General features: G+C 41.4%; 1 protein-coding gene across 1 annotated transcript; it reads left to right on the top strand.

The window, feature by feature from the left end:
* Positions 1 to 12,519: 12,519 nt before the first annotated feature.
* LOC124148579 (oxalate:formate antiporter-like) lies at positions 12,520 to 37,732 on the top strand. The gene is made up of 11 exons (XM_048391445.1): positions 12,520 to 12,811; positions 13,529 to 13,718; positions 21,701 to 21,827; positions 22,526 to 22,665; positions 23,736 to 23,850; positions 24,509 to 24,591; positions 30,976 to 31,105; positions 31,664 to 31,786; positions 32,789 to 32,998; positions 34,591 to 34,690; positions 35,773 to 37,732. Exons 1-11 carry the CDS (start codon positions 12,724 to 12,726, stop codon positions 35,817 to 35,819), a joined length of 1,353 nt encoding a protein of 450 aa, XP_048247402.1. The 5' UTR covers positions 12,520 to 12,723; the 3' UTR covers positions 35,820 to 37,732.
* The last annotated feature ends 23,216 nt before the right edge of the window (positions 37,733 to 60,948 follow it).

Here is a 60,948-nt window from a genome sequence, read left to right as displayed (position 1 = left end):
GCCCCAAAGACCTTTCGCCTGGTTCTAATGAATTGGTCCGTTAGATCTATGCGACCATTAAGGGAAAACAGTCGATACTATAATTCATGAGCCTGAGGCACGAGCTTCGAATTAAAGACTACCGTAGGATCCCATTACACGTATTGTTAATCACCAGTCGTTGGATGTTTCTTTCTTCTGAAATGTTATTAAGCCAGATCTGGAGTTGTGTTAATAAATGCGTAATATTAGATGATTTATAGAGAGTTTTCCAAAGATGATCGTCATAATCGCGATAAACGATCATTAATCGTCATCGAGTAAGGGATAAGTATGCTATGAGGTGAGGCGAGGTGAAAAGGAGTTCAACGTTGCGTCCCTGATTATTGCACTTACGCGCACATTGGTGCGTACATTCACGTGTGTGTGTGTGTGTGTGTGTGTGTGTGTGTGTGTGTGTGTGTGTGTGTCTGCTTGTACTAATCCGGACTGATGCCGATTTATAGTGCTAGCCCACTGAGATACCATGTTGAAGTTTGACATGAATACCCCACTCAGACACAGTATACTGACTGCGAGCCGACCAGTCCTTGTTTTAGACCCTTAATGTTGAGAGCCAGAGTAACAATAAGTACCAGGGATTTGGAAGATGATGTCAGTTATTGTGTCCGACTGTGCGGGGGCCTGGATGTTGAGGGGGTCAGATGAAAGGGTAGTTTCATCATCATCATCATCATCATCATCATCATCATCATCGTCGTCGTCGTCGTCATCATCGTCATCATCATCAGCAGCAGCATCAGCATGGTGATGAGCTTGGGTGGCCAAGACGTCTCAGGCGCCGCATTTCGCTACGCAGACGCGTGTTCCTTATGGGTACCAGAAATGTACGTGGGTTCGAAACACCGTTCGCCTTGAAAATGTTTCCGGGTTTGTCTGCACCATATCCGTGCACGTAGGTTTCACCAAAGTGATTTAGCCTAATCAAAGCATCACTTTATAGCATAATACCCGTCTCTCTATATTTCTCTATATTTCGTATGGTAAATTTGATATCTGAAAAAAAATTGTACATGTACAATGTCTAATATTCCATGGCGTAGTGAGGCTGATGATGAGAACTGCCTAAAAATTACCTTTGACATGAAATGTGAATTCCTTTAAAAAAAACCTGCTTGGCAAAAGAAAGTTTACACCCATGTTTGATGGTGGCTAAACTTAACACAAACAAGAAATGTTTATTCGGTTGCGATGTATTTGATACGGGGATGACAGGCATTGATCATATCATATCAATGAGAATCCCACAACAGGTGACATGCACATGACGTGTCAAGAAACATAGGGGTGTGGGCGTATTTTCACAGTAAACAGAAACAAGCAGCGAGATGCAGTTATTGTCATGATCAGTTTGAGTTGGATACCAGACATTCTCAATAACGAATATAACCTCATGGATGTTGTCAGCCGGCTGAAGACCTCATTGAAATTCCGTTGCCACTTGTCCCCCAGTGTGGCTTCCAGCTGTTGACGGTTATGTGGTGGGTGAGTTATGTGGCCTCGTGATCAATCTGGTGCCAATCGTTCCCACTGCGACGATAAGCTCGGACAAGACCATCATTATGGAACAAGCAGAATCTGCTTTAGTCGGTAATGTTCACTGGCCAATGTCATGTCACTGAATGGGAGATAGGCTCGACCGCGACACAGAGGCGTCATGGACGTCATGGATCTGAAGTGTGCAGTGTTTCGACAGCTGTTTTCAGTCTACTAACGGTTCCATCAATTTTGTAATATTTGTTCTTCAATCCAGTTTTGAAGTGTGTACTTTATTTTTTACATCAGTGTACTTCTTGAAAGCAACAAATGATCATTTTCTTGACCGCTGTCTCTGAAAGCATGCCCCATTCGACCATTTCAAAAACCTCACCGATCGCTTCTTCTTTGAATATTTGTTATGGAATCAGAGACCGTATAGAAACTGAATTACTCATTGCGAAATGGCTTTTTGTATGATCAAGTAGTTGCCATCACGAGAGAAAGCTTTTGACGGTCTAGTCACATAAAATACTTTACTTAATGAAGTTGCAGTAATACCAGCTTTCATGTGAGATTAATATATAATATGAAATCACCAATATGCTATGATTACTTAGATTAGGAGATGGCATATTGCGTGAACAAGTTAACATTGCTGTCCAGATTGACTGTGTGGGAAAGAGAAAGCCCTTCTGCATGTCCGATGCACCTTGCAATTGCGCCCCTCCGCTCATCTGTTTCTTTATGGAAGTGAATCGGAATTTCTGCTCGGGTTGGCAAAATCTAAACACGGTAATTTGGTCCTAAAGGTTTAGCATAAGCTTCAAGTATATCGACGAATAACAATGGTCAAATATCCAAGTCCCTTCTTCTGATTTACCCACCTGAAGTAGAAATAAAAGGGATCAGTGAAACCGCCTCGTCTCTTTCATATTTAGATCTCTGCATAGAGAGTAAGAGTGACAAAAACCTTTCTTTAAAGGGGAAGTGTACACGCAAAAATCACTTTCTTTCTTTTTCTAAACAAAACGCAATTTTAGAATTAATTAGTATCTGTGTTTGAAAATATACGCTCATTTTTTTCACAGTGAAAGTAGGAAGCTCACAATAGTGTGAAAATGATATGCCGTTATGAGGCCTTCGTTTTTCGAGCTAAACAGGCCTGAGTTATCCCCCTTAGATTATGACGTAATTGGTGCCAATTCAACTGGGTCCCTGTCTATTCTCAACGGAAAAGATATCAAGTACGAGTTTGCGGTAAAACAACATGGCCTACACACTCCGGCGCAGTGGTGACTCAGCATAACACTATGCTGGCTGGCATCTGAGACGCTAGAATCACACACCTGTACCTACACCACGTGAAGCGGCTCTAACAAAGCATGATGACGTCATAATGTTTATCAATTGGCACCAATGACGTCATATTGCAAGGGGCATAAGCCATGGTGTTTTTGTTGTGGAAATGGAACACTTGGTAAATGTGAAAAATATAAATCGTTTTAATGCGAAAAATATGTTAATTAATTGTGATATTTTTATATTTTTGTCTATGACACTTCTAGGTTAACACTTTTAATGTGGAAAAAGTACAAGAAAAATAGGTTCATTTCCGTGTGAACTTGCCCTTTAATTTAAGGCCGCATGAAAAGGCGGATGACTTCACCTTTCCAATAGTCAACTGTCATCTTAAGTGGAGCATTATTCCGGCAGCTCCAGCCTTCGGTATCTACATGTCACAACATTTGTAGTTACAATTGAACATGCTCTTTCTATACAGATTTCATACCAGACTTTTAAGTCATACGACCAGTCAAGGTTGCAACATTCAAAGTCTCAGTGAGGCTTTCAAAACGTTTTATGGTAGAGGATTAAATGGTGTCCGATGTAATTCCCTATTTTGACTTGTACTTTATGATACCATGTTGGTTCAGGTGAACAATTGACTTGCCTTTGCATGTGTTGACCATTTCCCGAACACCTGGTATGAGCACCATTAGATGGTATGAGCACCATTAGATGGTATGAGCACCGTGATTCCTAAGCACATGTTAATGATATAGTCGGAATCTGACGTTTCATGTTATGTGGGTGAGCGAATGGATAGATGAACGTATATTCAACATTATAACTTCTTGCTAGACACATGACAATGACGTAGAACTCAACTGACATAGGTCGACACACAAGCGAATACTGGATTTTCCTTGTGCCTATCCGAGGCTTCCGAATGTCAATGTTAACAGAACCTAAAAGGCATCCATTCGGATTCTTAATAATATTAAAGCAAATAATACCCTTATGTGCAAACATTTTATAAAAACAAAACAATTGATATCAGAAAGAACACACACACACACACACACACACACACACACACACACACACACACACACACACACACGCAGGAACATAACACACACACGCAGGAACATAACACACACATGCATGCACACACACACACACACTCACGCAGGAACATTACGAACACATGCACACACTCGCACGAAGTAATAATACACGCGTTGATATAAGTTTATACCAAACCACGTCACCCAAAGTGCAAGCCGTGAAACAAACTTCAAGCAATTAATTCCCCCTAAGCAAAGTGCTACCAATTCAATCAGTTGTCAGTGTGACCGTAGAGTCGTACTATTCAGTGAATTTAATTTGTTAAACCTTTTAATAATTGAAACATTCTCACAATAAATTAAGTTCAACCTACCTGTTGTCTGCGGACGCTACGCTATGACGTGGCTCTATTTATAGACAAACTGGTTTGATCTGGTCATGGGGGTTACTTTCAAAACGCGTAAATGAATTTAAATGTTCAAAATTTTACGTTCAGAAATCAATGACATACGTTTTCCAAAGTCTCGTGTTTGATTAAAGGTATCACAGACGATGTGTTTTTCATGATTATGAAATATAAAAATACCCACGACTGTCACCATTATGATGCAAAAGCTGATCTCGTAAATTGATCATGCCACTCTCACAGTAATACGTTGATACTGATCATAATATGAGGTTATGAAACATGTCTTGTATACACAGATGACATGTCGAGTGAGCAGATCAACCATACCTATGACCAACTTTAACGTATCAACTGTTACGTCATATCACAGGCGATACTGCACCGAGATCAGCACACATTCAGTTACAAAAAAACAAACAAACCGGTTTTCAAGCATGTTGTATATAACTATTAATAAAGTAAAAACAAAGAACAGCTGTTTCCAGTTATAGTGTAGAGTTGCGTCCCTTGGGCTCGCCAGAAACCTATGATTGTGGGTTCGAATCCCGGTTCCCCCCGATTATGTTTCTAGGTTTGTCATACCCGTGCTCGTGGGTTTCACCGAAGTGGTTAACGTCTGAGACCTGTATCACTTCGGGCTTTCCTCCCACATTAAGCTGACACGCCGCGATATAACTGTAATACTGTTAAAGGCGGTGTTAAACCCAACTCACTCACTATAGTGTAGAAATAATTCAACCTGTAACAATTACATTGCACGGCAATTAGCACACGCAAGGAGGCTTGGTTGACCTACATTCCGGTGTTGCTGTGCACACGAGTATTGCTGTTCGTGGAGGCCGTTAAAGCAGTAGTGCGCATAATATCAACACGGATTGCAGTCATTAAGCCCTGTGAATCTAATATCAGTAAATACGTGTGATATTCCCCCCTCATAACGCATTTGGTGTAGGAGTACATGCCCAGACGGTGCAAAATCATCTGCACATGTGGCATTTGTGTGCACGACGTCCACGTGCCATCCCACAACTTCCTGCACGTCATTTGAATCAGAGGCGTCAATGGTGTTGGCAACGTAAACACTGGGATAATCGACGTGGGGCTTACGTCAAGTTTTCTGACGTATCGAGGCTCACTCTTGGCTTTCATGACCGACGGATTGGAGTTTTGAGACGTCCTCATGAGCATCTGACGTTTCAGCTTTCAAGATGATAATGCACGTGCTCATCGTGCCAGGATTGTTACCTGATTCCTCCAACATCAAACCATCCATGTCATGCTATGGCCAGCACTCCTCCATTGAACACGTCTCGGACGTCATTGGCAGATGTGTACGTCACCGTCAAAACCAACCAACCACTCTCAATGAACTCGGTGTTGCTCACACTGATGAGAGGAACAGCATGAGTGAAGCTGACATGGGATCGACTCATCAAAAGTCGCAATATAATATGGCAATAAAATATGGAATATATAATAGTTCATGCCTCTCAGATTAGCTTAAGTGATAATGCATAGGTTTGTGATGTACTTCTTATTTTGTATTTATTGACAAGTAAACGGTACATTGATATCGTTATATAATTAGGTTCAGCCTATCTTATATCTGTGTGGGGCGGTCGGGTAGCCTAGTGGGTAAAGCGTTCGCTCGTCACGCCGAAGACCCGGGTTCGATTCCCGACATGGGTACAATGTGTGAAGCCCATTTCTGGTGTCCCCCGCCGTAATATTGCTGGAAAAGCGGCGTAAAACCATACTCACTCACTCACTCTTATATCTGTATTTGCTGGACTATGTACATGATTTGGCTCTATTAATACATGGCTTGATCTGTCCAAGGTGACAACATGCTACGTGTCGAGTTCTCCAGCCTGACAATTCATGACAACAGCTTTAGATGACAGACGTGACCCGAATCTAACATAATGCACTCGAAGATAGCTGTGCAGACTGACACGCTACAGACATTCAAACACCATGCGTTGCACACCACATAGTGTGAGGTACGATGGACATGTTACTTAGGACGGGGTGTTTGAAGCAACGAGCTGACTGGCAGAATATCTGGGTTGACAGTTCTCTGATGTAACTGTACATATTTCAAAAACTGCAGGTTACGTTTTAGGAGTTTAGTGAGTATGTGTTATTGTAGGTTGTCGTAAATTTTCGAGCATGTGTTAGGCAAACGGGGGACGATAGCGTAACCCTTTATACGCCGCCGGGTACATATCAGCCTACCACACATTGTTCCCAACCGTACCACTTTCCTACGATACGGGTTAGAAGTGGGGATCGGGTTGTGGGGATCGGGTTCTGAGGCTCGCAGATTTGGTTGATGCATGACGTCATATCTCATTTTCTTATATCGATGCTCATTGGTGTCTGTCCAAGACTCTATTTTGTACTGTCTGCTGAAATATTGTTGAATACAGCTTTAAAAATATCCACCCCCACATCACCCACCTGAGCTTTCTTAAAGAGCTATTCAAACATTCTGAACACTATGGATGATGCAAACATACAGCCTCAACAATTCGCACAATACTTTCCGTACTTACAGGATGAATGTAGACCAAATGTGGTGTCAACTTTAGGGAATGATGCTCTTTCCTTTGCTACAGTCAAGAGCTGAAGGGAAAAGATGGGAGTTTCGAAGATGATCTTAGATCAGGAAGACCTTCAACTAACACTTACAAAAATGTTTATTTTTGGTTTTAGTTTGGTTTGTTGTTTAACGCCGCACTCAGCAATATTCCAGCTATATAACGGCGGTCTGTAAATAATCGAGTCTGGACCAGACAATCCAGTGATTATTATCATGAGCAACGATCCACGCAATTGGGATCGATGACATTCATCAACCAAGTCAGCGAGCCTGACCACCCGATCCCGTTAGTCGCCTTTTACGACAAGCATAGTAAACCTTTTACGGCAAGCATGGGTTGCTGAAGACCTATTCTGCCACGGAATCTCCACGGGTCCAAAAAATATTTATAAAGTACTAGATCTGATTATGGATGATCGCCGACTCACCACACGTCACATAGTCAATACAGTAAGCATGCCCCACGAAAGAGTTGACGACATTCAGTTTAGGGATGAAGACGGCATGACGAGGTTTTCAACATGCATGATTCAAATGCTTCTGTTTCCTGATCAGTCACGCTCCAGGTTCATCATTTTTCGTGGGAATTGTACGTCGTTTAGAAACAGACCCATCTGATCTTGTTGAGCGATTTGTAACCATGGTTAGATCATGGGCTCACCACTATCAACCCGTGACTAAACAGTCAAAGCTGTGGAAACATAGAACATCTCCCCCGAAGACTACAGCAAAGTTTGTTCCATCAGCTGATGGTTCAAAATGACTTGGTGGACTGAATCAAAGGTCAGACCATTAATGGATAATATTATGCGAATATGCACGAACAACTGCTCGAGAAATCCACATTTTGGTAGACAAACATTCATGGCTTAAAACACCGACCAAAGACAATGGCAATTTAACAGTTGCTTTTCACAATAATCTTTCAACAACAATAAACATATTTGAATATCTAATACGATCAATAATTCCAGGGATAGAAACTCATTTTTGGAAAAACATAACGATTGCATTTTCCTTGAAGGACTTCTTTGAACCCGCTTTGGTCCACAGTTGCACTATGTTGTGGAAGTTTCATCATGAAGTAATGCCACAAAACAGGGGTGTCACTGTCTGTGGTCCTTTCACATGCTCTGAGATTGTCCTAGTGATAACATGTATGTAACTCACCCAATATTAAGATTCTTCTTTCCATATATGTATGACGCAAAGAAGGTAACCCATTGAAATGGACGAAGAAAAATTAGACATTTTCATTATCCCATGACTAATGTAGTTGTAGTCAAGGAAATCTGGGCATATCTTCACTCAACTTGAAACAAGATATATCAATACACTGTTGGTCTCTGGTGATATATTTGAGTGATTTGAACTTCTCCATTGGGGTAAACAGACCCTAGGTTTCGTGAAGAATACTTAATCAATTGCATAAATCAATTTCCAGATTGATGTTCTCAGGAGTATTTAGGAGCTTTATGATATACAAACCTGTCCAATTTAGTTTGCACACTAAAAGCAAAACTATTGCAGGTTATCACTATGGCGTTAAATACACAGTGAAGTCGATTTTCGATTGATTGTTTGGTAATTAACAGAATCGGATCCCTTGTATGTGTAAAATCTGTATAATATATAAATTTACATATGAACTGTTCGATCAAACAGATGACACATTTTTTCCATGTATTCGTCGGCATGATATTTCTACAATAACGCTTTCATATCCCAGTTTAACATCCCAGTTCACTCTCTTTCCTCACAGCAATGGAGTTGTCCTAACCTACTTTTCAATACAACATTACTTCGCTGACGTCATAATTACCTATGGCCTGATGTTTGGAACTGGCGAAGGTACAGCATACGGTGCTCCGATGAATTGTGCAATGATGGTAAGCTGACGTCAGAATTACCTATGGCCTGATGTTTGGAACTGGCGAAGGTACAGCATACGGTGCTCCGATGAATTGTGCAATGATGGTAAGCTGACGTCAGAATTACCTATGGCCTGATGTTTGGAACTGGCGAAGGTACAGCATACGGTGCTCCGATGAATTGTGCAATGCTGGTAAGCTGACGTCAGAATTACCTATGGCCTGATGTTTGGAACTGGCGAAGGTACAGCATACGGTGCTCCGATGAATTGTGCAATGATGGTAAGCTGACGTCAGAATTACCTATGGCCTGATGTTTGGAACTGGCGAAGGTACAGCATACGGTGCTCCGATGAATTGTGCAATGATGGTAAGCTGACGTCAGAATTACCTATGGCCTGATGTTTGGAACTGGCGAAGGTACAGCATACGGTGCTCCGATGAATTGTGCAATGATGGTAAGATGTTTTGTATTGTGTCTAAATCAACTATAGAAATGTGTCATATTGTGGAAATCATCGACGATTCCAATGCCATTCCTAATATGGTCGTTGTTTGTGTTTGTTGAGACTTGCCAAATTTTGTTAAGGGTGTTGATGCATGTTATCACTATTTGGACTTGTAATCGTACTGCATGGAGATGCATATTCGTCTTTTTATTAAGTTAGAAATCGAATAATCTGTTTCGTTCCCTAAAGTTTTCATAAAAAGTCGTTTTAACATGGATATAGAAGGCAAATGATCCTCAACGAAGTTTTACAGATTCACAGGGGGCACGACTGGCCCGATCGTCTACGGCGACGCAATTCGCTTGCAGAGCTGCGTCCCTTATGCACAGCAGAAACCTATGAATTTGGGTTCGAATCCCGGTTGGCTTCGATTATATTTCTAGGTTTGTCAGTGCTCGTGTGTTTCACCAACGTGGTAAACGTCCCGCATCACTCCGGGATTTCCTCCCACATTTAGCTGGCATGCCGTGATATAATTGGAATTTCAAAACTATTACAAGCGGCGTTAAAACCTAACATATAGTTACTCACAACCAGGATTCACAAGACCTCCGAGCAAGCTGCGACAATACATATATCAGGTTGTATTTCTTGAGAGAAAAATAATAATTTATATGACACCTGACATAGTTTTAGTGTTTGCTCCTTGTGCAACATTTGTCTCCTTGAGAATTCTGACCCTTCCCTGAAAGTTCGATATGCGTAGGTACCATTCATATGAATAAATTGCAGGGATATCCCCTTCATTTGTCGTTGTAATACCTGGCTTCCATTCATGGATCAGAGCAACCCTCTGAGGGTGGGGCTTGCCAGCGGCTTGATCTTGGAGGCAGTGCTTTCATCTTTAACTACGTCCAGACGAGGTACATCAAACCTGACAACCTTGAACCGGATTTCACAGGAGACATTTCAAAGTAAGTACAATGAAGCCCTGTTGGCACATCCATCCATGTTGTAGCCTTCTGCGTTCTAGCTTGTAAATACATTATAAATGGCTGATAATACGCTGAGTAAGAGTTTCTACAGAATCAGACTTATGACTTAAATGGTCAGTTTAGGTTTCATATATATCACCCATTCTGATAACCCTCTTTTTGTACATAATTTGTTTTCTTTCAGTTACTTATCTCAGCCAGAGCTGCTCGAGAAAGTCCCGCGCATGTTCCTCATCCTTGGGTCGTGATATGCTTCTCTGGAAACCCTGGGAATCATACGTCTTAGGTAGCCATCTCCCAGCTGGGTAGTTTATAACGTTGTTTGTTGTTTAACGCCGCGCTCAGCAATATGCCAGCTATTCACAGTGCTCATGTCCATCTTCAACATGACAAAACATGGCGATGGGAAGTCTCTTTTCTTCATCTTTGCCTGCCTCACATTCGGCGCCTTCTCCGACAACTACTCCTTCATCATCACTGCCACCGCCAGGACATTGGGACAGGAGTATATCATTCAGACGTATTGGGTGTTTTTTTCGTCACGGGTCAGTTGGCAGGCATACATAAATAGTGCCTTAAAACTAGTATAAGAAATATTTTGAATAGTACTGTACTTGTATGATGTCATCAGAAAAGATCAAGTCAACACAATAAATCTGATGATGAAATATTTTCACACTATACTATATAAACAACTTAGCAGACTTTCTATGAATCATCTTCAACGTTGAGGACAAAAAGTGACAAGACAAGTTCAATAATCATCACATTGATATCTGATAAAATTGTACGATTCGGACTACATCATATGACTATATCCAATCATCGGTTTATCATAAAGCATAATTTAAACGTCTTGGCCACATTACCATAATTTTGCCAGTAATCATATGCATAACAAGAATCTTCAGAAGATGACAAATCTCCCCGAACCCACAAATTCAAAAGAATAAATCATCTGATTGTTACAGCAAGTCCTACAAGTGTGATCTGTCTAACGTGACGAGAGTATTTCTATCTTATCTGTCTGTCCATATTCAAGAGTAGTTTCTGAGCTATCAAAATTCCGTGAAATGGGGATTCGGAACTTGTATGTTAAGTTGTTTTGTTTCAAAGATAAGGTTGAGTGGATGTTACAAGGTTCACATAGCTTATGCTGAAATCGGTTATCTACAGTTGCTGAAGCTCACCTATCACATTAAACTTTTTACATCTTAGATATTGCATTTCCTTCCTGTTACCTTCACTTCCAGACAATCAAATAAAATAAATTATATAAAAAACAGTTGACAACCTGGTCACAAATGAATACATGTAGCTATATGCTTTATAGATATGATCCAGATAAAAAAACATATTACTGATGGACAGACAAGCAGATTACTATACCCCCATATTAGCATACCGGGAGATATAAAAAAAGCTGATAGCGCAGGGTAGCACAAATGGTGACCATGGGGATGCCTCCTTCTTGCTTAAATGTCTTACCCCCAAATTTTCCATGGATGTTCTCAATGAGGAACCCAAGCATTTCACAGCATTTCCCAACAGTTCTCGGTAAACTTTAGATGACAGTTGCATTCGTGTTTGACAATAGTCCTGCATCATACACCATCATATCAATCACTCATACTTATACATGTTGATTTTGACAGATGGTCATTGCTCCTGTCGGAGCGCTGCTGACGTCTAATCTTGCCGACATGTATGGGCTTTTTCTTTTAACCCCTGTATTCTCGAAACCCCTTTCTGCATTATTGTGTAACTTGGTGATCAAGGGATCTCATCTTCTCCGAAGTCTCTCTTCAACAGAGTGAGTGAGTGAGTGAGTGAGTGAGTGAGTGAGTATGGTTTTACGCCGCTTTTAGCAATATTCCAGCAATATCACGGCGGGGGACACCAGAAATGGGCTTCACACATTGTACCCATGTCGGGAATCGAACCCGGGTCTTCGGCGTGACGATCGAACGCTTTAACCACTAGGCTACCCGACCGCCCCCTCTTCAACAGAAGCGTTTGGAATAGTGAGTAACTGTTACTTTGGTAAATATATTACTCATACACTGCTGAAAAGGCAAACGGCCCCAGCTTCGATTTGAATGTATTTAGCTGCACATACCTCTTGAGATTAAAGCGAACACGAGTCTTACATATCAGCACATTAGTCCAACTATACCGTGCAGGATACATAATGTGAACCGACATATCTACTTGTAATCTTTGTACGCATATTCATCATCAGATGCACACACAACAGTTTTATTTAGGTTATCACCGTTATCAAAATGATTATATATTGTATCATCCCTTTTCACCATGTCATAACTAGATGTCATTCATGAAAAGGCGGTCAAGGATATTGTTTGATGTCCATAGAGTTTCAATTTCTTTCAACAAATGTGCTTACTTTACTCAATACCCTGTTAAAACAAAAATCAAGGGAACTTGCTTCATCAACTTGTGTGACGTGCGTTAGACATCAAGAGGGCGAAAGAGTATTTTGTCTACTACACATCTGGGCAAGATGCCGTGCTGGATCGGCTGGCCTGCCACGAGGGTGATCATTGGTGGAGTACTTATACACTTAACCTTGGGGACATTATACACATTTGGTAAGTCAGTGTTACCATGTCAATCAATCAGTTATATTCAGTACTTAAAAAGCCACAGGCCTATAGTACAATGCGTATTTACATGTAGGTGACGTGGTTGTTAACTAACAATTCTGTTTCTATTTGACATCGCGTGATAAACATATGTTGACAGGTTACCTAACATAGTATCATTAGATGAAGTTAAAAGATCTACAAACTTATGGACATTCGGGTGTACAGAGTAGAAAGATGGCAAATATTTATAACGTAAATGTTTGTAAGCTTGACATACCAGAAGAAAGTGAAACTCATCTTCAATTGAATTTGTGTTACACAATGTGCGTATTCTGTCTCTTCTATCAGTGTGATTATATCTACCAGTCTCTATATACAGGTTGTGAGAGGAACATCTAAATCCTGCTAGTGTAGTTCTAATTTTTTTAAACTCGCCTAAATTTCAATATTACTTTTCATGATTTTATAATATAAACATTTATTTGATTTGGACATTAATTCTAACCATTTCTGCAAATACATATGTTTTGGCTCTGTGTGAAGGACATTAAAAAGAGCGGTTCTGATTCTACACACTGACTATACCACACATAATTAACTTGGCGTGGTTCAATGTTGGCAGAGGCCTTCAATTGTTTCGAATAGGTTACACAAAACTGATATTTTCAGAATGGATTCACTCCATTGGACTAACCTTTTTGCTTATTTGTTCTTCCACAGGCAATATGAACCCATACATCACGTCTTACCTACGGTACAAGTTTCGAGCCTCGGATACCGACTACTCAGACACAGCATGGGTGTACTCGGCTGCCACCATGGGCATGGGGTCCACGATCGTACTGGCGGGCGCGATCTATGACAGATTTGGCCCTCGCAAGACTGTGTCTTTTGGTTGTTTGCTAATGAGGTATACTTAGATTTATCCGAGTAGCTTTAAGTTACAAGTGCTGAATAATAACTTGATGTTTGTGAGTCCATTACCCAGCCAGGATAAGGGTCTTTATCTATAGTTTACTGTTCATTGAGGGGCGGTCGGGCAGCCTTTTGGTTAAAGCGTTCGCTCGTCACCCGGGTGCGATCCCCGACATGGGTACAATATGTGAAGCCCATTTCTGGTGTCCCCCGCGATATTGCTGGAACATTGCTAAAAGCGGCGTAAACTGAAACTCACTACTGTTCACTTTGCGTGCGTCCATTACCCGTCCAAGGATTAAGGCCTTGATCTGTATTCTACTGTGCGCTGTGCGTGCGTCTATTAACCGTGCCAGGATTAAGGCCTTGATCTGTATTCTACTGTCCGCTATGCGTGCGTCCATTACCCGTCCAAGGATTAAGGCCTTGATCTGTATTCTACTGTGCGCTGTGCGTGCGTCTATTAACCGTGCCAGGATTAAGGCCTTGATCTGTATTCTACTGTCCGCTGTGCGTGCGTCCATTACACTTGCCAGGATTAAGGCCTTGATCTGTATTCTACTGTGCGCTGTGCGTGCGTCCATGGCCCTTGCCAGGATTAAGGCCTTGATCTGTATTCTACTGTGCGTGGGTATATTACCCTTGCCAGGATGAAGGCCCTGATCTGTATTCTACTGTGCGCTGTGCGTGCGTCCATTACCTTTGTCAGGATTAAGGCCTTGATCTGTATTCTACTGTCCGCTATGCGTGCGTCCATTACCCGTCCAAGGATTAAGGCCTTGATCTGTATTCTACTGTGCGCTGTGCGTGCGTCTATTAACCGTGCCAGGATTAAGGCCTTGATCTGTATTCTACTGTCCGCTGTGCGTGCGTCCATTACACTTGCCAGGATTAAGGCCTTGATCTGTATTCTACTGTGCGCTGTGCGTGCGTCCATAACCCTTGCCAGGATTAAGGCCTTGATCTGTATTCTACTGTGCGCTGTGCGTGCGTCTACTAACCGTGCCAGGATTATGGCCTTGATCTGTATTCTACTGTGCGTGGGTCTATTACCCTTGCCAGGATGAAGGCCCTGATCTGTATTCTACTGTGCGCTGTGCGTGCGTCCATTACCCTTGCCAGGATTAAAGCCTTGATCTGTATTCTACTGTCCGCTATGCGTGCGTCCATTACCCGTCCAAGGATTAAGGCCCTGATCTGTATTCTACTGTGCGCTGTGCGTGCGTCTATTAACCGTGCCAGGATTAAGGCCTTGATCTGTATTCTACTGTGCGCTGTGCGTGCGTCCATTACCCTTGCCAGGATTAAGGCCTTGATCTGTATTCTTCTGTGCGTGGGTATATTACCCTTGCCAGGATGAAGGCCCTGATCTGTATTCTACTGTCCGCTGTGCGTGCGTCCATTACCTTTGTCAGGATTAAGGCCTTGATCTGTATTCCATTGTGCGCTGTGCGTACGTCTATTAACCGTGCCAGGATTATGGCCTTGATCTGTATTTTACTGTGCGTGGGTCTATTACCCTTGCCAGGATGAAGGCCCTGATCTGTATTCTACTGTGCGCTGTGTATGCGTCCATTACCCTTGCCAGGATTAAAGCCTTGATCTGTATTCTACTGTCCGCTATGCGTGCGTCCATTACCCGTCCAAGGATTAAGGCCCTGATCTGTATTCTACTGTGCGCTGTGCGTGCGTCTATTAACCGTGCCAGGATTAAGGCCTTCATCTGTATTCAACTGTCCGCTATGCGTGCGTCCATTACCCGTCCAAGGATTAAGGCCTTGATCTGTATTCTACTGTGCGCTGTGCGTGCGTCTATTAACCGTGCCATGATTAAAGCCTTGATCTGTATTCTACTGTCGGCTATGCGTGCGTCCATTACCCGTCCAAGGATTAAGGCCCTGATCTGTATTCTACTGTGCGCTGTGCGTGCGTCTATTAACCGTGCCAGGATTAAGGCCTTGATCTGTATTCTACTGTCCGCTGTGCGTGCGTCCATTACCCTTGCCAGGATTAAGGCCTTGATCTGTATTCTACTGTGCGTGGGTATATTACCCTTGCCAGGATGAAGGCCCTGATCTGTATTCTACTGTCCGCTGTGCGTGCGTCCATTACCTTTGTCAGGATTAAGGCCTTGATCTGTATTCTATTGTGCGCTGTGCGTGCGTCTATTAACCGTGCCAGGATTATGGCCTTGATCTGTATTTTACTGTGCGTGGGTCTATTACCCTTGCCAGGATGAAGGCCCTGATCAGTATTCTACTGTGCGCTGTGCGTGCGTCCATTACCCTTGCCAGGATTAAAGCCTTGATCTGTATTCTTCTATGCGCTGTGCGTGCGTCTATTAGCCTTGTCAGGATTAAGGTCTTGATCTGTATTCTACTGTGCGCTGTGCGTGCGTCTATTAACCGTGCCAGGATTAAGGCCTTGGTCTGCATTCTATTGTGCGTGCGTCCATTACTCTTGCCAAGATTAAGGCCTAGATCTGTATTCTACTGTCCGCTGTGCGTGCGTCCATTACCCTTGCCAGGATTAAGGCCTTGATCTGTATTCTAATGTCGGCTGTGCGTGCGTCCAATACCATTGCCAGGATTAAGGCCTTGATCTGTATTCTACTGTGCGTGGGTCCATTACTCTTGCCAGGATTCAGGCCTCAATCTGTATTCTACTGTGCGCTGTGCGTGGGTCCATTACTCTTGCCAGGATTAAGGCCTTGATCTGTATTCTACTGTCCGCTGTGAGTGCGTCCATTACCCTTGCCAGGATTAAGGCCTTGATCTGTATTCTACTGTGCGCTCTGCGTGCGTCTATTAACCATGCCAGGATTAAGGCCTTGATCTAGCTGTATTCTACTGTGTGCTGTGCTTGCGTCTATTAACCGTGCCAGGATTAAGGCCTTGGTCTGCATTCTATTGTGCGTGCGTCAATTACTCTTGCTAAGATTAAGGCCTAGATCTGTATTCTACTGTCCGCTGTGCGTGCGTCCATTACCCTTGCCAGGATTAAGGCCTTGATCTGTATTCTACTGTCCGCTGTGCGTGCGTCCATTACCCTTGCCAGGATTAAGGCCTTGATCTGTATTCTACTGTGCGTGGGTCCATTACTTTTGCCAGGATTCAGGCCTAAATCTGTATTCTACTGTGCGCTGTGCGTGGGTCCATTACTCTTGCCAGGATTAAGGCCTTGATCTGTATTCTACTGTCCGCTGTGAGTGCGTCCATTACCCTTGCCAGGATTAAGGCCTTGATCTGTATTCTACTGTGCGCTCTGCGTGCATCTATTAACCGTGCCAGGATTAAAGCCTTGATCTGTATTCTACTGTGCGCTGTGCTTGCGTCTATTAACCGTGCCAGGATTAAGGCCTTGGTCTGCATTCTATTGTGCGTGCGTCCATTACTCTTGCCAAGATTAAGGCCTAGATCTGTCTTCTACTGTCTGCTGTGCGTGCGTCCATTACCCTTGCCAGGATTAAGGCCTTGATCTGTATTCTACTGTCCGCTGTGCGTGCGTCCATTACCCTTGCTAGGATTAAGGCCTTGATCTGTATTCTACTGTGCGCTGTGCGTGCGTCCATTACCTTTGTCAGGATTAAGGCCATGATCTGTATTCTATTGTGCGCTGTGCGTGCGTCTATTAACCGTGCCAGGATTATGGCCTTGATCTGTATTCTACTGTGCGTGCGTCTATTACCCTTGCCAGGATGAAGGCCCTGATCTGTATTCTACTGTGCTCTGTGTATGCGTCCATTACCCTTGCCAGGATTAAAGCCTTGATCTGTATTCTACTGTGCGCTGTGCGTGCGTCTATTAGCCTTGTCAGGATTAAGGTCTTGATCTGTATTCTACTGTGCGCTGTGCGTGCGTCTATTAACCGTACCAGGATTAAGGCTTCGATCTGTATTCTACTGTGCGCTGTGCGTGGGTCCATTACTCTTGCCAGGATTCAGGCCTCAATCTGTATTCTACTGTGCGCTGTGCGTGGGTCCATTACTCTTGCCAGGATTAAGGCCTCGATTTGTATTCTACTGTGCGCTGTGAGTGCGTCCATTACCCTTGCCAGGATTAAGGCCTTGATCTGAATTCTACTGTGCGCTGTGCGTGCGTCTATTAACCGTGCCAGGATTAAGGCCTTCATCTGTATTCTACTGTGCGCTGTGCGTGCGTCCATTACCCTTGCCAGGATTAAAGCCTTGATCTGTATTCTACTGTCCGCTATGCGTGCGTCTATTACCCGTCCAAGGATTAAGGCCCTGATCTGTATTCTACTGTGCGCTGTGCGTGCGTCTATTAACCGAGCCAGGATTAAGGCCTTGATCTGTATTCTACTGTGCGCTGTGCGTGCGTCCATTACCCTTGCCAGGATTAAGGCCTTGATCTGTATTCTTCTGTGCGTGGGTATATTACCCTTGCCAGGATGAAGGCCCTGATCTGTATTCTACTGTCCGCTGTGCGTGCGTCCATTACCTTTGTCAGGATTAAGGCCTTGATCTGTATTCTATTGTGCGCTGTGCGTGCGTCTATTAACCGTGCCAGGATTATGGCCTTGATCTGTATTTTACTGTGCGTGGGTCTATTACCCTTGCCAGGATGAAGGCCCTGATCTGTATTCTACTGTGCGCTGTGTATGCGTCCATTACCCTTGCCAGGATTAAAGCCTTGATCTGTATTCTACTGTCCGCTATGCGTGCGTCCATTACCCGTCCAAGGATTAAGGCCCTGATCTGTATTCTACTGTGCGCTGTGCGTGCGTCTATTAACCGTGCCAGGATTAAGGCCTTCATCTGTATTCAACTGTCCGCTATGCGTGCGTCCATTACCCGTCCAAGGATTAAGGCCTTGATCTGTATTCTACTGTGCGCTGTGCGTGCGTCTATTAACCGTGCCATGATTAAAGCCTTGATCTGTATTCTACTGTCGGCTATGCGTGCGTCCATTACCCGTCCAAGGATTAAGGCCCTGATCTGTATTCTACTGTGCGCTGTGCGTGCGTCTATTAACCGTGCCAGGATTAAGGCCTTGATCTGTATTCTACTGTCCGCTGTGCGTGCGTCCATTACCCTTGCCAGGATTAAGGCCTTGATCTGTATTCTACTGTGCGTGGGTATATTACCCTTGCCAGGATGAAGGCCCTGATCTGTATTCTACTGTCCGCTGTGCGTGCGTCCATTACCTTTGTCAGGATTAAGGCCTTGATCTGTATTCTATTGTGCGCTGTGCGTGCGTCTATTAACCGTGCCAGGATTATGGCCTTGATCTGTATTTTACTGTGCGTGGGTCTATTACTCTTGCCAGGATTCAGGCCCTGATCAGTATTCTACTGTGCGCTGTGCGTGCGTCCATTACCCTTGCCAGGATTAAAGCCTTGATCTGTATTCTACTATGCGCTGTGCGTGCGTCTATTAGCCTTGTCAGGATTAAGGTCTTGATCTGTATTCTACTGTGCGCTGTGCGTGCGTCTATTCACCGTGCCAGGATTAAGGCCTTCATCTGCATTCTATTGTGCGTGCGTCCATTACTCTTGCCAAGATTAAGGCCTAGATCTGTATTCTTCTGTCCGCTGTGCGTGCGTCCATTACCCTTGCCAGGATTAAGGCCTTGATCTGTATTCTACTGTCGGCTGTGCGTGCGTCCATTACCATTGCCAGGATTAAGGCCTTGATCTTTATTCTACTGTGCGTGGGTCCATTACTCTTGCCAGGATTCAGGCCTCAATCTGTATTCTACTGTGCGCTGTGCGTGGGTCCATTACTCTTGCCAGGATTAAGGCCTTGATCTGTATTCTACTGTCCGCTGTGAGTGCGTCCATTACCCTTGCCAGGATTAAGGCCTTGATCTGTATTCTACTGTGGGCTCTGCGTGCGTCTATTAACCATGCCAGGATTAAGGCCTTGATCTAGCTGTATTCTACTGTGTGCTGTGCTTGCGTCTATCAACCGTGCCAGGATTAAGGCCTTGGTCTGCATTCTATTGTGCGTGCGTCAATTACTCTTGCTAAGATTAAGGCCTAGATCTGTATTCTACTGTCCGCTGTGCGTGCGTCCATTACCCTTGCCAGGATTAAGGCCTTGATCTGTATTCTACTGTCCGCTGTGCGTGCGTCCATTACCCTTGCCAGGATTAAGGCCTTGATCTGTATTCTACTGTGCGTGGGTCCATTACTTTTGCCAGGATTCAGGCCTAAATCTGTATTCTACTGTGCGCTGTGCGTGGGTCCATTACTCTTGCCAGGATTAAGGCCTTGATCTGTATTCTACTGTCCGCTGTGAGTGCGTCCATTACCCTTGCCAGGATTAAGGCCTTGATCTGTATTCTACTGTGCGCTCTGCGTGCATCTATTAACCGTGCCAGGATTAAAGCCTTGATCTGTATTCTACTGTGCGCTGTGCTTGCGTCTATTAACCGTGCCAGGATTAAGGCCTTGGTCTGCATTCTATTGTGCGTGCGTCCATTACTCTTGCCAAGATTAAGGCCTAGATCTGTCTTCTACTGTCTGCTGTGCGTGTGTCCATTACCCTTGCCAGGATTAAGGCCTTGATCTGTATTCTACTGTCCGCTGTGCGTGCGTCCATTACCCTTGCTAGGATTAAGGCCTTGATCTGTATTCTACTGTGCGCTGTGCGTGCGTCCATTACCTTTTTCAGGATTAAGGCCATGGTCTGTATTCTATTGTGCGCTGTGCGTGCGTCTATTAACCGTGCCAGGATTATGGCCTTGATCTGTATTCTACTGTGCGTGGGTCTATTACCCTTGCCAGGATGAAGGCCCTGATCTGTATTCTACTGTGCTCTGTGTATGCGTCCATTACCCTTGCCAGGATTAAAGTCTTGATCTGTATTCTACTGTGCGCTGTGCGTGCGTCTATTAGCCTTGTCAGGATTAAGGTCTTGATCTGTATTCTACTGTGCGCTGTGCGTGCGTCTATTAACCGTACCAGGATTAAGGCTTCGATCTGTATTCTACTGTGCGCTGTGCGTGGGTCCATTACTCTTGCCAGGATTCAGGCCTCAATCTGTATTCTACTGTGCGCTGTGCGTGGGTCCATTACTCTTGCCAGGATTAAGGCCTCGATTTGTATTCTACTGTGCGCTGTGAGTGCGTCCATTACCCTTGCCAGGATTAAGGCCTTGATCTGTATTCTACTGTGCGCTGTGCGTGCGTCTATTAACCGTGCCAGGATTAAGGCCTTCATCTGTATTCTACTGTGCGCTGTGCGTGCGTCTATTACCCTTGAGAGGATTAAGGCCTCAATCTGTATTCTACTGTGCGCTGTGCGTGGGTCCATTTCTCTTGCCAAGCTTAAGGCCTTGATCTGTACTCTACTGTGCGTGCGTCTATTAACCGAGCCAGGATTAAGGCCTTGATCTGTATTCTACTGTACGCTGTGCGTGCGTCTATTAACCGATCCAGGACTAAGGTCATGATCTGTATTCTACTGTGCGCTGTGCGTGCGTCCATTACCCTTGTCAGGATTAAGGCCTCGATCTGTATTCTACTGTGCGTGCGTCTATTAACCGAGCCAGGATTAAGGCCTTGATCTGTATTCTACTGTACGCTGTGCGTGCGTCTATTAACCGATCCAGGACTAAGGTCATGATCTGTATTCTACTGTGCGCTGTGCGTGCGTCCATTACCCTTGTCAGGATTAAGGCCTTGATCTGTATTCTACTGTGCGCTGTGCATGCGCCCATTACCCTTGCCAGGATTAAGGCCTTGATCTGTATTCTACTGTGCGTGCGTCTATTAACCTTGCCAGGACTAAGGCCCTGATCTGTATTCTACTGTACGCTGTGCGTGCGTCTATTAACCGAGCCAGGACTAAGGCCATGATCTGTATTCTTACCTGCCAGGCTTCCTATCCAAAGAATCTGTTTACCCAATTGCAAGTCACTCCTCTAACGAGTCACTGTCAAGCTATCAAGATATTTACTCATAATTTCCATCTATCACGCTTCATTCACTGTATCTTGTGTTTTTGCTTCAGCGGAGGCATCGCACTTACCTACGTCACAATACAACACTCGCTGGCCTTAGTGGATTTGACGTATGGGCTGATGTTTGGGCTCGGCATCGGGATATCATACGTTGTGCCCATGAGCTGTGCAATGAAGGTAATGGTAAAAGTCAATACTCTCATTGATGATCGTTGAACGAAGAGAATCCGATTAAGTTGATATCATTGTATGATCTCACCGTTGTAGAGTGCATCTGCAGGAGGGGCAAACCATATAGAATTGAGTTATTTATCGAGTCTGGACCAGAGGATCAAGTGATTGACATCATGAGCTCTGATCTACGCAGTTGGGGTACAATGACATGGTTCAACCGAGTCACTGAGCCTGACCGTACCTTTTCTGTACTGGAATCCAAAGCGCCATAAAAACCAGAACAGAGATACATAGCTGGATCCAGTAAATGATCACCCAAATGCCTGTCTGGAGTATTAACCATTGTCCTTAATAAAATCAAGGAAGGATTTCCTCGTGTGTTTTATAGGCGACCAATTGACTTGCCTTTGCATGTGTTTGTGACGGATGCCACCGGTAGGGCAGGATAGGCTCACATTGTCGCGAACACCTGGTATTATCATGATCTGATAGCGGTTCAAAAATATATGTTCATGGTATAGTCGAAATCGAATAATCGACTCTGCTTTCAGCAGATATTTCTTATGCTTATGGAATTTGTTTTGATGCTGTCGTATATCGACACTGACAGCTACATGGCTATGGTTGTTGACATTTTAATCTTTTTAATATATATGAATATTAGCCAAAGTGCCGTAAAATTATTTGTGTTTTATTTACAGTGGATTCCCGACAGAAAAGGGCTTGCCTGTGGATTAACCGTGGCAGGATTCGGGGGTGGTGCCTTCATCTTTGACTACGTTCAAACATGGTTCATCAACCCAGACAACGATCCACTTCCGAAGCATGTCGACGACAAGTAGTAAGTAGTTAAAGCAGACACGTTGTGCTATCCCTGGAACATGTTCACGGGGGTCGCTAAACCCAACTGACTCTTAATACATTGGCTGCTTTGCGGTCGTTGTTACTCACATATGCCCCGTCTTAAGATATGTAAACATGTTCCTCGACTGACAGTAACTCGAAGTTCATTGAGTTGGATTTAACGCCGCTTTTAACAGTATTCCAGTTATATCACGGCGTGTCAGCTTAATGTGGAAGAAAAGCCCGAAGTGATGCAGGTCTCAGACGTTTACCACTTCGGTGAAACCCACGAACACGGGTATGGTGCTGACAAACCTAGAAACATAATCGGGGTGAACCGGGATTCGAACCCACAATGATAGGTTTCTGGCGTGCCCAAGGGACGCAACTCTGCACAGCAAATCGCGACTCCTTAGACGAATGGGCCACCCGTGCTCCCAACTGTGAAAGAGAATTTGAATGTGATGTTTAGAGAATATTTGAGTCGATTTTATACACCAGCCAAATAATACCCCACGCAACTGATGAGCCCAAAGTACTGAGAAACGCGATCTATTTATGCCCAGTGCCAGCCACGTTGTCCGTCACCCCAGCAACGCTATTGTTTGCGGATGACAACAGTTAAAGTAGTGTTATGGTGACAGAAAAAAATCAGATTTGTTCATCCACGAGTGAGTGAGTGAGTGAGTGTGTAGGGTTTAACGCAGCTTTTATCAGTATTCTAGTTATATCACGGCGTGTCAGCTTAATGTGGGAGAAAAGCCCGAAGTGAAGCAGGCCTCGGACGTTTACCACTTCACGAGCACGGGTATGGTGCTGACAAACTTAGAAACATAATCGGGGCGAACCGGGATTCGAACCAACAAACATAGGTTTCTGGCGTGCCCAAGGGACGCAACTCCGCACAGCGAATAGCGGCGCCTTAGACGACTGGGCCACCCGTGCCCCCTGTTCATCCATGACGGTTTTTAACATGAATGGATATGTGTATCAGATAAAATAACTTTGAAAATACAACATACGTTTATAGTGTATTTCAGTAATAGGTTTTGATCTTATCTATTACAGCTACTTCACGCAAGAGAAAATTCTGTCTCGAGTCCCTCCCGTGTTCTGTGTTTTGGCTGGTTGCTACGCAGCTCTACAAGTGATTGGGATCCTGTTACTAAGGGACCCGCCCGAGGTTAGAATATAGTTCAGCGATAACACACGGAGCTTCACCGATGTAGGGAATTGCCATTGGGTCCATCACAATCGGAGGCTCCAATTATATAGGCTATCCTACAGACTCATTTATTGAGTTCTTATGTGACAACGACCTCAAAGATATATATTTGCCGTAAAAGGTGACTATGCTTGTCGTAACAGGCGACCAACGGGATCGGGTGGTCAGGCTCGCTGACTTGGTTGATGCATGTCATCGTATCCCAATTACGCTCGATGCTGATAATATCAATCACTGGATTGTCTGGTCCAGACTCGATTATTTACAGACCGCCGTCATATAACTGGAATATTGCTGAGTGCGGCGTTAAACAACAAACCAACCAACCAACATTCAAAACGTCAACGCAAGGGAATATTCAGTCTCCAGCAAAGACATTCCATTGTGCGTAAAATGGCAAAATACCGATTACGTCACTCACATAATTTACGAAAAAAGTAAGTGTTTCTTTGTTGCAGAACGCCGCCCCCAGCGAAATGCCAGTTTTAACTGAAGTTAACACTTAGAATGGGATCTACACCCGTCGTAACAATGCATGCGACAAACGAATTTGTGCGCTTTAATTAACAACTACATCTCTTCTCTAGAGTTAAAAAAATCATTTGGGGGTTGGCAGATGAGGCTCGTGGACGAGGAAGATGATGAGGAAGGGGAAGAGTCATCACTCACAGACGGAGGGCTGCCCACGTCCTTCACCAGGTACAGTTACATATGCAGGTCATCCTACAGAGTTCAACCATCTTGGTTGTTGCTATTTTCTGTTGCGTGTATGCCTCCTCCTTATGGAGTGGTCGTGCAGTGCTTCAAAGTATCAACACTGTTGGTTGGTTGGTTTGTTGTTTAACGCCGCACTCGGCAATATTCCAGCTATATGACGGCGGTCTGTAAATAATCGAGTCTGGACCAGACAATCCAGTGATTGATATTATCAGCATCGAGCGTAATTGGGATACGATGACATGCATCAACCAAGTCAGCGAGCCTGACCACCCGATCCCGTTAGTCGCCTTTTACGACAAGCATAGTCACCTTTTACGGCAAGCATGGGTTGCTGAAGACCTATTCTACCCCGGAATCTTCAGGGGTCGTATCAACAATGGTTTAGCAAGGTTTTTCAACATTTTCGTTGTGGCAGTAAATTCAGGAGTATTGGGGTCTTGCTCAATGTCTGGTCAAGATGATCTACAGCATGTCGCCATGTATGTTATTGAGTGTGACGTTAAACAGCAAACCAGGAAACACACATTTATCATCCAAAACTGGCTCCCACAGGAGATATCGCTTGGGTGAGATCAAGCGATATCTACACTGCAGATATCGATGCAATGAAATTGCATCACAATGCTTTGCAGACCATTGTGACGTCATTGGTTACCATACGTCACAATCAAATGACATCACAAATGGTTCTGCTACTGAAGCTGCAAGCAGTACGTTTTACAATAGGACACTGCTAATTACTGTCTACAAATTGAAAAAGTTGAAAGAATGATGTTGGATGATAAATAAAATCTCACCCTCGTGTCTTTTGATATCAAATATATCAACACTCGGAATTTTTCTACTTTTATCAACTCGTGTTGATATATTTGATATCATAAGACACTCGGGTGAGATGCTCTATATATACGATGCAAGGGACAGGATCTTGATTTCCCAGACGCTGACAAGAACAATAACATGGAGAAGTGACACGGAATTGATGATCACATTGGTCGCATTGTCTGACATGCAACTATTTGAGTGACATTTCGTACAATCCTATATATATCCTACATGTAGACGTTTTGTTCTTATGACAAAAGATGCCGTGACTACCTTAACACAAAAAGCATTCGTGTGCAATGCAAAGACCTTTTAAAACCCAATAAATGTTACAGTCAATAAGTGTAGTGTTACCACAATAGAGCTATTAGCTGTAAATGTGGGACGTCAGGCTCGTCTGACAGTATTGCTGAGGGTCATTTATTAGTAATTGTCCTGTGACCCTATCTTTTACAATGATTTAATTGTCTGAATGGTCTCACGCATGTGTACTTTTTTAACATTAAACTGAAAATATACACTTACATAACATTTATTATTTTAAAATCGGTCCATTGAATATTTTGGTGAAAATGTCTTTCATATTGATCAGGACATTTAATTCAATAAACGTTTTCTGCAAAAATGTATTGGAAAGTGAATTTTGGACAATCGTCAAAATATGCTACTTTTTTACGAGATTTCAAAACCCAAACGAGAATTGGAACCTATTTTCTTAATTTGAATTTTCAAATCGCCATTCTCGAAAATACTTTTGCTGTCAAAATTTCAATTAATTGCTATATTTAATGGAATACTTCTATGCCGTTAATCCCCTGTTTTTAAAGAATGCAATTAGTCAACAGATAATAATAAATCACTTCTTTTCAGCTATTTGTCTTTTAATAATATAGATAACCTAGGTGTTGTTTTTAATACGATGCAAAATAAAAATACTTTTTCTGGAAAAAATTAAATATACTCCTTATACAAATATTCTAAACAAAATATTGATCACATGTATTTCCTTGTTAAATCAAGTAATATTACACTGTATAGTTTAAATTCAATTGTTAAAAACGCTCGTCACACACCATTTTAGATGTAATCACTGATGAGAAACGCCTATGGTTTTGCACTTCGTCACATATGTAGATTGATATAATTGTGAAAAAATAGACTAATGCATTGACACACATGTGATCGAGAAGATATAACAGCGGAACTCTGCGCTTTATGAAAACTGTAACATTAAGCAAGGTCTTGCCGGGCGAATACAAAGGGAGATCACTCTCAACTTGAGTATGAACTGAGATTAGCTGCCCCTGGGTTGTCAATAAGGTCACGGTCATTACTATAGTCAGCCAACACCTTCCGTCTTCATCCTTCCAAAATTGTAGAAAAGGTATGTTGTTTGAACTTGTTTCGTCAGCACGGACTCGGAAAGAAATATATTCTAATTATCGGCTCCATACTTATGTGGATCGCAGTCGCGATTAAGGACATTTCTGACGTTAAATCTTTGATGCGTTCTTCGTGTTTTCGAAGTAGTAGAGTCATATACCTTGAATCCGTGACACTTTGTTCCTACCTTTTTTTATGATGGATTTGTTTAACTGACATGATTAACTAAAAATTAGCCCCCATGACCCTCTGGAAAATGACGGCTAACTCTGCCAGAACGCAAAATTCAAAATGGCCGTCGACGCCATTTTTAATAGCTTGAAATAGTATATCTCTAGAAGAATATCAGCCACAGACACATATAAGGTGTCTAATTCCACTAATTTGAACATGATAAATCCATTGGAATCGTTATTTTTTACATTAGAAGCAATTCTGACCTTGAATTCCAAGATGGCCGCCGGCTGCCATCTTGAAAAACAGAACATATCATATCTCAAATACTAGATGGGCTACAAGAACAAATGAGGTGTCTTATCTAACTCATTTTAACACGATAAAACTATTGGAATGGTTAACTTTATCCTTGGGATCATATTTATCTCAATATTCAAAATGGTCACCAACAATGTAGGATATAAGGTATACTCAACTACAAAAGAAACGCACATGCCGGATAAGTTTGAAGGGTTATATCTTGGAAACTACATGAGCTAGAAATATATTTTTTGTAGGTGATTAAAGCTAAAATGTTCAATTTAACAAATCTATTAGTAACGACCACAATTGATCATGTTAAAGTATTAAACATTAATTTTGCGTTTCTTTGAGTTATGCGTTTCTTTAGCGGTTGGGTATAGTATTGTCATACCTTAAAAAATGATAAACTGATTGTAATGATATTGGTATAAATTTTAATGTGCATAGTTGTATATGCCCTATCTAACTGTCATGTTCATTCAATACCAGTGTAATGTGATATTGATCAATATCTAAGGATTGAGGGGGAAATTGTCTGTTTGACCTCAACAATTTGTTTGAAGCACAACATCAACAACCTAAAACTGATTTTGAATGTTAAAGCAAATAACTTAATGCTAAGGTAGTTATAATAAATTCTGCAAAGGATATATTATTTTCAGATGCCAAGGAAAACATTTTGCTATATTTGATTCGGTATCAGGTGCCTATTAGTCACTGCATTGTAGTAATAGATCTAAATAAAGCTTCTGTAGTGGTAATAGTGACCATAAGGATATCACTGATGAAAGCGCTCAGCATCTTCAGCGGGTGAACCTCCGAGAAGCACAGAGTATTTTCTTCAATCATGTTCATCAAGTAATTTTCAAAGATCATGAATTCCGTACCGTACAAAGTCTCCTGAATGATTACAAGCGCATCATCTCAAATTTTGGGCATAATTCAATAGTTAAATCAAGCTTCTTCAAGAACTTCTGATCAAAGAATTTGGTGAAAGCATCAGATTTCATGAACGCAATCAGAAGAATCAGAGTGAACTGGTCTATGATACCACAGCAGGAGGAACATATGTTGAGGCTGCAATATATTCACTTGGTGTCAGCAATGATCAGCTAGCTATGAATGTTGAAGCAAGTCAAGGAGCAAATCATGAGCATTAACACTGACCCCTGGCCTCCATACATCCATGAATTGGAGAGAGAAGAAGAACTGAGTGAACTTCTATTGAAGCTGATCACCTGGATGAAGCATCCAAAGATGGCTGTCATTGATGATTGTCCAACTGTCCGTTCAATTGCTTCTGTCATCACATCACCAGAAAACACACTGCATTTGAGACGAATATGTCAGTCATGCTACATGGACTGACAAAAAGTAGGGAGATCATTGATGTAATGCACAAAGATGGTTTGGGAATCAGCTACAAATATGTTATTTTGCTGCGGGATTTCTGGGTAGCGACTGACCTAAAGCATTCATTGAATTGTCCTTTCGAGCTTGCTGAAGGCAAACCTGCTGTGGCTATAGTAGACAATTATGACTTCAAGAGTGACACACTCATTGGTGCTGATCAACCTCACCGCACTAACGTGATGTTTGTTCAACCAGAATCTTTTGATTCAGAACCGTTGGAGAGTCATGAAACTTGTCAAGTTCCCACTGCAAAACTGGCCTCATCTCTCTCTGCCTCTCTCAAGGAACTTGGAAGTGAAATGCAGAAGATTTATCCATACAAAACAGTTAAACGTGGAGAGCCACCCATCAGGACAGATACAGAAAACAACAGTATTCTTTTGGACACATCTACTCAGAGGACACGTGGTGTTATTCATGCACTGGCCAGGGCCTAAGATGACCTCTCAAGACCAAAGACAGAAGAACAGCAAGTGCCTGGTTAAAAAGGGTTTCATGCTAACATGTCACAACCGCAAGAGAAGAGCCGCGCAATATACCACATGACATATTCTGACCCGCCTAGTAAGACCATCCTTTATGATGTGATGTGCAAACTTGCTAAGTCAATTATTGAAAAAAAGATGCCTTTCGCAATCATGGTAGGTGATTATCCGGTCTACTTGCTCTTGCTGGAGTTGAAAAGTGAGAAGGCGGTTCAGTTCAGCAAAATGTTGCCATTCATGGCACCCTTCCACATCCAAATGTCATTCATTTACACCATTTACAAGAGGTTTAAGGGTTCAGGTATTTCTGATGTGTTAGTGGCAGAAGGTGTATTTGCAGAAGGGTATGTAGATCAAGCACTCCGAGGAAAACATTTCAAGCGTGGTGTACGATGTCTGTACCTCTTCTATGAAACAATGGTCCATATGATGCTAAAAAAACACCTGATGTGTATCAAAAAGAAACACCAACTGATCTCTGCTAGATGCGTGTGTGACGAGGAAATGTCAGAATGCATTATACCAATTCATGTGCTTTCTGGATGTGACCATAACTCTGGTTTCTATGGGATTGGCAGGAAGGAGTAAGGAGTTTCCAAAGCATCTTTTTACTTGCGTTCTGTTGTTCCTAGTACAGTATTACCTCCTCATAGAATTATAAGTATTTCAAACACCGTAATAATTTCATATATTGTGACCATTTTAAATAGAGATAAATATGATCCGAAGGATAAAATTAACCATTCCGATAGTTTTATCGTGTTAAAATGAGTTAGATAAGACACCTCATTTGTTCTTGTAGCCCTTCTAGTATTCGAGATATGATATGAACTGTTTTTCAAGATGGCAACCGGCGGCAATCTTGGAATTCAAGGTCAGAATTGCTTCTAATGTAAACAATAACGATTCCAATGGATTGATCATGTTCAAATTAGTGGAATTAGACACCTTAAATGTGTCTGTGGCTGATTTTCTTCTAGAGATATACTATTTCATGCTATTAAAAATGGCGTCGACGGCCATTTTGAATTTTGCGTTCTGGCAGAGTTAGCCGTCATTTTCCAGAGCGTCTTAGGGGCTAATTTTTTAGTTAATCATGTCGGTTAAACAAGTCCATCATAAAAAAAGGTAGGAACAAAGTAGTCACGGATTCCAGGGATATGACTCTACTAAAGTGTAGAATTGAATCACACATTTTAAAAAATGAATCGTAATGTCAATGTTTGAACGTAAAGCAAACTATTTGTTTGGGAAATTATCTATGGCAAAGGATGCCGCCATCTTGGATGAAGATAAAATAAACTTACGACAGGTATGGGTCTATCTTAGATTTAGGACAAATTAAGAGTGAGTGAGTGAGTTAGGTTTAACGCAGCTTTTAACAGTATTCTTGTTATATCGCGGCGTGTCAGTTTGATGTGGGAGGAAAGCCCGAAGTGATGCAGGTCTCAGACGTTTACCACATCGGTGAAACCCACGAGCACGGGTATGGTGCTGACAAATCCGGAAACACAAACTTAAGATATCTTCGCGCTACGATAGTTTCGAAAATAGGGTACGATAGCATAGGATTTCCTTTCGGTAACTTTACGATATTTGGGCCCTTGACGCTAATAAATCACACGATCAAGTTTTTTATTGCAGCCGAGCGGTCGGGTTCGATTCCCGACATGGGTACAATGTGTGAAGCCCATTTCTGGTGTTCCCCGCCGTGATATTGCTGGAATATTGCTAAAAGCGGCGTACTCAATCACTCACTCACTAACTATTATTGCAGCCATGGCAGAGATGAGCAGGAACAATACGTGTCATGGAAACAGAGCTGGAAGACCAAGGACTTCTGGCTGCTGTGGTTCTCCCTGTTCTTCAACAGTCAGGGTCTTGTGTTCTTTTCAACTTTCTGGAAGGTAAGTAAAGTTGCCGAGAAATAAGCAAGTCAGAACACATATATAGAGGATATTATATGAGTGGTCATGTCATACTATGTTTACGAGACGAGTGTCGTAGGAACCACAATTTGTCAAATGACGTCAACAATCTTCAGCTATGTCATGGTTTCTAGTGTGACGTCATTCCGACCTGACGTCACAATAAGATTCGAATGACGTCAACAATGCCGTCCGGATGACGGAATCAATACACTGTTGTCTCGTGACGTGAGTGAGTTTGTTGTTTAACGCCGCACTTAGCAATATTCCAGCTATATGATGGCGGTCTGTAAATAATCGAGTCTGGACCAGACAATCCAGGGATTGAATATCATGAGCATCGATCCACGCAAATGGAAAATGATCTTCAGACATTACTGTAATAAAGGCCAAAAATACAACCCAAATAACATAGTATATCTTAAAATACATGTCTCCAGACATGACATTTGATAAACATATCTTTAACTGTTAAAATGTGTGAATGTTAACATGATTTATTCTAAGCGCTTTCATATTTTGAAATGATTATTTCAGGCATACGGACAGACTTTCATCCATGATGATCAGTTCTTGGCCGTTGTTGGAAGCTTTGCTTCCTTATTCAATGCAGGAGGCAGAATCCTCTGGGGATATTTAGGCGACAAATTCTCCTTTAAGGTATACGATACTGACAATGAAACGTCTGAATTGCGAGAAATCCATGTCCATGCATTGGTGAACAGTGATTCGAGGAAATAAGTAATATTGAGGCTGTACAAACATTCGAATTTCAGCCAGAAATTGTAGATCTTATTTTGCAACATGTAAGCTTACACGCTTATGTTCCCGTGTTTTAGGTGAACATGTGACTTTCCTTTGCATGTATTTGTGACAGGTGCCATCGGTGGGGAAGGTTACACTCACCTTTTCGCGAATACTTGGTATCATCCCTGTTTGATAGTGCTTCATACACACATGCTCATGATACATTCGCAACCACTCCCCCCTTTCCGTAACCTGCAAGAAGACTCGTCCCCCTATTGATGAATGTTATGTGCGAAAATACGACAAAGCAATCGGAATGCGCGTATGAATTCAAGTACTTCGGTAACAGAATCCCTCAGGAATATTTTATTTTACACATGTCTTGCATCTAGTGTGAGTGTGTATGGTTTTACGTCGCTTTTAGCAATATTCCAGCAATATCACGGCGGGGGACACCAGAAATGGGCTTCACACAATGTACCAATGTCGGGAATCGAACCCGGGTCTTCGGCGTGACGAGCGAACGCTGTAACCACTAGGCTACCCGACCACCCCCTCTTGCATCTAAATATATACCCAAGATAAAGTTAAGTGTGTTCAACCATACTGTATAAATACCGTTAGTCCCGATGTGTTTAAATAGCATCCGGAAAAAAATGGAAATATAAGTGAATCATTACGCAATTCTTTTAACTATGCCCGTTTGCGCTTAAACGTAACCCAGCCGCAAAAACGACCGCGAGAGGGGCACGAGTCGCTTTTCGGCTGGTCCCGGAATAACACGAGTTGGTCACGAATGGCTCATGATATAGTCGGAATCGTACAATCTGCTTTTGGCAGATATTTAGCAGATGGATATGGAAAGGGTTTTGTCGGGTTTTTTTCACAATGGTGCATGGTTGATCTTTGTTGTAGGTTGCAATGCTGTGTTTGTGTGCAGTATTCACAGTGCTGATGGCCACCTATAAGTTGACTGAACTGGTGGGAAAATCTTTATTCTTCATCTACGTGTGTCTTACGTTCGGAACTTTCAGTGGAAACTATTCACTGTTTCCAGTGGCTACGGCGCAGACATTTGGACAGCGCTACTTTGTACAGAACTACGGACTGCTGTTCACTTCTCAGGTTTGTACAACAAATTCCGTTGACATTGCATGAGATCATATAACATGTATTACTGGAGCATATCTGACCCGAAAGGAGATCTGAGTTGGGTTCAGCGACACTTTGAACACTCACCCACTCACGGCTCGTGTCAACTCGATGTGGCACGAAAGTCGTAAGTGATGCGGGTCTCAGACGTTCACCACTTTAGTGAAACCCACGAGCACGGGTATACTGCTGACAAACCCAGAACATAATCGGGGCGAACTGGGATTAAAACCGACCAACATAGGTGTCTGTCACGCCTAAGGGATATAATTCTGCATAGCAAATTGCGGTGCCTTAGACGACTGGGCCACCAGTGCCCGTAGGGATGTTTGAGCTTAAACTGATAAAAAGTGACCTGTACCATTTACATTTTGAAATGCTCCAGATATGTTCTATTTTTCGCAGTACTATCAAATGTGACTTTGACTTTGTTTTCCACCTTTGGACAATCTGAATATCACTACCACAGGCGGAGATATTGTTTCAGACAACTATTCTGCAAGAGACAAATACGATTTTTTTGGTTCTATTCATGATGTTTCAAGTGCAGAACATGCACGCGCATCGATCCTTGGATCTCATCTTACGTTTCACACTATATTGTTGTCGCTCCTGGGCTTGGCATTCGGTCGTTACTGCATCTCGACGATTCCAACAATTACCTTATAAATTTCGTACCAAATAACATCACATTCACGCTCCAAATATATTCTTATAGTGAGTGAGTGAGTACGGTTTTACGCCGTTTTTAGCAATATTCCAGCAAATCGAACCCGGGTCTTCGGCGTGACGAGCGAACGCTTTAACCACTAGGCTACCCGACCGCCCCTATTCTTATAGCTTTTGTATATGTACACTCGATAACCAATAACTTTGAGTTGATAATGGCTGATGCATCCATTTGACAGATGACAGACTTTGGTACAGCGGCTTCACTAGTGATGTCGGATCCCAGTCATGTTACACAAATGCCTTTATCAGATTACCATGTCTGTTCATCCCAATGAATAAGTGTTAGAATATCATAATTTTGTCAGAGCGAGTTATTCTCTCAGTCTATTCTTCAGCACATACAATTTTATCTAGAAAAGGAGGAGTCGAACAATATCTTTTCAGTAAATATTTTTTAACAACTCCTCCGTATCCATCTTCCCATGACTCTCAAATGCACTCGAGACCCGTGAAGATTGTGGGGTAGAATAGGTCTTCAGCAACCCATGCTTGTCGTAAAAGGCGACTATGCTTGTCGTAAAAGGCAACTAACGGGATCGGGTGGTCAGGCTCGCCGACTTGGTTGATGCATGTCAACGATCCCAATTGCGTGGATCGATCCTCATGATATCAATCACTGGATTGTCTGGTCCAGATTATTTACAGACCGACGTCATATAGCTGGAATATTGCCGAGTGCGGCGTTAAACAACAAACAAACCAAACCAAACCAAATGCACCCGATATCTTATAAGTTTGAATATTTGAAAAATAGCGAAAGGGTTTTAAATAGTTTTCCGTAGTTTTGTTCTCTGCATTTCTTTATCAACAGACAGATATGTTGTACTTTGCAGGTCATCATGTCCGTGATCACTGCATTCACTGCTCCCTACATCCAGAACGTCATTGTGTGGTATGGGTTCTTCCTCCTGTCAACTGGGTGTTCTTTCTTCAGTACGTATGGTTTAATATTAAACCTTTTGGAACCTCCCAGAAATGTTCCCTGTCGAATTGCTGTTCTCTCTTCAGAACGTATGGTTTAATATAAAACTTGTATATTAACGATACGCCTCCTTTTGGAACCTCCCAGAAATGTTCCCTGTCGAAATGCTGTTCTCTCTTCAGAACGTATTGTTTAATATAAAATTTGTATATTAACGATACGCCTCTTTTGGGAAAATCCAAGAATCGTTCCTTGTCAACTGGGTGTCCTTTCTTCAGTTTGTATGGTTTAATATAAATCTTGTATAAAAACGACACGCCTCCTTTTGGAACATCCCAGAATATTTTCTTTTCAACTGCATGTTCTTTCTTTAGTACGTATGGTTTATTATAAATCTTGTATATAAACAACATGCCCCCTTTTGGAACATCCCAGAAATGGTCACATGGAGTATCATAAAAAAACTAGAGTTGGTTATTATCCCCCGCCAAACATATTATCCTCAGCTACATGCTGAACTTGTGCCTTTTGCTATTTAGAAATTTCAGAAATATTTATTTTTTACGTTTCCATGGCAACAAGATTAACTTAGGTTCTGTGAGGGTAGGGTTCGTTTCCGGAGCATAACTCATAAACCGTTCAATATCTTTTCATCAAACTTTGCAGGTTTGTCAGGTACATGCTGAACTGGTGCCTTTTGCTATTTAGAAATTTTAGAAAATTTTATTTTTTACGTTTCCATTGCAACAAGATTGACTTAGGTTCCAAACTCTTCTTTTTTTTACAATTTCCATGACAAGTTCAACCTCGGTTAAAAAAAAGTTAGGGTTTGTTCAGATTGAATTATGTCATAAATTCTTTAACAGGGGCTGGGCATATAGCCACGTTAGTGGCAAACTTTTGTTTGTGTTTGCATTGTATTGGTGTTGGGTGTTACCTGGACTAACATTTTATCGGTTATACACTTTCTTTTTTCATTATGTTTGATGTTTTGACATCATGTTTATTTTGTATTACCGTCTGCAAGACGAATGCAGTTGTTATAATAGCAACTACTCAGTTCTTGTCTACTAATGTTTTACTCCCTTTCCAGGTTTCATACTGGTGTTAGCTTTAAAACAAGAGCGACCGTTCATCTGAGATACGAGATTTACAACCATGTTCCATCTGAAACCAATGCTAGTTGAACCAAGTATGTAAATGCACTTACTTTCGAAGAGGCGTCGGCCGAAGAGTAACAACAAACCGAAGATATAACTGAGTGCAGAGATTTCGGACTCCAAGCTCACCCTTTCTATCCGAACGTTGAGAAAGATTACCAAGCTCACCCTTTCTATCTGAACGTTGAGATAGATTACTAAGCTCACCCTTTCCATCTGAACGTTGAGATAGATTCCTAAGCTCACCCTTTCTATCTGAACGTTGTTATAGATTCCCAAGCTCACCCTTTCTATCTGAACGTTGAGATAGATTCCCAAGCTCACCCTTTCTATCTGAATGTTGAGATAGATTCCCAAGCTCACCCTTTCCATCTAAACGTTGAGATAGATTCCCAAGCTCACCCTTTCCATCTGAAAGTTGAGATAGATTCCTAAGCTCACCTTTTCTATCTGAATGTTGAGATAGATTCCCAAGATCACCTTTTCTATCTGAACGTTGAGATAGATTCCCAAGCTCACCCTTTCTATCTGAACGTTGAGATAGATTCCCAAGCTCACCCTTTCTATCTGAACGTTGAGATAGATTCCCAAGCTCACCCTTTCCATCTGAACGTTGAGTTAGATTCCCAAGCTCACCCTTTCTATCTGAACGTTGAGATAGATTCCTATTCGCATGGCCTCACCTTTGGTTCATCAGAAACAATGTTTTATAAAGGAAAGTCAACATATATCTTTTGTAAATGCACTTGGCACTGTTTTTGTATCATGACTACTATTTATGTTACACTGCGGCATCTCATTGTGCTAGCACTATTAAACTTGGCATTAGTCCGGACTAGTACAAACAGCCAGACACGCACGTGCATGCACGTGCAATAATCTTGGACGGGACGTTAAACCCCATTTCACCCCATTCCATGTTTCAGTAACCACTTCCTCATTTATTCAGAACTTTATGACGGAATTGGCATACTTCTGACTTAGTTCATAACAAAGTTTTGTGTACTTCTGATTTTGATATTGTGTTTGGGGGTTTTGGGAAATAGGGGCTGTCTATATTAGTACTTCAAAGGAGAAAGTGTATGGCTGTTTCGAAATTTCGGCTGTTCCGACAAACACTTTTCAGTTTCCTCACTGTCGATAAATTCATAGCATTTACTTTTCTGACCTTAAGTAGATCATTTGATGTTTCGGAAAACATATGAACCTCAAAACAAAAGAACCAATTTCTCAAGCACAGTCAGCAAAATTGTACAAATGTTGCTTGAAATGATAAGGTACAACGCTCAAAATAATAGTTATTTCTTTGTAACAACAACCAGAAAAAGTATGTTTACAACCATGGACTTTCAAAGATATATATAAAGCTACCAATGTTCTTGTTCTATTACAAAACCAGTTCCTCTGTTGAGGTGGGTGGTGTGGTAGTCTAGTGGTTAAAGTGTTCAGTCGTCACGCCGATAACCTTGGTTCGATTCCCCACATGTGTAACTTTTGTGAAGCCAATTTCTGATATTCAAGCCCACCGTGATATTGCTGAAATATTGCTAAAAGCGGCGAAAAAAAACCTTACTCACTCTGTCGATGTAAAGACACATGGTCTTAATTGGTGTATTTCCCATATTAAACTTTTTTGTGTGTGAAATCAATTCACTGCCTTTACCGCCACAGAAGAACTGGTGTAAGCTGAACAAAAGCTTTTGTAGCGTTATATTTGAATCTTCATTACTGTGGCACTACCATGCGACATTGATCAACATCTAATAACGGACGCTGTTTGGCCAATTGCCTCTGAGATATGTGATGTTTTATGCCGTTTTATGAATTAATAGTGCAGCTCTATGATCATCTACTTACGGAATCTGACGCATTATGAATGTAAATATTATTATGATTATTATGATTATTATTATTTTATTATTTACAGATTAAAATAAAAAGTGCAGTCTCATTAAATCATTACATAATCTACATTTCATGTTTACATTTTGATGCAAAATCACACACTGACGGTTTCGAGTTGGAAGTGACTGGTTCTAAGCAGCAAACAGAAAGCCTTCCGTTTCAATTTTCAGGCCAGACGACTTCATCCACGCAAGGACTCTGCAGGATTGCTTATCTTCGCAACACACTGCACATGAACTCGATGCAGTGGTCGTTCAGATAGCCTCAGATAGACTTGGGGCCGATACGTATAGGCCTGACCTTCCACGAAATGGTCAATAACTCCTCCTCCAAGTTAACTGACTGATCCTCCCTCTTCTACCTTGCCACGTTTCAGATTAAGAATGTTGCATATGTCAAGTCCAAAAGACATGACGATGTCATTAGAAGAGGACTCGACAAGGAGAAAATTACGTTCTTCTTCTTCTTATTATTATTATTATTGCATTCAGACAGTCTTCAATACAATATGGCCACCAAACGACGCGACAGTTGGCATCAACAAAGAACACGAAAATAATGTTCAGCATCTAATGATGACCAATCACATTGAGACATGCATTACAAAAAACAAAATATGCAACCTAATGATGTTATTGCCAACTTGCTATCAATTCTATGTAAAACCAATGAAGATACGATTTTAAATTGAAACTCTACGGGACACTTTCGACCTGATCCAAGCTGTTCCTAACCAATTGAGATAAGACACTTTTGATCTTGAAAGTTTGGAGACAGTAATGCAAAGTTTGACAGTAATGCACCTCCTTTATTCAGAGGAAGCGATTGCAAAAGATGTCTACTCTACAATAATAACATGATAAGTGTCCATGCAAAAAGATCATGGAGATGCATTACTTATTATGGCGACCATCGCAGACATATTGCAATATGTTTTCTGGTAACTTTGTAGTAAGCTTCATGGACACAGTGTATGGAAAGTTTGGAAGCGTTTCATTGCATGGTTTAAGAAGAGCACGTCTAAAATTCAAATATTGTTTTGCTCCTTCATTGACCAACAACACCATAAGAACGCACTTGATATCAATGTATTATCAATTTAAGATGAGGGCAAACCTAACACGTCAATGAAACAATGGAAACATGTACCTTTATATTGTGTATTAGCGTTTTTACCATTCTATTTTGATACTGTGATTGTTTGTTGTTTAACACCGCACTCAGCAATATTCCAGATAAATGACGGCGGTCTGTGAATAAATCGAGTCTGAACCAGACAATCCAGTTATCAACATTATGAGCAATTGGAATACAATAATATGCATGAACCAAACCACCAAAAGGTAATTTGAAGAATGAATACTCGGTGGTAACTTGCAGAAGTGTTGTGTAAGTGGCGATACAACATTGTGAACATGTTAATAATCTAATACTGGATAGAGTTGCAATTTGTATGTTTTTGTGTTCATAACCCTATCTGCCTCTGCAGTGGACAGGACCTTATCATGACTCTCACATTGTTGTCTCGACCATTTGGAAAGCCATTCGTCCATTCAAAGCAGCCAGGAATCCTGAAAAGATCGCCAACACAAATAAAACCATGACACTGATGCAAGTGAGAGTGAGTGAGTGCGTTTGGTTTTACGCCGCATTTAGCAATATTTCAGCAATATCACGCCGGGGGACACCAGAAATGGGCTTCACAGATTGTACCTATGTCGGGAATCGAACCCGGGTCCTAGGCATGACGAGCGAACGTTTTAACCACTTGGCTACCCGATCGCCCCAATGCAAGTAAGAAGATAGAGATGTTTGGCAATTATAGTCCAGCAATATCACGGCGGGAACACCAGAAATGGGCTTTAGACATTTTACGAATGTTGGGAAACGAATCGGGTCTTCGGCGTGACGAGCGAACGCTTAACCACTAGTCTACCTAAAATCCCAACATAACAAAAATATTCGAATGAATTATTTCGTAGTGGATGATCGCCAATTTTCAGAAACGTGTCTTACATTGCCGTTGTTTTACATTGCCAGGTCGTCGATCACTATATTGTTTATACAATGCTTTTTTTCGGGAATAATCAATAGAAATACCACAGTGTTACATATTGATCTGCCATGATGTAGTTAGCACTATCATACCAACATGACCAAGTATGCATAGCTCAGATAATTAAAAAAAAGATAACTTACACTGCACACACGCAGCGAATTTGCTTGCACTTATATTGCATATCAGATAAGTTATTTATGTACAAGGCACAACATTGTAGCTAACCTGGTACAAATATAAACGTGTACAGTTATGAAAGGAAGTGTTTGTTGGGAGTTTCGAGCACATCGTAATAAAATGTTATGGAGGCCATCTTGTTTTCTACCAAAACTTGAACGTATGAAAGTTGGGAATGGTATCCGGAAAGTAAAACATAAAGCGGAACAAAAATAATCTGAAGTACTAATCTCCTTCATAACAAGTTATTTACTATTACCGATGTAAAGCAGGTGCCTTGACAATTTTCTTCATAGAGCATGTCATTTAAAGTATTGTCTTGTGCATTCTCCATAAGTATGTTAATCTTCAATCACGTGTTTCACCTGATAAAGGGGGCACGGCTGGCCAAGTCGTCTAAGGCGTGAGTGAGTGAACATGGTTTTACGCCGCTTTTAGCAATATTCCAGCAATATCACGGCGGGGGACACCAAAAGTGGGTTTCTCGCATTGTACCAACGTCGGGAATCGAACCCAGGTCTTCGGCGTGACGAGCGAACGCTTTAACCATGAGGCTACTACCCCCCCCCCCCCCCAAGCAATTGACGTCACATCAAACAGATACAACTAGCCGCTTTGAAACGCATGACAATGATAGCTGTATTTTCTGAAAAGTAACGATGACTCCATTAGTGACAGAATGTCATCATGTAGCTGGAATATTCTTGGATTGTTTAGACATATGAATAACCACTGTTTAATAGCGGGAATATTCCTGAGTGCAGTCTTAAACATCACACACAAAAAACAAAAACATTTGAATATATAATTAAATGACAATATTAATGATAATAATATCTGTGGTTCGGCGACAATATTACCTAGTTCAATCTGTGACATCATGTAATGGAGCATGCTGTTGGACAAGAACTTGTTCTCGGGGGTCACAGGCAAAGGTGTCGTCTTATGTCTGAAACCTGAGTAAATGCCGTTTATGCATACAAGAACATAACATAACATTGTTTGTTTGTTTGTTTGTTTGTTTACCGTGTAAATGCTAATCTTTAATGTGCTGCTATTTTCACGTTATCTGAACTTCAAGGTTTCGTTTGTTTGTTTTTTTACACTGCACACGGCAATATTCCAGCTATATGACGGGGGTCTGTAAATAATCGAGTCTGGACCAGACTATCCAGTGATTGACATCATGAACATCGATCCACGCAACTGTGATACGATGACATGCATCAATAAAGTCAGCGTGTAAATGCTAATCTTTAATGTGCTGCTATTTTCACGTTATCTGAACTTTAAGGTTTCGTTTGTTTGTTGTTTTACACCGCACTCGGAAATATTCCAGCTATATGACGGGGGTCTGTAAATAATCGAGTCTGGACCAGACTATCCAGTGATTGACATCATGAACATCGATCCACGCAACTGGGATACGATGACATGCATCAATAAAGTCAGCGAGCCTGACCACCTGATCCTGTTAGTCGCCTCTTACGACAAGCATAGTCACCTTTTACGGCAAGCATGGGTTGCTGAAGACCTATTCTATCCCGGATCTTCACGGGTACAAGAACATAACAGAACATGTTAATGGTTACATCCCCTGTGGTAATGCCGAGTCAGAAATGGACCCAAAAACCATAAGCTTGTTATAAGAGCGGGCCAAGACAGAGACGGTTGTCAGGCTTTGTCTTAATTGTGTTTGTTTGTTTGTTCACTGTTTAACGCCTCACTAAGCAATATTCCATCCATATGACGGCAGTCTGTAATAATCGAGTCTGAACCACACAAGCCAGTGATTGTTATCTTGAGCATCGTTCAGCATTGAGATACGATGACAGGCAATCAACAAAGTCACCAAGCCTGACGACCGGTTATATCCCATTAGTTAGACATCCCATTAGTTAGACGTCCCAATTGTTAGACATGTTTATTTAGGCAAAGAGGGAATATACCTACAGGTGTAATGGATCAGTCCTAATTAGATTAAAGTACTGGGTAGGGAAAGGGGACTCACAGTTTAGGGAGTATATATGTTATAATTTCGTTTAATTAACCTAAATTACCTTACTCTCAGCACAGGTTCAATAGGCATGAGATTAACTATGTAAACTATGGAGTAGCTTAATTGTCTTACCGTATGATCAGTTGAAGGAGTTGAGTTTAGATTATCTACTCATCAAACAAATAAAAATGATCTTGGGGTACGTATCGTTATCAGTATCGATATGGCTGGTTTAAGGAAAGTAGAGTATCTCACCTCTCCGCGTGGAAGTGAGCAGTTGATATTAGATTGATATATTTGCAACAGAAACCGCGAGAGGCAAACCTGCACACATTGGAGATGTGTCGTCAGGACGTGCAATGGGAAATGTACGACTGTCGGTGACTTTCTTTGCAATCAGTCGGAACATAACCATCCGCCTGAAGATGAAACCAGAGTGAACTTTGTCATCAATCTTCGTAAAAGAGCTCGAGAAGAAACCACACAGATGCAGGCATTGTACGAGGAGCAAGTCACTTAAGTAGATGAAGCCAACATGCCAGCGATGCCATCATTTCAGAGCGTGAAAAGTGCACTTTACAGGTAAATATCATCCCGTATTTTTGACTTGGTTAGAATTTACTTCTTTTTTTTAGGTCCCACATAACTTGTTTCGCTCTTAAACATGTCAAGTTAATGAAATAATTATCAATATTTCATGTAACACATGTGTAACTGTTCCTTTGCTCTTGTTCAGGCGTTACATTCCAGCGTTACCCAGGTCGCGGTCAGCAGTAGACATTGAAGACAAATGGTCAGAGACAACAGATGGACGTCCCTTTCTACTGTTCAGCGACGGCGACGATGACAACATCCTGGCTTTCTCCACTGCAGAACAGATACAAGCTCTCGAGGAAGCTGACACCCTTTACATGGATGGTACCTTCACAGCATGTCCAGGTTTATGGGATCAAGTATACATCATTCATGCCAGAGTTGGTCCCATCACCTTCCCTCTAGTGTTCGCCCTTTTGCCAGATCGCCAAACAACAACCTATGGCCGGCTTTTTCGACAACTGAAGACAGAAGTTCAAGAGCGACTCAACAGACCTCTGTCACCTAGCACACTTGCTTCGTCTGGGATAAATAAACTGTAAAATTTATCAAATGTAAAGTGTACATTACCAAAAACTGTCACAAAGTGTTGTTACAAACTGTATAAAATTTATCAAATGTAAAGTGTCATTAAATGTTAAGTATAATATTAAAGTATCTATTTAAAGCTACTTTGCTTTGTTTGTCAGATCTTATCTGGACTATTCTATTTTAAAGTCTGAGGTAACAAGCATAAGGATTAGTGTGCACTCAACCGTTTAAAGTGTTGTTATAAGCTGTCCAACTATTGGGACGTCTAACTAATGGGAGGACACCTGACGACCCGATTCATGTATTCGCCTCCTACGACAAGCATCGGATGACAGGGACCTATATTCTTACCCGCAATCTCCATGGGTTTCTCTCTCAGGTAATTGTACTTTATGCGTTAGAGTCATACTCACTCTGACGTTCTGTATTATATCAGATCGCCGTGATTTACAATGTATCAATGAAATTTTGCTATAGAAAGGGTACATCAATACTCCTCAATCGTTTCAAAGTTAATCAAATACTATATATATAATATGAGCATTTTAGCCACTATAATATGATATATATTTTGAGGTTAGATAAATCTTTATATTTACATATGTTAACTTGTATGTTATACATGGGCTTGTGTATTTGGTCCATTCCGTCTTTCAGATCGATTGAACATCAGAACTTAATGAACAAAATCGAGTCACAAGGGTTTGTAGCCATTCTAATTGTGTCCTCAAATATACAGTAAACTACGTTTATAACGAACACGCTTATAACGAACTAACGGATATGACGAACTATTTTTTGTCCCGGCCACTGCTGTATCTATGCTGTACATATGCTTATAACCAACTGCGGTTATAACGAACTAAAGTAGAGGCCCGTTTGAGTTCGTTATAACCGTAGTTTACTGTAGCTTAAAATCAGAAAAAAACATCAACACACAACATCCTCACATGATTTGCACTGATAAACGCATTATTGGCTTAAAGGAGTGCAAACTGATCCCCACTGCATAATTTCTAGGTATAGGTGTAAATAAATGCAAAAATGTATGTGCAATACACAGCAATGTACAGATGTGGTAAAGAGTGAGTGAGTTAGGTTTAACGCCGTCCTTAACAGTATTCCAGTTATGTCACGGCGTGTCAGCTTAATGTGGGAGGAAAGCTCGAAGTGATGCAGGTCTTAGACGTTTACCACTTCGGTAAAACCCACGAGCACGGGTATGGTGCTGACAAACATAGAAACAATAATCAGGGCAAACCGGAATTCAAATTCACAATCATAGATTTCTGGCGTGCCCGGGGGACGCAACTCTACACAGCGAATCGCAGCGCCCCAGGCGACTGAGCCGACCGTGCCCCCTGGCAATGAGACACACCAGAAACCTGAACCATCTTTAGCATTGTACCTTCATATACGCCTATATTTTTATTTCAATGCTTTTTCTCTGAAATCTTCTCTGAAATATTTGGGCTCACGAAAGTGGTATTGTGTGTGTACAGTGTATGATCCCAGAAGTCGAGTCTCCATACTTTTATAGATTTCAGATCTTGTTTTAAACATTGTTGCCGTGACACCTGCATGTATCATGGTGTGCAGAAACTATACTCTGTGATGAACGTTTGGTAATTTTAATGTGCATTGTCACATTTTCTACCGTTGGCGGGGCTGTCGGGTAGCCTAGTGGTTAAAGCGTTAGCTCGTCACGCCAAAGACCCGGGTTCTTGTGACAATGTGTGAAACCCATTTCTGGTGTCCTCCGCCGTGATATTGCTGGAATATTGCTAAAACCGGTGTAAAATCTCACTCTCTCACTCACTTCTACCGTTGCCATGATGTAATGCTGTAGCTGCCCATTGTGTCGTTGTCGTTACGGAAATCATGTTGTTTGGCCCTCTGCATAGCCAGCTACGCATGTACCATTAGTAAGATGTCCTTGACTAAAGACTTCCGTCACTCTGTTGCTTATCCTTCGTCGCCAATACGCTTCCATTCAGATCTCACTGGATGTTCAGAAACAATTTGGTTTTGTGGCTCCTTTAAATAATTACCTTTAGTTTGTTAATTACAGCATTCATAATAGTTGAACTTATTACAATAAAATAGCGCCGTTCTCATTTATGTGGAGTGTTATATATCAGATATAAACAAAGACTAACCATGAGATAGATGAGGTGAGGTGAAATGGGGTTTAACGTCGCGTTCAAGATTATTGCACTTACATAGCGACGTGCATGTACGTGTGTGTGTTTGTGTGGCTGCTTGTACTAGTTCGGACTGATGCCGATTTATAGTGCTAGCTCACTGAGATACAAGCTGCAGTTTAACATGAATACCCCACTCAGACACAGTATACTGACTCCGAGCCGACCAGTCCTTGCTTTAGCCCCTTAATGCCGAGCGCCAGACAGGGTAACAACAAGTACCGTCTTTTAACGTCTTTTGGTATGACGCGGTCGGGGATCGAGCCCCGGACCTTCCGCTCTCCGGGCGGACGCTCTACCACTAGACCACGGAGACAATCACCAACGAGTTATGAACAATCATCCCCGAGTTATAAACAATCACCTCCGAGTTATAAACAATCATCCCGAGTTACAAACAATCATCCCGAGTTACAAGCAATCACCCCGAGTTATGAACAATCACCCTGAGTTACAAACAATCACCCCGAGTTATGAATAATCACTCCAAGTTACAAACAATAACCCCGAGTTATGAACAATCACCCCGAGTTATGAACAATCACCCCGAGTTATAAACAATCACCCCGAGTTATAAACAATCACCCCAAGTTATCAACAATCACCCCGAGTTATTAGAAATCACCCTGAGTTATAAACAATCACCCCGAGTTACAAACAATCACCCCGAATTACAATCATCCCGAGTTATGAACAATCACACTGAGTTACAAACAATCACCCCGAGTTATGAATAATCACTCCAAGTTACAAACAATCACCCCGAGTTATAAACAATCACCCCGAGTTACAAACAATCACCCCGAGTTACAAACAATCACCCCGAGTTACAAACAATCACCCCGAGTTACAAACAATCTCCCCGTGTTACAAACAATCATCCCGAGTTATAAACAATCACCCCGAATTACAATCATCCCGAGTTATGAACAATCACTCTGAGTTACAAACAATCACCCCGAGTTATGAATAATCACTCCAAGTTACAAACAATAACCCCGAGCTACAAACAATCACCCCGAGTTATAAACAATCACCCCGAGTTATAATCAATCACCCCGAGTTACAAACAATCATCCCGAGTTATGAACAATCACTCCAAGTTTGAAACAATAACCCCGAGCTACAAACAATCACCCCGAGTTATAAACAATCACCCCGAGTTATAATCAATCACCCCGAGTTACAAACAATCATCCCGAGTTATGAACAATCACCCCGAGTTACAAACAATCATCCCGAGTTATAAACAATCACCCCGAATTACAATCATCCCGAGTTATGAACAATCACTCTGAGTTACAAACAATAACCCCGAGTTATGAACAATCACCCCCGAGTTATAAACAATCACCCCGAGTTATAAACAATCACGCCGAGTTACAAACAATCATCCCGAGTTATGAACAATCACCCCGAGTTACAAAGAATCATCCCGAGTTATAAACAATCACCCCGAGTTACAAACAATCACCCCGAGTTATAAACAATCACCCCGAGTTACAAACAATCACAACGAGTTACAAACAATCACAACGAGTTACAAACAATCATCCCGAGTCATGAATAATCACTCTGAGTTACAAACAATAACCCCGAGTTATGAACAATCACCCCCGAGTTATAAACAATCACCCCGAGTTATAAACAATCACGCCGAGTTACAAACAATCATCCCGAGTTATGAACAATCACCCCGAGTTACAAAGAATCATCCCGAGTTATAAACAATCACCCCGAGTTACAAACAATCACCCCGAGTTATAAACAATCACCCCGAGTTACAAACAATCACCCCGAGTTATAAACAATCACCCCGAGTTACAAACAATCACAACGAGTTACAAACAATCACAACGAGTTACAAACAATCATCCCGAGTCATGAATAATCACTCCAAGTTACAAACAATAACACCGAGTTATGAACAATCACCCCGAGTTATAAACAATCACTCCAAGTTACAATCACCCCGAGTTATAAACAATGACCCCCGAGTTATATTTAATTGCACATGGATTGTAAGTTACTTCACCACACAAGAAGGCTGGTGTGAGTATCCGGGAGTATTGAAGCATTGAACACACCTAAACCACTTGCAAATTGACAACTGAAAGAGTTTTACAGAACATTGTGTTGCACAGTACAGACGGCTTAGGTCAACGCACCACCGCTTTGTGGAGAGGCAATTTCTTGCACATTTCAAGTGGTGTGAATACATCACGGTTGCGCCTGAGATGTTTAGAGTGGGTGTAACTATTAATCATGTATGTATTGACTGACACCGGGTGTCACTGACCACACTCATGCATGTTAAACTGCGGCATGGTGTCTCAGTGGTGAAGCAGTAGAAAATCGGCATTTGTCCCCACTAGTACAATCATCCATAAGCAGCCACACACAGCCACACAGCCACACACACACAGCCACACAGCCACACACACACAGCCACACAGCCACACAGCCACACACACACAGCCACACAGCCACACACACACAGCCACACACACAGACACAGCCACACACACACAGTCACACACACACACACACACACACACACACACACACACACACACACACACACACACAGCCACGAACACACACACACACACGTGAATGCACCAATGTGCGCGTAAGTGCAATAATTATGGACGCAACGTTAAACTCCTTTTCACCTCGCCTCACCTCATAGCATACTTATCCCTTACTCGATGAAGATTATTGATCGTTTGTCGCGGTTATGACGATCATCTTTGGAACACACACACACACACACACACACACACACACACACACACACAGACACAGACACACACACACACACACACACACACACACACACACACACACACACACACACACACACACACACACACAAACACACACAACCCCATGTAGGTTCCAGCTTACTAACACCTAAGAAACCATATAAGAAAGCGAAACCTCACCTAATCCCCACCCCTGCGCGAACGCTTTAACCACGAGGCCACCCGTCCCGCCCCTAAGTCATCTGAGGGAACAGAACCCAGAGTGGCAGAGGTCACCAGCAACCTTCGTAGAGGAGACTCAAACAGAATTTTAAGTGTAATATAAACGACAAATATCTAAGTTTGGAAATCAACCTAGCCAGCCGTTTAGAAATGACACATATGAACGTGAAGACATTTATATTGATCATATCATGTTAAAATTGCTGAATCGATGGAATATATACTAACCGTTCTTAGAGCGGAATGAAAAATATGATAGTGAGGGCTCATTGTAAATATGATCTAGACAGATAATTCTGACAATTCATTAAAGCAATAACCATCTCATCATACCTCCGGTTCTTGTGCCTATCGAGAAACAACCCTTTGATAATGTCAACTGTGAAATGCTAAGACGAGACATCACAAGGTGAAGCCTGATTGGAATTTTAATCTGTCATTAGTACAAGTCGGTTATGTTTAATCAGAGCCAATGAGATGATAAGATTTAGCTATCACATATCAAATACCAATTTGGTAAAGTCTTTGATAGGTATTTAGACTTTGAGTGAGTGAGTGAGTGAGTCCGTCTGCTTTTACGCCGCTTTTAGCAATATTCCCGCAATATCACGGAGGGGGGACACCAGAAAGGGGCCTCAAACATTGTACCCATGTCGGGAATCGAACCCGGGTCTTCGGCGTGACGAGCGAACGCTCTAACCACTAAGCTACCCGACCGCCCCTCAGACTTTGGAAGAACATGAATACATGACACTTTATGGAAAGCAACTACTTGTATTCTTTGTCACGATGTTTCAGAGCTACTTCTTGCTTCTTCATCAGGTGAATGCTAATTAAGTGCATGGAGTTAATATATACATCCATACAATACGAGGTGAGGTGAGTGTACAAGGATAACACTGTAATGATGAAGCCGATAAGATCGGATACCGTAGTGAGTGTGTATGGTTTTACACCGCTTTTAGCAATATTCCAGCAATATCAAGGAGGGGGACACCAGAAATGGTCTTCACACATTGTAACTATGTCTGGAATCGAACTCGTGTCTTCGGCGTGACGAGCGAACCCTTTACCCAATGGGCTACCCGACACCCCTCGGGTTTTGTAAACATACACTTGACAATATTCCATGTTGATCTGGATTGGCGTCATTTCAGGTTAAAGGTACAATTTGTCCTGATGAGCGTTGTTACTGAAGAATATAAAATGTTTGATTGCATGCTAAGTGTTTTGATATATCTAATGAACAGGTATGTATGTGAACTCAGATCTGTCTAAGGTAACGTATATATAATCTAATCCAGGACTGGTGTAATCGCGTGTATATTTAATACAATGCATACATGTAAATGGATAAAACGCGCTTGCATAATCAGAAAAAATGTAAGATAGCACATGATCAAGTGATTCCCTTTGTTGATGAATACCGATGAAATATTTTGTGCACAACAAATACGGGAAGATATATACCTCGTTAACCGTGATAAACCCACGCATATGTATGAGTGATTTTGAAAATAATAGTGTGATATTTTATACCACCACGACATCAACTAACCCGTTCCCGCTTTGTTGTTTCTGAACCGGTTTTAATGGCGGTCATTTTTGTATGACATGTTTGTTTTCAGAATATGAATATGTGTGGTGATATTGGTAATCCAGGTCCTTGAAGTTATAAGGTAACTTCCAAACGTGTTTTTTTTTAAATTGTTTGCTTGATTGTTGTTGTTCGACGGCGGTTTGTAAATTATCGAGTCTGGATCAGACACTCTACTGATTGATATCATGATCATCGATCCACGCAATTGGGATACGATGACATGCATCAACCAAGTCAGCGAGCCTGACCACCCGATCCCGTTAGTCGTCTCTTACAACAAGCATAGTCGTCTGTTACGACCATCATTGGTTGCTGAAGATATTCTACCCCGGATCTTCATGGGTCAATATGTACGTAATGAAAGGCACTTCTAGTTTTTTTTAAAAGAATTGATTTGAATTGGTAATAAAATAGTACTTAAACTATGACATATATAAGCCAAAAAACAAAACAAATACACATCAAATTTATTTCACAATACAACTCACTAGAGTGATCGATATAATGTCTTTCGAGACATATCTTACGATGGTTCTTATTGAACAGCTGGGACATAGATTGGTGAAACAACCCACTGGTGTGCCAGTGAGGTGCTTCTATTACAGTTACAGCTGGGTGCTGATTTAATGAATATTATGTCTTAGGATACGCACCTTTTGACGACTTTCCAGGAGAATTCAAATTTATGTTGCATATTTTGCCTTTTACGCCCAATGTAATCTATTTCGGCAGAAAATCGAGACTGATTATTATCTGGCCTTTAAGTTTTGTATTTAAAAAATACCTTTACTAATGGCTAGCTAACATCACTTATATCAAGCTACAGTAAACTACCGAGGTAATGCTAGCACTATGACAAGTCGTGCTAGATAGATCTTATCTATTAATACTTATTGCTACCTTTCATTTGGAATCGGGAAAATAACTATAATTCCGAGTTATTGCTATGATCAGCTGATCTACGTAGTTGTAAAAGCAAAAGAAGCAATTAATTCTTTATATAGTGTACAATTAATAGAAAACACGATACTCATGATGTCAATCACTGGATTGACTGGTCCAAACTCGATTAGTTACAGACCGCCGTCATAAAGCCGGAATATTGCGGCGTTAAACAACAAAGATATAAACGTGTGAAAAATGACAAAAATGACGTACGACATCGTCAGGAAGATATCGCATCGTGAGGCAGAAAAAAACCAGACGAATGTTGTTGCATAAGAGCGTGAGTACGAGGGCTGGTCAAAAAGTTCTAAGCGTAACAAACAAAACCAACAATTGTGAATGTGTTTTTAATATTATTTTTCAACATAATCTCCCTGTTGTTCACTTCACTTCGTTAATGAAGCTTTCCAATTCCAGTGAGGAAGAGGTTTTCTGAAACCACCCTGAAAAACCCATTCACGACAGCTTTGAGGTCATCGTTGTCGTCATAGCGCTTTTCGGGAAGGTGTTCTTTCAGTTCCTGAAACAGGTTGAAATCACTTGGTGCCGAGTAAGGAGGGTGAAGAAGTCCACATTGTCGCACAGCAGCTTTTGCAAGTCGGGAGGTTTTGAGAAGAGGCATTGTCATGAAGTAGTCAGCAGTCAACATTCCTCGTCGCTTTTCTTTGATAGAATCTCACCTGGCGATGAAGCAAATCAGCATAGTAGGCACCGGTAATCGTCTTTTGACTTTCTAAGTAATCAACGAGGATTACAACCCTTGCATCCCAGAATACCGTGGCCATAATTTTCTTCACGAAGACTTGAATTTCTTTGGTGCCGAAGGAGAAGAATGGTGCCATTCCACTGATTGACGTTTTGACTCGGGATCATATAGTGGTAGACCCATGTTTCACCACCCGTTACTAATCTCAATAAACTATTCAAGTAATGTACTTCATTGACCAGTTCACTTTGTTATGGCCCATAGTTGAAAGTAAGCCAGGCTTAGAACTTTTTACCTGCCCTCGTATACTACATTATATTGCGAGGAGGAAAAAGCATAACGTATCACCAACAGGCAAAAATCGTACACAGTTGTGTAACGTGAGGTAGACATCGTATACTTCTCAAAAGAAAGTAACAAACATCCGAATCTTTAATATAATAAATACAATAGTGAACCTGTCATATCATGTTTACTTCTTTTGAGAAGTATATATCGCATTCCGAGACAGATATCGTAAAAATAATAACTGAACTCGTGTAGCCATTTGTACATCATCATACATACATCATTACTGACAGACATATCGACACAGGAAACAACAGAAGTAATTTGGAGAACGTAAGGAAACAGCCACCGGGAGTAACTAAATCACCAAATTGGCGAATTAGAGATTCGCTGACACACCATTATGTATTGTCACCTTGCAATGTTTCATAACTTGACAATGCCCATAAACGGAGCACTGAGACATTATTTGAAGGATAAGGTGCAATGTAAACGTGAGTATTATGCTGTTCATGTAGTGTTGAGGTTTTCCCCATGTAACGGTTCATAAAAAGTTAAAGTTACTGTTATATTTAACGACATCCGGTGTTCAAAGAGGTGGGGTGTCCTTGCCGGACTGCACATTTTACATTAGTAACGGATAATTTGAAGGACACAATTTGCAGTTTTAAAACGCATTTTTGACGTCAAACTACTGTTTTAATGATCCATGTCTATGTCGTCTTGATTGTCAGTTATTAATGCTTACATTGCAATCATTATACACTTTGAAGAACTCGTTTTTTATTTTGACTCCAGTGAATGAATGAAATGGTGTCGAAAAACATGTGTCACCAGCAGGGTTCAAAGCCCCATTGTATAATTTGCGGGTGTGTAATAGTCATAACGATGTGGTATTAACATCAGATATTTTCAATTACATGCACAATCTTCAAAAACTTAGGAAATATCATGTATAATGATATGACAGCATTTTATGTTCATAGTAATGTAATTGGATAAACCATTGATAGAATCAATCTGAGAAACAGATACACAGGCATATCTATTATTCAGAGCTCAAGTCTCCTGTAATTCCTGTCACAATGTTTTTAAACGTGCAAGCGATTGTTAAAATACCCGTTTACAACCCCACGCAGTTGAAATGAGCCTTGCACTATGCATTGTGAAGATCAACTAGCGACGAGTCTTTGTGCACTGCAGAGCATTTTCCACGTGTACGTTCACGAAATCCATACTACAAAGACTCAAGTTTAGATTTCAAATATGTTCCACAAGAGAAGGGATGTATTTTAATTTTGAGCAAGTGCTCTTAGGATGTGTTTCAAGTTTGAGAATATACTCCGATTCCCGGCCGCGTAATACCAAAAGACGTATATTTCTTGTGTGAAGTTTTATATGTTTTTGTATATTTCAAATTCTTAAAGTTAGAAGTGCTAGGTTTATTCATAGTCAGGTTGTGTATTGAACTTACAGTTCAGTGTTTTCTGCTTATGATTATTTTACATGATAAAGTGTAATAAAGCAGTTTTTAATTGATAAATAGTTAATTTTGCCTAGGCTGTTATCATCCTAACTTAAACATTAACTAAGTAAAACTGAACCCTAAATAAACTCAGAGTAATTTTATATCTCATATCACATTAAGGCAATTGTGCTCATAATGTATAAGAATGTATGCATATGTCTGAAAGTGCATTATTAAAGTAATTTAATACATCCCTGTTTTGAATACTTTTTTTACTTTTGCGTTGTTTATAGTAATGTGTTATAGTGTAAATAGTATCTGCATTAGTTTATACTTTGTCTATGCAGATGCAGCTGGCACTTAGAAGCACTTAGATGCAACTTAGAAGCCTTGGTGTCACGGCACAGGTTTCACCAATATGGTACGTATTGTTTCTGTGTTATTTATGAATGTATATACGTATACATATGTATCTGTATGTATGCTGACGTCATATATCTTTGTAATTATCACGTAATATTGCACTTGTCTATTGCTATTACAGTAGACATTGTTTACATTTAGTTTAAATTGATAATATCATCATATGCATATATGTTACTGTATCATTGTGCGATACAGTTTTGGACAGGTTAATCACTACATGAGTAACATAGGCTTCTCGCTATTTTAAGTTCATGTAATTGATTTAAGGCCGTTATGTATATTATAACTATGTCAATGTTCTATTTCGTTTGTGCAACATGTCTTATTATCGATACGTTGTTTCAGACCGTTTTTCACCTTTCTCATTTCTCTTCTGAGAGAATAAACAGCCATCAGCTCACACCCTGTAGCCGTTTGTTGTGTTTACCACCCCGACAACTAGATGCTACTACATTGGAGCCCCGAGTGAGGAATTGATGGGTCAGTGAGGATTTGATGGGACCATGAGGAAATTGATGTACAGACAGACAGACAGAATTGTTTATTTAAGTCTCACTCATGGTACAGTTGATAAAACATAGTATAAAATACATGAAAAATAAAATCATGTCCAATCGCCCAGCGATTTAGGAGAGACCATATACATATAGTGAAGACAATCTATAAACAGTAGACAAGCATTAAAATACACAATAAAAAGGATAAAATAATTTTTACAACGTTAAACGACGCTTTGATAAAATAGGGGGCGGTGGGGTAGCCTCGTCACGCCGAAGACCCGGGTTCGATTCCCGACATGGGTACAATGTATGAAGCCCTTTTCTGGTGTCCCCCGCCGTGATATTGCTGGAATATTGCTAGAAGCGGCGTAAAACCATACTCACTCAATTTGATACAATACTTTGGCAGGTTTTGGCAACGTGAAAGATAGGTCTTTGTCAGTTAAAACACAGTGTAGCTTCTCTTGCATATTGAGGTACTGACAGTTAGCGTTTGGTTGACATTTGGTCAGGATATCTCTTCGTTCTTCTTCGTATACTGGGCATAATAGAAGGACATACTTCTCATCTTCGATCTCATTGACACAGTTGAAACAAGATATCTGATCGCTCAGAATACCCTCGTAACGACCCGTCTCTATTCGAATAGACGCGACCCCACATCCAAAATTGGCACGGGCGCTTCTGCCTGATCTATTCAAAGGGACTTGTAGGTAGTGTTCCGTTCGATAATTTGACTTGAATTGTCTCTAGGTTCTAAGTTTGTTGCCTCCGGAACCACGTGTTGAAACGTCTCTACTAAGATCACTTTCCAAACTGTGTAAAAAGTCTTTAAATATGGCATCAGAGACTGTTTTAACGAAATAGTGATTTTATTTGGGATTTGCAGCAAGTGAGTAAAACCGCGTTTTTCTAGGGTTGATCTACGTCTGAAATTCCAGTTTGTATTCTTTTTAGCAGCTTAGGAGTCAGCCAAGTTAACGATTCGTGTATTAGAGACCGCCTGAGACCAACCACGCCGTTATGTGACGTCACACTTAAGGATCGAAAAGCCATTATGACGTCATGTGATCGGCGATGTGTGTTGACACTAGACTGGTAGATATGTGATTACATGTGACTTGATTATTGATGAGACATTGGACATTATTATTATTGAAATGATATATACTCTCAGCCAACGTTGAGCATTTGTGAATTGATCCTGATCAGGACTCTCAACACTGTCAAAATTGTGACACTTAGTGTGTATATTAACCCGGTCCCAGCAGTGAAAGTAATTGACAATCTATTACCATAAACGTTTGACACACAGCCAAGTTGAACTCATAACTGCGAGTGTGTGTAATTGTGTATTCATTGACAGAAACTTCTGGATATTGCTTCACTTGTCTCTTGTGAATTGCATGTCATATTTCTGTATTCTTTCGTATACCGTAGTGATGGCATTGCTGTGCTGTACTTGTCATGTGACATATCTGACTTGTCTTCAGAAATGAGTTCTCACAACATGTTTTGCAATGCAATGAATTATATGTATGACTCATGCTACATTTGTGTTTGATGTGTATGATTAAAATCTGTACTATAATCTGTGTGTTTATGCATATGTTGTTTGCTATATACATGTATTATACTATGGCCATTTTCAGGAGCGCTCCGACCATACCTATTATTCATGCCAGTCTTACATACCAGTCTTATGCTTTATATATTTTGGTTTAGTACTTAAGCACTGTATGATTGGGCTGTGTGTGTTTGTGGCTAGGTAGTTAGTAAAATCAACTACTTAACTAACATCAAACATATAGCTATGACTTAAATACCTTAATAAAGTGATAGGTTAATTCAGCAGTTCATTAGCAGTTGTTGTCTTGCTAGTTTGCTACATTCAGGGCATTGTTGCTTGCTTTTCTAGTGTTGCCTCTGGTGTTAGTTTGCAATTGGTTTTCACAGTTTTTGTACTGGGTTACATTCAGCGTTCTACATCGTGCAGCTAAGGTTCATTGTCTTTGCTTATTCATGTAGGATCAGTTGCTTATACTTGGCCCCAATATATGCGCGCGCCATAATACACTGTACACTGATAAACATTGCATTCTAGTACTTAGATAGTATTTCTTGATGCGGTAAGTCATCATTAGCATGTATTGAAGACTACATATCTACATACTTAGGTTACATAGCAATTCCGTTGACCTTGCCAATTATTCCTTATAATACACACGTAATTGGTACATTACCATAGTATTCCTACACTGTGAGATATAAGCGCACTTTGATGTCACACGTGTGTGTAGTTAAACACATTCATTTAGGTAACTGTGTAGTTTCTTCGTGTGTGAACTGCCTCCGTGGTCTAGTGGTAGAGCGTCCGCCCGGAGAGCGGAAGGTCCGGGGTTCGATCCCCGGCCGCGTCATACCAAAAGACGTTAAAATATGGTACTTGTTGTTACCCTGTCTGGCGCTCGGCATTAAGGGGCTAAAACAAGGACTGGCCGGCTCGGAGTCAGTATACTGTGTCTGAGTGGGGTATTCATGTTAAACTGCGGCATGGTATCTCAGTGAGCTAGCACTATAAATCGGCATCAGTCCAGACTAGTACAAGAAGCCACACACACACACACACACGTGCATGCACGTCGCTATATGAGTGCAATAATCTTGGACGCGACGTTACACCCAATTTCACCTCACCTCAGTCTTCGTGTGTGATTACATTGTACTCCAGTATCACATAGTTTCAATTTTTCGTTGATGGTTTATTCAAGTCTCTTTCAACTTTTTGTTGTTTTGTTTTACGATGCATTTTCAGCTGTACGTCACCATGGCAGTAGGAGGGTTTTCTGAGGATGAGGTGCAGAAATTACTTTCTTCTTTCCAGAAACTGAAACTTCACCCGAAAGCTGACACACCAGAAGTCTTGCTGAAGTTGATGTCCGAAGTCGGTCAGATAACGCAGGAACATGGTCAAGCATAAGCAGGTTCAAAGGATTCTTACGTGCCTACTACTGTCACCCTAGCCCATACTCCACAGCTTCCATACTTTTCTGGTGACAGAAAAGGGAATGCCGAGTTCGATCAATGGTGGAGACACGAATATACTTTATGTCTACTCGTTACTCTTCAAAGATCGTTGCTGAAGCTGTTTAGCGCTCGTTACGTGATAGCGCTGCTAGTGGCTATGCATGTACACAAGGATGCCCCAAGTTTTAAGTGCCAAGTTCAAATAAGCGCTGCATGACCCAATGTCGTGTTGCCACAAAACAATTCTATATATAATCCTGACATGAAAACAAGGTTTGAAGGAAAAGCAAACAAAGGCTTCTGGCGGATACTCTCACTCTCACCCATATCTATTTATTTTATGTAGATTTTAGGTCTTGTTAGACAGAAAGAGACAATGTTTTTATCCTCTTCTAAGGACCGATTGCATAAACGATTGTTTCCAAACAATCACCTCAGATCTTTTGCCTGCTTTAATAATCACTGTTTAGGCGAAGAATGTCTTTTTGTGCAGAGGTGTTAAACCAATTGAACTAGCCCTTTGTATTAAACGAGGCCTACAAAGGGATTTCGTTTCATTAACAACAAATGACAAATCTACAAGCTTGTGCTCCTACAGATGACCTCAATGAAGTGATGGTGTGTAGGCCACAGTTTGGCATGCTCACAATGTGATCTGAATACAAAACTCAATTACATTTGTATTTTGTCATCACATAATTGTTGATCAATGTCCCCAGAGATCTCTACTTTCAACAACCACAGAGTCCACAACTTCATTACAGAAGAATTATAGCCCGCGTGGGAACCGTGGGATGTTTTCGTCAGTCCTATCATGTCATACATAATCTGGTGCTATGTGAACCACCTGGATTGGGGAGACTTGCCACATGGCTTGATATATATACCACACATGTAATCACTCAGTGATTTGATCAACGCACATGGATTGTGAACATTAGCACTTTGCCCTGAATTCTGAGAGGAAATGATCCTAAAATGTTTTTTGCAAATACACTGTACCATCACTGTTTGATATATCATCATCACATTCAACAGAGCAAATGTTCTGTTTATCAACATGGTCATCAAATCAAAGACCAAGTGAGTGAGTGAGGTTTAACTCCTCTTTGAAAAATATTCCAGTAATGGCGCGTTTGCTTGATGTGTGAAGAAAGCAAGAAAATGAAGCCTGTCTCACGTGTTTTCTTCTCGATGAATCCAAGGAGCACGGGACCAAAGAACGAGAGCGTATATTCTAAAGTACAGGTAGCTAAAATAACACCCCGGGAGGACTTCAGGCCGGCATGTCCACTAAACCCCGTGCTTGAATCACTAAGATTAGTTGCAATGTGTGATCTGGATGATATTTAGCTACGACAATACGACTGTCAACCTGTCCTGATGCCTAGACGCGGTCATATACAGGACCGCTGTGATAAGGCTGTAATATGGCACACTGCGGCCTCAAACAACATTCTAGCACTTACCACTTAAGCCACACCTAGGATTTGTTTCGAACACACGCCTCAGTCTTGAGTGGTGGGTACTGAAGGACTCCACCCACTCCTCATGAAGAGTCGAGCTTACGCCTCATCAGTGATGCTTGCTGAAACGCAATAACCTTTCATTTTATACTTATGCCTATGGAGATCGCGGACAGTATGCCAAAATCAAGTAATATAATACACCTGCCTTTAGCTTTTCCAAAGCGTAGCTGCATCCTTTCTTCAATGAGTATACGTCACGGTCCATTAGACAGGTCAGTTGTGACCAGATTATATCAGGGGAATATTATATGCTTGTGATGCAACTTAGTTCTTACGATGCTGGCTTGGCACAAGATGTCTTTGTTTATAATTATTTGATTCTGCAGTGTGCTAAGCTGGAATGCATGTGGACCACATATTACTGACCTGATGAAAGTGCAACTCAAATCAAGATCCTCCTACATTTGCTGCAAATTGATCTGGACTTTACCGACAGGTTTCTATACCGCTGTACACCTTACGTAAATCTTAGTTTTTAAGCAGGATATGTTTTGCAATGTTCAAGGTAACAGAAGGGATGTTAAAAGAGATTTCTGTATGAAGTCATGCATGAGTGGTTTAATGTATTGCGCTAGTGATCTCCGATATCAGAACTCCTTTAAGGTCTCAGATCCACTCCTTGTCGTCCTCGTGATAACGCTGGATGTTGTATATTGTTACGAAGTGATTTCCAAATTAAAACGCGGATGTTGGCCCAGAATTCAATTCGCACAGAAATACATTTTGAAATCAGCAAATGAACATCCTCCTCAATGAACAATCAACAAATTCAATTCAAACATACAGTGTTAGGATTACAGTAGAAAAGGGTATTACAATGGGTGAAATAACTGGCAGGCAGTTACAGTAACACGCCTTACAATTAATGTAAGTGCACGCGCATATGTTCACGGTTTTGTCAGTGTCGAAAGTATTGAACCAGGCCTGTCTACGTTTTTGTCAGTGTCGAAAGTATTGAACCAGGCCTGTCTACGTTTTTGTCAGTGTCGAAAGTATTGAACCAGGCCTGTCTACGTTTTTGTCAGTGTCAAAAGTATTGAACCAGGCCTGTCTACGTTTTTGTCAGTGTCGAAAGTATTGAACCAGGCATGTCTACGTTTTTGTCAGTGTCAAAAGTATTGAACCAGGCCTGTCTACGTTTTTGTCAGTGTCGAAAGTATTGAACCAGGCCTGTCTACGTTTTTGAATCCAGAATAGTATTGGATCTGGAAGTTGACAAATAAATGTCAGCAAGTCAGGTCGAAAAGTACATCGAAACACTATCAGTATCTAGGTAAATCCAGCCTTCTCGAAACTGTCGCATCCCGAAACTTCTCAGACTACAAGCATGCTTTTTTTGCGATTTCTGTAAGTTAGTCTACTCACAGTACAAAGCAAGCCACTCGCCGCTGTTGACTGCGGTTGAAATCCGGCCACGACATCACTTGACATCCCTTACCAGCAGCTCAACATGTTTACGCTACTGAAACTCATCACAAACAAACCCACAACAACCTTAACCGCCACGTAACAATATCAACGTACGAACTTTAACATGATCATTCTGCTTTTATTGGCATAGTCGGATTTGCGATAGATGAAGAAAAGGTATAACATTTTGTCTTCCAAAAAGAATGAAAATAATATAATTGTATCAGAAAAAGACAGTAAACAAGAGTGTTCCATGGTGAGAACGTATTGCAGATGGAAGCCCCTTAAACACACACGGTATCCAAATGTCAACTCCCTCATGAAATAGTGCTGCCATCCCCGTGTAATCAGGTGTAAGACTGTTCATGCTTAAGTTATCACATCAACAACTTGACACTGAATAGATCTTGTTCGTCGCTCGCTATCAGCACTCTTACCTGTTCTATCAGATAAGTTGTGAGTATTTTGGCTTCCTCTTAATGGAACCCGTAGAAATGAGTGTGCTTCAATTGCTCCACTTTCCATTCCAATTTGAAGTCATGAAACTTACTTTGTGTTGACAAAATAGATATTCGTAATTCAGTTTGGTGGAAGTAGTACCTATCTGAATAACAAGTGCGTTTCCTGTCGAAAGTGGACCCACCTTACATTTGCGATTAGACAAGCGCCCTTCTCGAACAACCGATAATGTGGATTGTCTGTTCTGAGTATATGACTCAGTCTACTAGTATTACTCTATGAACCAGGAAAA

The sequence above is a fragment of the Haliotis rufescens genome, unplaced genomic scaffold (genome assembly GCF_023055435.1).
Source record: "Haliotis rufescens isolate VD_foot unplaced genomic scaffold, xgHalRufe1.0.p SCAF_9, whole genome shotgun sequence".
Lineage (NCBI taxonomy): Eukaryota > Metazoa > Mollusca > Gastropoda > Lepetellida > Haliotidae > Haliotis > Haliotis rufescens.
This window is presented reverse-complemented; position numbering and strand designations above follow the sequence as displayed.

Coding starts and splice junctions, on each gene's coding strand:
- LOC124148579 (XM_048391445.1), top strand. CDS start 12,724: ATGCCGTGCTGGATCGGCTGGCCTGCCACGAGGGTGATCATTGGTGGA. Junction 13,719..21,700: donor TTTGGTTGTTTGCTAATGAG/GTATACTTAGAT, acceptor TTTTTGCTTCAG/CGGAGGCATCGCACTTACCT. Junction 31,106..31,663: donor TCTTTTCAACTTTCTGGAAG/GTAAGTAAAGTT, acceptor TGATTATTTCAG/GCATACGGACAGACTTTCAT.